The sequence below is a fragment of the Dipodomys spectabilis genome, unplaced genomic scaffold (assembly GCF_019054845.1).
Source record: "Dipodomys spectabilis isolate Male_0828 unplaced genomic scaffold, ASM1905484v1 ptg000158l, whole genome shotgun sequence".
In the NCBI taxonomy this organism is placed as follows: Eukaryota; Metazoa; Chordata; class Mammalia; order Rodentia; family Heteromyidae; genus Dipodomys; species Dipodomys spectabilis.
This window is the reverse complement of record NW_024870835.1, coordinates 4520036-4592124: the sequence shown is the minus strand read 5'-3', so window position 1 is coordinate 4592124 and position 72089 is coordinate 4520036. Positions and strand designations below refer to the sequence as shown.

The following is a 72089-nucleotide window of genomic DNA, read 5'->3' as shown; positions in this document are numbered from 1 at the left end:
TCCCACTTCTAGGCATTTACCCAAATGACCCCAAACAAGGCCACACTAAAGCTAACAGCACAACTATGTTTATCGCAGCATTATCTAAGATATGAACCAACCCAGATGCCCCTCAGTAGAGGAACAGATCAAGAAAATGTGATGTGTATATATGTATAAATGTGATGTGTATACACACACACACACACACACACACACACACACACAAAATGGCATTCTATGCTTATATAATGGAAGTCTATACTTCCATCAAAAAGAATGACACTGCCCCAAATAGAAGGACTTGTAAGGAAATGGAAGGACTTGGAAAAAATCATACTGAGTAAAGTAAGCCAGACCCAAAGAAACATAGGTCTCCTGATATCCCTTATTTTAATAATTAGTATACATCTAGGATAATCTTAGCAGATGAGCAAAACAGCTCAATATCTATGTACATATGACCATATAAGATGATGTAAGCGAAATGAACTCTAAGACTTGGACACAAGAGGTTTTTCTTTTTTATTTGGTGTTTTTCCCCCTGCTATGGCTTATCCTCTTTGTCACTGCATTTGGTTTTGGTATCCTGGATATTGTATATATGTTTATCTGAACTAGGGACAAAGAACAAAGGGGGAAACTATGCAACAGCGAAGCTCACAAGACAATATGTTGGAAATGACCTGTGCAACTTGAGGGGGAATGGAAGGGAGGGAACAAGGGAGAAAAATGAGGGAAGGGGTAGCAAGTTAGACAAAAAAAATATAATCACTACTTTCCTTATGTAACTGTAACACCTCCGTACATCACCTATGCAATCTTTTTTTTTAATCCTAGCTTCTTAGAGCCAAAAAACACCTACAAGATTCCTTATTCCATCCCAACCATCCACACATGTTTAACTGGGGTGAGGAAGATGCAGACTTCTAGTGATGTCTAAGAGAATTTTCTACATGGTTGCTACAGGACTCATATGGATTTTTTCCCTCCTGGGGCTTGAACTCAAGGACTCTTTATGCACAAAGCTAGTACTCTACCACTTCAGCCACAGAGCCACTTCTAGCTTGTTCTCAGTAGTTTATTGAAGAATCTCACGGACTTTTCTGCCCAGCCTGCCTTCAAACTGCAGTCCTCAGATCTTAGCCTCAGGAGTAGCTAGGATTACAGGCATGAGCCACTGGTGCCTGGAGCCTAGCTTTTGAACATCTCAAATATAACCCTGTAACTGAGGACTTGCAGTTCATTTAATTTACTAAAATAAAACTGCCACCGATGGCTACCATACTAAATAGCAGTACTCCAGAAGTGAGTCCCTAATCCATTCCAGAATGTTACCAGATTGACAGGCAAAAGAAAATCCACTTCAAAAGACATTATAGTAGGATTACAAAGGGCACACAAAGAAAATGAAGTCTCTACTTTCCCAGAGAACATAGCATCTACAGGCATGTGAAGCCTGCTGCATATAACCAGACCACAAGAACATAGGAAGTGGGATTCCCCTTCTCTGAGGGATGGGTTAGTGGGATTTGCAAAACAGGGCCTTAAAGGTTGAGAGGCAGGAAAGGGAGGAACTGAGAGGGGAGATCAGTAAGTACACACAGGATTCCAGGAAGCCCCATGCAGTTCAAGAAGGGAATCACAGGAGAGATTATTAGAATTTCATTAAGACCAATTTCCCAATATGAAAATGAAAGTGGGAGTTGGAGGTGTGGCTCAGTTAGTAGAGCACCAGCCAATGAGCAAAGTATCAGGAGTTAACCAATGAGCAAAGCATTGGGAGTTCAAGTTCTGGTTTCACAACAACAACAAGAAAATAATAATAATAATTAAAGAAAAATTGCAAAGGGAAATGAGATGACGTTGGAAATCAGTAAATATTACAGATAACAAAAGATAAGAGCTGCTAGATACTGATAGCTTACACCTTGTAACCCTAGGAACTCAGGAGACTGAAATTTGAGAAGTTCAAAACGAATCCAGGCAGGAAATTCCATGAGATGCTTATCTTTAATTAACCACCAGAAAGCCAGAAATGGAGCTGTGGCTCACAGTGGTAGAGAACTAGCCTTGAGCACAAAAATTCTAGGACAGTGCCCAGGCCTGAGTTAAAGCCCCAAGCTTGGCACACAAGCATGCATGGGAACACACGTGCGCACGCACACACATAAGAGATTATTCAAATGACAAACCAAAATAAACAGAAGACTGATAGTCTTATTAATGAGACAGATAGTTGTAGAAATGGTGAATGTTTGAATGTTCTTAAAGTTGAGAGGGTCATACAACAGCCAGATGGAACTATAAGCATTGTGACCAGATGAAACTCAAACTGAAAGCCTGAGAGAGAAAGGGACACCAGACATTCTTAGGAACAGCACAGTGGAAGGGAGTGAAAGAGAGCAAGAGAAAGGATCTAATGGAAAATGGTCACTTTGCAGAGACAAAAGGGAAACAGAATAAGAGAAGAAATATCCAGCTAAGAAGTGGGACTGGTAACAGGCTTCTCACTGTACCCTTTGCACCTCTTCAGTGAGTAATCCTGCCTTCTATCTAGATTGCATTCTGTGCAAAGATTGAAATTATGTCTTGCAAATTACAGTATCACCGCCTAAGGAGGAGGCTGGAGAGTAAATGACTATAGTAGCAATGAAATCCCCTTCTGTATAGCTAATGTAAGCTAATACAATAAAAATAGTGTTTTGAAAAAGAAAAAGATCATTGTAGGAGGTGAGTCTTAAAACAAAAATGAATTTTCAGTCATGTGAAAAATTAGTCCTAGACTAAACAGTGCTGTGGTCCTACCCAACAAAGCTCAATAAGAAAGTTCCATGTGTGCATGTGATAGAATTCAGGCATCCCCAATGCTAGCAAATAAGTCACAATTACCTGGAATCTGCTGCTGAGCCCATTGGAGGATCATTAAACTAATAGCTTGGGCAAAATGATACTTATTTGAAACTCCCCAGGTGATTCTAATGAGCAACCAGGACAAGATGTATGAAGTTTCCAACCCAGTTTTTATGGTGCCCTTTAATTAATTCTCCCCATTACTGATAGCTATATATTTTTTCATATAACATATCACAGTTAGTAAGCCCCTTGAGATTTCATAACTAAGGCCCTTGAGATTCCATAAGTAAGCACAATCCATGTACCAGTAACTCCTGTATTAATTTAATGTATACAATAGTCTTGTGAGGTGAGTACTGTGGGAAGAAATAAGGACATTATGATCTGAAGAAATTAAGTCACCTGTCCAAAAATTCCAGAGTTAGTGACAGCCCAGAGAGCTAATCCCAGAGCTCTTTTACATGTCCCCTGGCCCAGCCCAACATCTTCCATTTTTCCTGGGATCATCCTGAGAAGCAGGAAGGCGAGCTATCTCAGAGCTTGTGTGACATATAAGAGGCTGATCAACTGCAGGGCTGACTAAAGGCTTAGGTTTCTCCTTGGTGTCCCCTTCCTTTGCCAGACTTCACCCTGAGTGTCCTCAAAAGAGATAAAGAGATGTGATGTGATCCTCCCAGGGCAAAAGACTGCACAAGTGCTTGGGAGAATAGCCCCCTCCCTACCCCTCTTAGTGAAAGACAGAACAGTAGCTTTACCCAAAATCAACTGCCCCAAACCAGTAACCACCTGTCACTGCCAGTCACCTGACTGGAAATCACCTGACTGTGAGTCTGCAAAGAACTCCAGACTCTGAGGTTACTTCCTTAACCACCCAAGGTCATGCCTCCTGTGGACAGTGAGAGGTTCGCCAGGCTCTGAGATGACTTCCACATCCACTTTGGTCGCACCTCCCAGCCTTTCCCTGTATAATCTCTCCATTAGTTCTTGCTCTGCACAACTGCATCTGGTGCAGGCTGGCAGTTTGGGTTTTTTCCCCTCCCAATAAAAATCTCTTCTGCCTGAACCTCCTGGTGGATTTCTTTCAGCAACCCCTGAATTTTTTTTTCTTTCACTGTTCTTATTCACCTCCACAAAACGGAGCCAAGTGTTGGCAAATACCTTAGGGATCTCTGACAAAGTAACCACCATTCCTTTAAGTGAGAAATTCAGTCACAAGAAAGAATGTTCTTTCTAGTCCATCTCTTTCCTGGAAAAAGAAAAAGAAAACACAAAACTGGTCCTAACCTGGCCAGGAATTTTTCTATCCTTGTCTGACAAATTTTGGGTTGGAGATTGAAAGAGTCCAAACTGGGCAGGAATGAACCCAACTTTCAAGCTTCCTACAGCTCTACAGTGAAGAAAAATAGAAAAAAAAAAAAAAAACCTGAACACAGCCTTGATCAGCTGACTGATTTTATATGCTGACACCTGGGGCTCACTAAAGGCGGTGGAAGGATCCACTGTGCTGATGAAGCAGGGGTGTGACCCCTGGCTAGGGAGGCTGAAAATCCAGGTGTCCCAGCCATGCCCGGAGTGCCGCTACCTTACCCACAGGAGCACAGGTCGCAGATACACTTCCTCTTCTTCGGAGCCATCCTCTCAAGGTCACCTTAGCGCATCCGGTGCTGCTACTTCCTCAAGGACCTCAACCACCTCGCGGGATGGGGGCGAGTCTCAAGAGTCTTAGCAGATGTGAATATGTGCCCAAACTAACTCTGAACGACCCTTTTGCCAAGTCCTGCTGCTGGTTCCCTTTCTGAAGCAGGCCTTGTGCAAAGGAGCAGCAGGGAGCGTGGACAGAACACCAGCCCGGACGACCTCCCCGCACACCGATGGCCCTGCCTCTACTGTGGCACCCATGCACCACAGCGGCCTGTCGACCCCCAAAAGCGGCTGGACCCAGGACCACGGGTCCTCTGTGACGTCTGCAAAGCTTGGAAGGGTGTGTCTTACAGTGTCGATGATATCACAAGGGCCCCCGGTGAGGTAGGCCAGCCCCCAGCGGTTTTATGGCAAAAGGCCCAAGACCGGGGGTTTCCCACTGGAAGGAAGATGGAAGACATGGTAACGACTTCGGAAAGCTGCTGGGATTCCCAAGTCAGTAAATGCCGTGGCCACAAGCACAAAGTTCTGAAACTTCCACAAACCTGGCCTTGAATACCATCTCCAGATCTTCCTGTGGAAATCTGCACCTTTGGCTTCAGGTGTCTGTTGGAATTGCTCTTACTCATAGGCTTGAACTCGTGAAAACAAAGCAAGTTTAAGAACATTCAGACTTTGCTCAGGTGGATGCTCAATCATTTCTCCAGTTTCTGGTACAATCCCCAGCAGTGGTGATTGTCAAATGTTAGTAAGCATCTCAACCACCTGACCTGATGAAAGCCAAATTGCGAGGTCTCAGCCCCAGAGTTTCTGTTTGGACAGGTCTGCACCTCCAAGGAATTTGCATTTCTTACAAGTTCTTAAGTAATGCTGATGCTGCTAGCCCACAGCCTTGAAGATTTTATTTTACCCTCTCTGACCAACTCTTCCAGTAATTTACCTGATGCTGTAAACTACAGATTTCTGCCCAGAAGTTCATCAGAACCGCTAGTCTGGTCAAGCATGGTAGTCCTTGCCTGTAATCTCAGCTACTTGGAAGGAAGATCTCAAGGGTCTTAACAGATGTTGAGAATAGTTGCTAGAAACACACACACACACACACACACACACACACAGAGTTCCCTTCCTGAACCTAGCTTTGTGCTAGGAAACTGTACGGAGCATGGGCAGCCACATAAACCCAATCAGATAGGTGCTGAACAGCAGTGGAGCTGGTCTGGCTCAGTGGCTTAAGACTAATCCTAGTTACTAAGGATGCTGAGATCCAAGTATGATGTTTCAAACCCAGCCTTCTCTTACCTCCCATTAACCACCAAAAAGCTAGAAATGGAATTTGTGGCACAGGGATAGAACACTAGTCTTGAGGGGGAAAAAAAAAAACTAAAAAACAGCATTCACATCCTAAGTTCTAAGTTCAAGCCCCAGTAACACCACCACACACACACACATATGCACACACACACATATTCTCTATGGTATGAGAATATAGAAGTGAAGGTAGAAGCAGGGAGACAGAGAGGTGAGAGTTTTGGAAGCCAAAGAGCTTGCATGCTGTCTATTGCCAAGGACAGGAGCATCCATCATGTAGCCCATACAGGGAAGTTAGTACTGCAAGCCAGACTTCTCTTCATAGCTGCCTAAATAGTGGGGTGCTGTTGGCTCACACTTGTAATTCTAGCTACTCAGGAGGCTGAGATCTGAAGATCAAGGCTCAAAGCCTCAACACAAGGAAGTCCATGAGACTCTTCATCTCCAATTAAGCATCAAAAAAGCCAGAAGTAGAGCTGTCTCAAGTGGTAGCATGCTAGCCCTGTGGAGGAGTGGGGGGGAAGAAAACTTAGTTACCGTGCCCAGACCCTGAGTACTGACACCAAAAAATAAGTGACTAACTAAATATTATCCCTGAATCTCCCCAAAGTAAAGAAAAGCACTAAGACCAGATCTCAAGTTCAACTTCATATGATCCTGTCTTTCACATTAATCAGGTGAAGTGTTGTTGTTGTTGTTTTAGGAGGGGTCTGTTTGTTTGTTTGTTTGTTTTATAGCCAGGGATTTAACAAGAGGCAAGAAGAAAGCTGCCCACTGAGGAGTATGTCAGGAACTGCACATGGGCAAACAAATCGGAGACAAAGACAGCCCAAGGAGAAATAATGATCATTGAGATCTGTAAAACTTGGAAATATCCCATAGCTAGATGATTAAAATCAGATGTGTGTCAACCTTCTGAGGAGGTACCTACCAGCCTACAATCACTGATCTATGTAAACAATCTTTATTATCGGGCTCTTAACAAAATGGCATTTTGGGGATGAAAATCCCTGCCATCTTCCAATCAACTAACTTACCATAAAATATTTCTTTGTTCTTCTTTAACTGTATTTTTATTTGTCTTTGGGGACTAGAATTACACTTGCTAGATAAACACTTTGCCACTGAGATATATCTCAACCCAAAAAAATCTTTCCTTACCTCCATGTTGCCTCTCACCTGTTTGACTTCCATCATTCAACAGGCAGCCTTTTGCACAGTTACAGAAGGTTGCTCACTCCTACCTCTTACCATTCAAACTGCCTTTGTGGACTTTTCCCTTGTCATTAACACTGTTTCCTCAATCCCTGCCCTCTACAGTGGATGGTGGTCTTGAAAGATGAAGATGTTGTGGTTACTAGTCTCAACAATGGCATATCTCCAGAGCCATTCACTGCTAAACAGTGGGAGATCTTCCCTCCCCCCAGTTAGACTTCCTGCAGGTGTTGTTACTTCCAGTCAACTCTTACTAACTCGTCAAACACCTCCCTGACTCTGTTCCCAAAATTTCCCAGAGTAGGCCTATTTAATGTTGCTTGCTATTCACCAAACCCTCCCAGATAATTTTCTATAAGACTTCTAATCTAGCTCATAAACTTGGCATAACTCTATCATGCCCATATTACCGATAAGAACACTTGAACTGGGAGTTTAAAGGCATACAATAAGTGAGTTCTAAGTCTCGAGTTTGAACTCATTCTTTGCAAATTTGTCCTCCCAAGAAAAGGAAAATAGAATGGATAAGTAATGTGTATGTCTTTGAGACCACTATTAGTAGTATTTACCTTTAAACTTTATGTTTAGTAATAGAGCATGTAACTAGCATGCACAGGCCCTGGATTTGATCCCTAGCACCAAATGCACATACACACACACACACACACACACACACACACACACACACACACACACATCTTTTTTTTTTTTTGTCCATTGTGGGGCTTGAACGCAGGGCCTGAGCTCTCTCCCTGTGCTCTTTTGCTTAAGGCTAGATTTCTACCACTTTGAACCACAGTGCCACTTCTGTTTTTCTGGTGGTTAGGGGGGATTTTCTTCCTGGGCTGGCTTCAAACTGTGATCCTCAGATCTCAGCCTTCTGAGCAGCTAGGATTATAGGCCTGAGCCATTACATCTTAATACAGCCTTTGTTTAAAATTTCCACAAAATATTTTAGTAAAGTTAATATGGAACCATACAATTTTTATTCAGTAACCTAATTACCCACCCAAAATCAAATTATTTTATACCATATGAAAAATCACCCTTCCTGGACCACTGTCAAAAATCTATAACTATCACTCTGGATGCAAATTATCTTAGCAGAAAAAAAAGTGTTTTGTTTTTTAACATCCTCACTATTTAGGCTTGCTAAACCTAATTGGCATAGCCCATCACAAAACACAAATAGAACCTCTACTATCAAGCACTCATTCACACACTGACCACCTATGATGACTCTGCTGAGTGACAAAGTCAAGGGAGCCAAAGAAAAGGAAATGGATTGGGAGGAAGGCAAACAAAAAAGACCACATGCTTCTGTATCTATCTAGGTCCAAAGAGTTGTGCAAGCACATTAGCAGGTCATAGCCTGAGCCATGGCCAAAAGCCATGCTTTTGAGATTTTGATAATGGCTTATATGTGCTGAAAACCCACATGACCTGATAATGATAAAAAAAAACACCTTACAGCTCAGTTTTTATAGTGCACAAAATGAGGTCTGGGGTAGATAGGGGGAAAAAAAGGTCAGTAGTGGTTTGCTTTTGCTTTTTTCAAATAGAATTGTTGCCTTTTTGTTTTTGTCAGTACTGAAGCTTGCAGTCAGGAACTCACCCACTCTAGCTTTTTCTCTCAAAGATGGCACTCTACCACATGATCTACACCTCCTCCACTTCCAGCTCTTTTTTCTGCTAGTCCTGCAGCTTGAACTCGGGGCCTAGGTGCTGTCCCTGAGCTTTTGTGCTCCAGGCTAGTGCTCTACCACTTGAGCCACAGCTCTACTTCTGACTTTTTTTTTGGTGCTTAACTGGAGATAAGAGTATCATAGACTTTCCTGCCCAGACTGAGTTTGAACCACAATCCTTAGATCTCAGCCTCTTAAACGGCTAGGATTATAGGCACAAGCCACCAGCACGCAGCTGAAGAAGCCTTTTTCCAGCGTTTTACCTCCTGATATTGATAGAAGTCACAGTCTCACTGATAGTTAAGTTCCGCACATGTCTTGGAGTAAAGATTTGCTTCTGTTTTCCACATTCCTTCCTTATCACCCCTTGTTGCTTCTTTACTCTCACAAATGATACTTTACATGAAATTTCTAACCTATACTTTGATGCCATATGTTTTCTTTGTCTCTCAAACACTAATGTTTCCTTCTGGGCCTCTCTATGGCCCTAGAAAGCATTTGGAATTCTGGTTATAAATTTCCAAGTCAAAGATTATGGAAAATTGAAAGAGGATTTTACTTGGAATTGGAGAAAGCACTAACATCTCCCAGTAGGAATGTTACTATGTAGTTGTTTGTCTGTTTGGACTTTGTATACTCTAATTTAACTACCCTTAATTCAGAAAGTTTTATGACTTTCATAACTCATTACTGATTTAATGGGTGGTTAATTTGTTTTGTTTAGATAGAGCTAAACAAGAAAAAAGAAAAGAAAGATAAACACGTAGCAGCACGGTTTAAAAAAAAGGAAATCCAGTCTTAACAGAAATCTTGGCTAGGGCTGGGAAGGTGGCTCAGTGGTAGAGTGCTTGCTTTGCATGCATGAGGCCCTGGGTTCAATTCCTCAGCACCACATAAGCAAAACGAAAAAAGTTGGAAGTGGTGCTGTGGCTCAAGTGGTAGAGCGCTAGCCTTGAGCTAAAGAGTTGAGGGACAGCGCCCAAGCCCAGAGTTCAGGCCCACGACTGGACCTCCCCCCCCAAAAAAAGAAATCTTGGCTATTTAGTAACTTTCAAATAATAATAATAATAAGGAGAGACAAAGGGTAACAATTGCAGTAGTGGCAGTCACTAGACACTACATTGAAAATGTATAAAACTTGTGGGTGGGGACAGGAGGCAAAAATTGGGAGAGAGTAAGGAAAGGGGTGATTTGTCCAAAAAGAAATGTATCATTACCTGACTAGGTAACTGTAACCCCTCTGTACATCATCTTTATGATAACAATAAAAAAGTAAAAAATAATAAGGGTTGAAGATACAGTTTGGCTCAAGTGGTAGAGCCTATCAAGCTCAAAGCCCTGAATTCAAACCCAAATACCACCAGTGAAGAAATAAATATAATAATGCAAATGTTGTGCATGGTTTTCATCTTCTATAGGACTATTTAGTTATAGTTACAAGGTAGAATGAAACTACAGTTGAACGCTGGGTGCTGGTGGCTCATGCCTGTAACCCTACCTGCTCAAGAGGTTGAGATCTGAGGATCTTGGTTCAAAGCCTACCTAGGCTGGAAAGTCTTTGAGAAGCTTATTGCCAATTAATCACCAAAAAGTTGGAAGTGGAGCTGTGGCTCAACTTGTAGAGCATTAGCCTTGAACAGAAGGAAAAAAACAAAACAAAACCTCAGAGATAGCACCCAGGCCCTGAGTTCAAGCTCCAAGACCAGCCAAAAAAAAAAAAAAAAAAAAAACCCAAAAATAACAAAAAACAAAGCCAGGCACCAAGCCAGGCATGGTGGCTCATGCCTGTAATCCTACCTACTCAGGGGACTGAAATCTGAGGTTTGCAATTTGAAGCCATCGAAAACAGGTAAGTCCATGACAGTATTATCTCCAATAAGCTATTCAGAAAAAACGAGACATTTCTTATCAATCATTGTAGCCTCCTCCTTATCTTGCCCATGTAATTGTAACCCCTCTGTACAGTATTTTCACAATAAAAAATAATAAAAAAAAGAAATGTACTTATTACCTTGCTCATATAATTGTAACCCCTCTGTATGGTACTTTCACAGTAAAAAAAACTTACTAAAAAGAAAAAGAAATAGCGAGACATGGTGCTGTGGCTCAAGTGGTAGAGCACTAGCATAGAGAAAAAGAATCTCAGGGAGAATGACCATGCTCTGAGTTCAAGCCCTCAGTGGGCACATGTGCATATACACACACGCACACACATGTACACAGACACACACAACTACAATTCACAGCGCGACTGATAAAGAAGGGAAGGGAAGACAGATGGAATACTTGTATTGTCCTTATTGTGGGAAGTTGAGAGATACAATTGTTGTGAACAGGAAATGACATTTTATTACTATGGGATAGCCTTAACATTTCTAAAATAATAATATAATTGTATCAAAAGAAGCCAGCATGCCGGGCGCCGGTGGCTCATGCCTGTAATCCTAGCTACTCAGGAGGCTGAGATCTGAGGATCACAGTTCAAAGCCAGCCCGGGCAGGAAAGTCCATGAGACTCTTATCTCCAATAAACCACTAGAAAACCGGAAGTGGTGCTGTGTCTCTCAAGCGGTAGAGAGCTAGCCTTGAGCTGAAGAGTTCAGGGATAATATCCAAGCCCAGAGTTCAAGCCCCATGACTGATCAAAAAAAAAAGAAGAAGAAGAAGCCAGCAGAAGACAAAAGCATGCATTCAACAGGAAATACTTAAATATAGAGTTCAGGCATGATAATTAGTACTTGGTATATATGGACATATACTAGAGATTTTTCTTTCAAAGACTCTCAAGATGAACTAATGTAGATTTTTTTTCAGCATTAAAACAAAACAAGTAATTATAAACCCCAAGAAAAAATAAAAAGAGGAAAGAAGGGAGGGAGAGAGAAAGAAAGAGAAAGGAAGAAAGGAACAGGGAGGGGAAGTCAGAAAGGGATGATGAAAGGAGGAAGGTGGGGGAGAGGAAAGAGTTAACGTAGCAAGCCTAAAACTGTGGCCTTAGAGTGTCCTTGGAGCAGGCTGGGAAGGTGGCTCAGTGGAAGAGCGCTTGCCTTGCATCCATGAGGTCCTGGGTTAGATTCCTCAGCACCACATAAGCAGAAAAAGCTGGAAGTGGCGCTGTGGCACAAGTAGTAGAATACTAGCCTTGAGCTGAAAAGCTCAGGGACAGCTCCCAGGTCCAGAGTTCAGGCCCCATGACTGACCCAAAAAAAAGGAAAGAAAAAAACAAAATAAGTCCTGGGAGCTAGGCATGGTAGTCCACTTCTGTAATCCCTGCAGTTGAGAGGCTTTAGGATTTTGCATTCCAAGGTCAGCCTGGACTATCTAGACCCTAGAGAGGAAGAGGAAGAAAAGGGAAGGGTTAAAAGGAAGAGAGGGAGAGAAGATAGAGGAAAAAGAAAATGAAGAGGGAGGAAGAGAAAGATTTTTTTTTTTTTTTGTCTGTCGTGGGGCTTGAACTCTGGATCTGGACAGTGTCCCTCAGCTGTTCAGCTCAAGGCTAGTGCTTTACCACTTGAGCCACAGCACAACTTCCAGTTTTCTGAGTGGTTTATTGGAGATAGGACTTTCCTGCCTGAGCTGGCTTTGAACCACAATCCTCAGATCTCAGCCTCCTCAATAGCTAGGATTACAGGCATCAGCCATGATTGCCTGGCAGGACAAAGATTTAAACTTGGGGAGAATGCCATCCATCCCCTAAAGGAATGGTTTACTGTACCTGAATTGTTTATTCAAATACTGTGTTTTATAATGAATCCGGAATGAAGTACATGATTGTGCATCTATGACCGCCTCCAAAAACAAGCCTTAGAAATTGAATCTTGAGATTTTTTTTCCTGCACCCTTTCACTCAGTGTTCTAGTATCCAAATATTTTTAAGTGAGTATAATAAGATACCCACATTTATGCACATACAATGTTGTATACCCAATATATAACCAGAAAAGGGGCTTCATGGCAGGAAGAGAATATGCTAATTCAGGAGGCTTCTGAATGATCATACTCAGTTTGAATGACAAATATCAAATGACAACTTATTTAAAGATCAAGAGCAGATTTACACTATTTTTAAGGAAGCAGAATGGTCTATTGTTGCACAAGAAAGCTCTGCAGACAGACTGTATGAGTCCAAACTTCATCATTTACTATCTCTGAAACTTGCTCAAGTCACTTAATCTCTGGAAGCCTTGATTTCCTCACATAAAAATATTCAGCCTCTATGTGTTTCAGGATTTTCTTTGGCAGCTTTTGGTGTTGAATTCTAATTTTATTCCCTTGTGGTCTGAGAGAATGCAGGGCATAATTTCAGTGTTTCTGAATTTGGACAAATTTCCTTTGTGACCTAAATTATGGTCTATTTTGCAGAATGTTCAGTGAGCTGCTGAGAAGAACATGTATTCTGATGCTGCTGGGTGAAATATTCTGTATTTGTCTGTTAAGTCTAGTTGGTTTATGCAGTTGTTTGAATCCAGGATTTCTCTGTTGAGTTTTTTTTGTTTGTTTTTTGGGGGGGGTCCAGTCGTGGGGCCTGAACTCTGGGCCTAGGCGCTGTCCCTCAGCTCTTTAGCTCAAGGCTAGCGCTCTACCACTTGAACCACAGCACCACTTCCAGCTTTTTTCTTTTTTCTTATGTGGTGCTGAGGAATCGAACCCAGGGCCTCAGGCATGCAAGGCAAGTGCTCTACCACTGAGCCACCTTCCCAGCCCATCTCTGTTGAGTTTTTGATGGGTTGACCTATCCAAGGGGGATAGTGGTGTGTTAAAGTCCCCAACAATTAATGTCTTTGGATCTATGTGAAGTTATTAGGGAAAGTAGTGTTTCTTGGATAAATTTGGGTGCTCCATTATTTGGTGAGCAGATATTTAGAATTGTAATATCCTCCTGAAGGAGAGATCCCTTTATTAGTTTGTAATGTCCGTCTTTATCTCTTCTCACTAATTTTAATTTGAAATCTATTTTATCTGATATTAGGACTGCAACCCCCAACTGTTTATGGGGGCTGTTTGCTTGGTAGATTTTATTCTATGTACATATGACCATATAAGATGATGCTAAGCCAAATGAACCCCAAGATATGGACACAAGAAGTTTTTGCTTTGTTGCTGTTGTTTTTAATGTACTATGTGATTTTTTTTTCTTTTGTATGTTCTTCCCCTTAAGGTAAACCCGTTATCACTGTATTTGATTCTGGTACCCTGCATCTTGTATATGTATATACAATTTGGGGAGGGGAAGGGAAATAACAAAATGCTGAAACAAGGATATAGGTTGATCCATTGTAACAATGAGACATATAAGACACTACGTTGAAAACGAACTTTACAACTTCGGGGTGAGGAGATGGGGAGGTGGGAAGGATGGTAGAGAGAAAACAAAGGAGGGAATAACAATGCCGGAGAGGAAGTGTACCCATTACCTTACTCATGTAACTGTAACCCCTCTGTACAGTATCTTTACAATTAAAAAAAGATTTTAAAAAGTTATTCACGGGGTTATGGTAAGATTGGCGCTAATGCACGGTGTTCCATATTAGTTTCCTCCAGCTTTAGAATTCTGATTATAAATTCTCCAGTCTGAGATTATAGGGAAATCAGCTGAGTCCAAGGAACTTGCCTGGCAGTGGAGAAAGTACTAACTAGGGGCCTGGCTTTCTCCCCGGAGGGATCCAGTCCTAGCCATCCCTGAACGTGTCAAGTCTCTCTCCTTTCTCGGTCTTTCTGTGCCGTCCAGGGCTGGGCTGAGAAGTTCGGCCTTCCCTGCACCTGCCCTGCCCAAAGCCAGACCCCGGCACGTCGTGCTGACAAAGCCGGGGAGGGGGGGGGGGGGGGGGTGAGCGGTGTTGGTTTTTGTCCAGGAGAGGGCAACATCCTCCCGATCAACACCCGTGAGCAACCGCGAGCCCGGAATAGATACAAGCCTACACCCGCATTGTTCCCGGCTGCCTTTGCATTCGGCCTCTCGGAACTCCACCCGCGGCGCCGGCCCGGCGCGGAGTTGCTGAATTCGCCGCCGGAAGTGGGCAGTGGCGCGAGCGCGGAGCTCTCGCGAGATCGCCGCGGGAAGTGGGCGGCGCCGGGACGCGGCAGCTCAGTTCTCCCGAAGACGAGTGCTTCTCCGCAGCGCTTGCGGCTCTGTGCTCTGGGTGCCGTCTCGGGCCCTCGGCCGCGGCCTTTCCAGCCCCGGGCTCGCGCTCCGGGCCTCCCCGGCGGCACCGCTCCAGCGCGCGGCGGACCCGTAGCCCCGCCTGCGGCGCCGCCTCCTCGCTTCTCCGGTGCTGCAGTTAGGCCGCGCGCCCTCAGGCCTCAGTCCGCGGCGGCCCCCGGCGGGTGATGCCAAATACAGCCATGAAGAAAAAGGTGCTGTTGATGGGGAAGAGCGGGTCGGGGAAGACCAGCATGCGGTCCATTATCTTTGCAAATTACATTGCCCGCGACACCCGGCGCCTGGGCGCCACCATTGACGTGGAGCACTCCCACGTCCGCTTCCTGGGGAACCTGGTGCTGAACCTGTGGGACTGTGGGGGTCAGGACACCTTTATGGAGAATTACTTCACCAGCCAGCGAGACAACATCTTCCGGAACGTCGAGGTGTTGATTTACGTGTTTGACGTAGAGAGCCGCGAACTGGAAAAGGACATGCATTATTACCAGTCCTGTCTGGAGGCCATCCTCCAGAACTCACCTGATGCCAAAATCTTCTGCCTAGTGCACAAAATGGATCTGGTTCAGGAGGATCAGCGTGACCTGATTTTTAAAGAGCGAGAGGAAGACCTGAGGCGTTTGTCCCGCCCACTGGAGTGCGCTTGTTTTCGAACGTCCATCTGGGATGAAACGCTCTACAAGGCCTGGTCCAGCATTGTCTACCAGCTCATCCCCAACGTTCAGCAGCTGGAGATGAACCTAAGGAATTTCGCCCAAATTATTGAGGCTGATGAAGTTCTGCTGTTCGAGAGAGCTACGTTCCTGGTGATTTCCCATTACCAGTGCAAAGAGCAGCGCGACGTCCACCGATTTGAGAAGATCAGCAACATCATTAAGCAGTTCAAGCTGAGCTGCAGTAAATTGGCTGCTTCTTTCCAGAGCATGGAAGTTAGGAATTCTAACTTCGCTGCTTTCATCGACATCTTCACTTCAAACACGTACGTGATGGTTGTTATGTCGGATCCGTCCATCCCTTCTGCAGCTACTCTGATCAACATTCGCAATGCCAGGAAACACTTTGAGAAGCTGGAGAGAGTGGATGGCCCCAAGCACAGTCTTCTTATGCGTTAAACACTGCCAAATGCTCTATGAAAATGCTGTTACCTTTTTTTTTTTGCATCTTTTTTTAGTATTCATGTGTGCTTAAAAGTGGGCTTTGAAATGTGTGCTTCTTACTGCTTCCATCTCTCTTCCCTATTCTCTAGTCTTTAAACAATGGACGTTATTTACTCAACTATCCAGTAGTGCTTCAAGATGGCCTTTTCTGAAAAGTTGGGAATGGTGTAACACTACAGTAGGTGGTTTTGTGTGTGTTCTGATTACCTGGTTATAGTAGATTTGCACATCAAAGTCTTTACAACTATCTTCCTGTATTATCAGATTGCAAAGATGCAATGTTACTATTTTACCAGCAAGGTGTTATAATGCATTTATAAATTCTTGACTTCAATCATGAATAAAGATTTACTGTTAGCAATTTAAAATATGGTCTTATTTGAAATAGTCTGAAGGTGCTTAAAGTCTAAAGATTTTGACTACCCATGAGTATTGCTTAACTGGCAAATTGGATTTTGTGAGTTTAGCCCCCATTATTTTAGTGATGCTTGATAGCAGGCATAGCTAAAGAGTACCTGTTCAAACCAGATCCCTAGAGTTGTAGTAGTATTCTAGTATTTATTTGTAGCTCTGTGAACTTGGGCAACACAGGAAATATAACTGCTCTTTTTCTTGCTTCTTTACTTGAAATGTACATTCTCAGTACAGCCACTAAGTCATTCCTCCCCCAAATTACTACATATTAGGTCTGGGAAACATTCAAGTCTTTTAACTACCAGGTATTCTTAACTACTCGATGCATGTCTCTTACTTTATCCTCACAACCTATGAGGCTTTCTATTTTAATAGATGAGGAAAATTGGTGGTTAAAAGGCCACAGGGGCTGGGAAGGTGGCTCAGTGGTAGAGCGCTTGCCTTGCATGCCTGAGGCCTTGGGTTCGATTCCTTAAGACCACATAAGCAAAAAGAAAAAAGCTGGAAGTGGCGCTGTGGCTCAAGTGGTAGAGCACTAGCCTTGAGCTGAGTTGCTGAGGGACAGCACCCAGGCCCAGAGTTCAGGCACCACGGGACACCCCCCCCCCCAAAAAAAAAAGACTTTAAGGCCATTGAGCTAAATCAAGGCAGTCTAAGTGGGCTCTCCTAACCATTACTAACTCTATTCACTATCTCCTCCACTAATTAAAGTTAATCATAAAAATCCTAGCTTTTGCTAGGCACAGTGGTTCACGCCTATAATCCAACTAACTAAGGAGGCTGAGATTTAGAATCACTGTTCAAAGCCAGCCCAGGCAAGAAAGTCTGAGAGACTTTTATCTCCAATTAACTACCAAAAAAGCCAAAAGTAGAGCTATGACTCAAGTGGTTGAGCACTAACCTTGAACAAAAAAGCTCAAGGACAGTGCCCAGGTCGAGTGCAAGAAACTCTAGGGCCAGCATACACACACACAAATCTTAGCTTTGTAGATCAATTATTCCTTCATTTAATTCCAAAATTTATTACTGAGGAAACCAAAGCCCAAGAAATACAGATGGCTCAATGTTTCACTTACATAGGTCAGTATCATTTCCCCACTTGTATTTACTGTAAATTGGATCTTAGATTACCTCTTTCTGGGGAATGATTCGGGCTGAAATTCCTAATTTGCCTTGCCAATGAGATATGCTGATAACCAGTTCTGATAGCTTTCTGGTGGATTTTTGTTTGTTTTGGTAGTCATGGGGCTTGAACTCTGGACCTGAGCGCTTCCCTCTGTTCTTCAGCTCAAGGCTAGTGCTCTACCACTTGAGCCATAGCACCACTTCCAATTTTCTGGTGGTTTATTGGAGATGAGTCTCAGACTTTAATGCCTAGGCTGGCTCTGAACGGTGATCCTGTAGATCTCCTGTTTTACAGATGAGGCATTAGTATAGACAGTACATATAAATAATAAGGCTTTGGATTTTCCAAGGCTTTATAAGATTAACTCTATTAAACTCTCTAGCAGCAGGTGTGATGTCACTACTCACAAAGAGCAGGAAGCTATTAAGATTTTAAGACATAAGCCAGACAGGCTGGATGGTACCTGCCTATAATTCCAATATTGAAAATGAAGAGGAGGAAATGAGAGTTCAAGGACATCCTGGGCTACATAGCAAGACCTTGTCTCAAAAAACAACCAACTGTTATTAGGCCCACTGTCAATAAATAAGTGGTATAAGCCGGACGCTGGTGGCTCACACCTGTAATCCTAGCTACTCAGGAGGCTGAGATCTGAGATCGTTCAAAGCCATCCCAGGCAGGAAAGTCTATGAAACTCTCATCTCCAATAAACCACCAGAAAACCGGAAGTGGTGCTATAGCTCAAGTGGTAGAGTGCTAGCCTGAGCTGAAGAGCTGAGGGACAGAGCTCAGGCCCAGAGTTCAAGCCCCACAACTGACCAAAAAAAAAAGGGGGGGTTAAGTTTGTAGTTCCTATTTTTGGTCATGGGACTTGAACTCAGGGCATGGGCGCTGTCCCTGAGCTCTAACTCAAGGATAGTGCTCTACCATATTGAGCCACAGCTCCATTTTTAGTTTCTTGGTGGTTAATGGATCTTAAAGGCATATGCAGGGCACATGCTTAGGCAGGAAGCAAGATCCTCTCTCATAAATAACCAACACAAAAGGGCTCAGTAGAATAAATACCTGCTTAGCAAGTATGAGGCCTTAAATTCAAATTCCAATACTGCCAAAAAAAATTTTTAACTAGGCATAGTGGCTCACAGCTGTAATCCCAGCTACTGAGGAGGTGGAAACTGAGAAGATTGTGGTTTAAGGCCAACAGAAGTGAAAATCTAGCAAGACCCCAATCTTAAATCAATAAGCTGAGCATGATGTAGTAGTAAATCTAATCATTAAAATGGCAGCAGTAACAGCTGGGACCCTTGGCACTATATAATCCTAGCTACTCTAGAAGCCAAGATATGAAGATCACAGTTGGAAGCTGACCAGAGCAAATAAACCCAAGAGACTTATTTCCAATTAGTCTCCAAAAAGCCAACCAAGAATTTGAGGCTAAGTTCAAGCCCCCATAACAGCCCCAAAAATGTAATGGTAACAACAAAATGTTCTTACCTCTAAACTTCTCAATTTTACTTTGTCATTCAAGTCATACCTTGGAATGGGATCATTTTATGGTTAGCAAAGCACAGGAAATTCCAAACACGGTTGGTATATGATAATGTTTATTCTAAACAATAGTATATAGAACATATTTACAAATAGTCTCATGTAGCATTCAAATATTTAAAATTTAGAGTGTTGACTTGCCAGTTTACAGAGTATAAGGAAAGAGAGCAATTATTGTTACCTTAACTTTATGAAATGAGAATTTTAGCGCTTTTTTTTTTTCCCCTTTGGTTGTGGGGCCTGAACTCTGGGCCTGGGCACTGTCCCTCAGCTCTTCAGCTCAAGGCTAGTACTTTACAACTTGAACACAGCACCCACTTCTGGATTTTTCTGTTTGTATGGTGCTGAGGAATCGAACCCAGGGCCTTGTGCATGTAAGGCAAACACTCCACCACTGAGCCACCTTCCCAGCTCCCAGCACTTTCTTTACATTGAGTCAAATGCCCTTAAATGTATTTTCTATCATTTTAGTACATTCACTAGAGAAAAAAATAGGGTTTGCATTTATTATTGTATTTACTACCTTTCCTTCAGCTAAAATAATGCCATCATAATTATAGATTATAAATGTTATGGATTAATTAATTAGTCTAAACTAGACTAAATATAAATCCCTATACCAACACACTAAAGTATTTAGTTTAACAGGGTCTGTTAGGTATCTAGTCACCACTGCCTTCTATCTTTTTCTTTTCTAAATTCATTCTGCCCTAGTCATCACTTATCACTCACATTTTATTCCATCAAACATTTCTCAGGATCAATGGACTTGAATAATCGTTAAGCCTGAGTAGACCTTCCCAAGGTACTACTAATCTCACCTTATTTGGTTAATACTAGAATGTCCCATACAGATCCAAAAGTGGTTTATTTCTTTAAAATGAAAGATAAAGGTATTGACTAAGGTTAACCATTTAGTGAAAATATATCAAAAACTCTTATCCTTATGTTCACTAACTGGATCCTAATAAGCTACCACTTTTGTCACTAAGGCTTACAGATTATTTAAAAAATCAAAATGCCTTCCCATAACTTGACGTTCCTTTGCAAATACCTGACAATTCAACTACATCATCTCTCTCCACAGAAAAATCCAAACAAGAGGTAGTTAGGATTTTTAGACCTTGAATATGGTGTGTGAAACTTCTAGGACATACTTAAGTTATAAATCTGTGACATAGAAGTATATCAATGGAAGTACATCATAAAATTAACTGGTTACTGCTTCAAGTCAAATTCTTTTGCATCAAGGCTCTTATTCAAAGTATTTTCTGTAAAAAGGAAGGAATAAACATTACAAAGAAAACTAGCAAAGATTCATAGTAGCAGATTCCTTAATTTAAAAAAGGTTTACATTGCAATTACTCTAAAACTTTTTTTTAAAAAAGTTTTCTCACATAAGTACCTCTTATTCAGACAACTTTTTAAAATACCAGCATCTAATTATCATGGGCAAATCAAAATGATATGGAATGAGTCTGAATTAACAAATCCAAATCTGTCCTAGTATGAGTTACTTAAACTCATAAGGATGTTCAAACATAAAAGTGAAAAAAATTCTAATTCAATGTATATGCCACTTGTTTTGATAATACTGTCATAGGCTGAACTGTGTCTTCCTTAAAGGTATGTTTTGAATTCTAACCCTAGTACCTCAGAATATAACATCATTTAGATAGCCATAGAGAAACAATCAGCTACAGTTAGTTTATCACTGAGGTAGGGTAGGCCCTTAATTAACTAGTATTAACAAGTATCCTTATAAGAAGAGACAAAGCCGGGTGTCAGTGACTCAAACTTGTAATCCTAGCTACTGAAGAAGCTGAGATCTGAGAATCGTGGTTCAATGCCAGCCCAGGCAGGAAAGTCCACAAGACTCTTAGCTCTAATTAACTACCAGAAACCAGAAATATCACTAAGGCTCAAATGGTAGAGCACTATCCTTGAGCAAAAGAGCTCAGTGACAGTACCCAGGCCCTGAGTTCAAGCCCTAGAACCAATAGAAAGGGAAAAAAATCCATGTGAAAATAAACACAAAGACTAAAATTAGGGTCTCCCAGAGGCTGGAAGGAGCAAAGAAGGAGCCACTAGTGGTTTCAGAGTTATCGATGTGAACCAGCCAACACCTCAATTTTGCATTTCTAGTCTTTAGAACTTTTTTCTCTGGTGCCAATACTAGGGCTTAAACTCCACCCCTAGGCGCTGCCCCTTAGCTTTTTCATTCAAGGCTGGTGTTCTCCCACTTGAGCCACAGACATGTTTCTAACTTTTTGGTTATTAATTGGAAAAAAAGAGTCTCACGGACAGGGCTGGGAAGGTGGCTCAGTGGTAAAGTGCTTGGCTTGCATGCATGAGAGCCTGGGTTCGATTCCTCAGTACCACATAAGCAAAAAAAAGCTGGAAGTGGTGCTGTTGCTCACGTGGTAGAGCGTTAGCCTTGAGCTGAAGAGCTGAGGGACAGTGCCCAGGCCCAGAGTTCAGGCCCCATGACTGGCAAAAAAAAAAGTCTCACTGACTTTCCTACCCAGGCTGGCTTTGAACCACAATCCTTAGCCTCCTGAATTTAAAAAGGTGTGAGCAACCAGCACCCACAGACAATAAATTTCAATACATCTGTTGGTTCTATTTTGTTATGACAACCTAAGAAACGAATACACTGACCCACCTGGCATTGTTTCTACTCCCCATTTCCATCACCAAATAGACCTCAAAGCAAATCCCAGATATACTACCACAAAAATGCTAAAGTAGTGGGGGGAGGGGGTACAGGTGGCTCACACCTGTAAAAAAAAAAGAAAGAAAAAAGAAAAAAAAAGAAGCTCAGGGACAGAGAGCCTTAACTGAGTTTAAACACACACACACACACACACACACACACACACACACACACACACACACACACACACACACACACACACACACACACACACACACACACACACACACACGGAAGCAGTGTTTATCAATTTTCTTTTTTACTTTTTTATAGGAATCTCATGCATTTTGGTAGTGGCCCGAGTCACAGACTGTGATACTCTGATCTATGCCTCCCAGGTAATAGGATTAAAAACATGGTCCCAGGGCTGGAGGGTTTAGCCCAGCGGAAGGGCACCCACCCGGCACGCAAGGCCCTGGGTTCGGTCCTCAGCCCTGAAAATAAAAAACATGGTCCCAACTACACCTGGCTTATTTTGTTGAGAACTGACTGGCCTCATTTTTGCCCAGACTGGCCTTAATCAACATCATCTTCCCAATCTCTACCTCCCAGTAGCTAGCCCAACCCTGTGTTTCTCAATTTTTTTTTTTTTGGGGGGGGGGGGGGGACGGGGGGGCCGGTCGTGGGGCTTGAACTCTGGACTTGGGCGCTGTCCCTGCACTCTTCAGCTCAAGGCGAGTGCTCTACCAACTTGAGCCACAGCGCCACTTCTGGTTTTCTAGTGGTTTATTGAAGATTTTCACAGACTTTCCTGCCCGGGCTGGCTTTGAACCATGATCCTCAGATCTCAGACTCCTGAGTAGCTAGGATTCCAGGTGTGAGCCACTGGCACTCGGCTATGTTTCTGTTTTGTTTTTTTTTGGGGGGGTGGGGGGGAGTTCAGTCATGGGGCCTGAACTCTGGGCCTGGGCGCTGTCCCTCAGCTCTTCAGCTCAAGGCTAGCGCTCTACCACTTGAGCCACAGCACCACTTCCAGCTTTTTTCTTTTTGCTTATGTGGTACTGAGGAATCTAACCCAGGGCCTCAGGCATGCAAGGCAAGTGCTCTACCACTGAGCCAACTTCCCAGCCCTGTTTCTCAATTTTTTAAAATCACTTTCCATTAGACAAAAAGATTCTGATATGATTTACTTTCAGTAGTTTACACTACAAAAGCAGTTAAGTTTGGGGGTTTGGGATTGTTTTTTGTTTCTGCTTCTGGCTCAAACTACACACACATATTCTGACAGTAACCATAAAATGAGGGTTCAAGCATCTCACCTTTGAAGAAATAAGGAATATGTTTTGTCACAGTAACAACCCAGATCATGGACTGGAAGCAGTTCAGGCAGTAAAATAACCAAATTCAATTCCTAGTACTACCCAAAAGAAAACAAAAACCAGCAACAAGATCATGCCAACAGATTTTGTTTTTGTTTTTGGTAGTCCTGCTGTTTGAACCAGGGCCTCATTGCCAAGCAGGTGCTCTACTACTAGAGCCATATCACCAGATTTAATCCTTTGGCTTTCTTAATTTATTTTTCAGATAGGATCTCATACTAACTACCTGAGCTGGCCTCAAATTGTGACCTTCCTGTCTGTGTTACATTGTGAGAATTCAGCAAGCTAAAGGTTGAGGCAAGATGACTGAGAGTTGAGAACAGCCAAGTTTATATTATAGAGTCTGAATTATAGAGTGAAACCCTGACTTAAAAATTTTTTTTTTTCTTTAGATAGCCAAGCACTGGTGGCTTACACCTGTAATCCTAGCTATTCAGGAGGCTGAGATCTGAAGATGGTGGTTCGAAGCTAGCCCGGGCAGAAAAGTCCCCATGAGACTCTTATCTCCAATTAACCACTCAAAAACTGGAAGTGGCACTGTGGCTCAAGTGGTAGAGTACTAACCTCCAGCACAAAGAGGTTAGAAAAAATTTCAACAAGTGAATATGTACAGGGCTAGTTAAATCTTACCTTTAAATTAGAAGTTATCCAAGACTAAATGGTACTGTGTTCCTCAACTTTTGCTCCACCAGAAAAAGCTTCTGGTGATAGAGACTGCTTTCTTTCATCAAAAGACATAGATAAAGATGGCTTTGTATAGTCAGTTAGCAAATGATGAGTATCCAAAGAGTTTAGCATATTATCTGCTTGTATGTCTTTTGATACAGGGAACAATTCTAGTTTCTGTCTTTCAAGTGTTTCAGGATTAGAGAGGTGAGAGTCTTCTCTTATTTTGGAAAGAGATTTCTTCAGAACCTCAAATTTACTTCGAATAGTCTGTAAATTGAAATCTGATTCTGGAGTAGTCTGTCTTTTTCCCACAGTATCTGGTAAAATGCTACTGGGAGTAGTCTGTCTTTTTCCCACAGTATCTGGTAAAATGCCACTGTACACAGGACTATCTGGTTCCAGCTTAAAATTGATCTCAGAACTCCTAGAGCTGTTAAGACTTAGGCGACCAACTTCTGGAAGAGTCTCATTTAAAATGCTATAGTCCATATCCTGAAGACTTTTAAAATTAACTCGACTTGATATCTGAAAAGAGTTCCATGGCATAGTTTTATGCACAGAAGGTTCAATATAAGAAGCTTGTGAGTGATCTAATATTTTAATATGTCCCCCTTTACTCCCATCCCTCCTATCTGTTTTACTGCCTACAACAGGGGAGAATGTCTCTGTTTGGCTAGTTTCTCTACTGCCTACACCAGGGAAGAACGTCTGTGTTTGGCTAGTTTCTAAGACCTTGGTTAGTAAAGCTGTATTCTCTAAATCTTGCTTATAAATTATTTTCTTCTTTAGCAAATCTGACTGATCTTCTGTTGAGGGTTCACCTATATGACTGGTCACATGTTTTTGAGGCATGCTCCTGAGGCAATCTGAAACAACTTCCTCTTCAGGAAAATGAGATTGGTCAAAATCGGAGAAAAAAATGTCCATGCTAAATTCCCTTTGATTACACAATGCAGGTGAAGAGTCTGACAGTACTTCTGTATGTTCATTATCCATCTGAATTGGTTGTGCACTTCTGTTATCTTCAACTTCAATAGCTTTTCTCCATGAGCTCCTAATCTCAGTTACTAATTAAAAAGAAAAAAAAATTTACTAATATCTCCATGGAAATTAAACATGATAAGACATTTTATTTCTAATAGTGAAAAGTAAAGCCACATAAATAACAAGGCTCCACAATATAACGAACCTCAACATTAGAAAACTCCACCTCAATTATCAAATAAAGGTAAAGGCATATAACAAAAACTGTTCCTAAAGTTTATATATACTTTCATACAACAAATACAAGTTATATACACTAAAAAGACATTTTTGGTTAGGTGCCAAGTAGCTCACACATATAATCCTAGCTACTCAGAAAACTGAAATCTGAGGATGACCATTCAAAGCCAACCAGGACAGGAAATTCCATGAAACTCCAATTACCCAGCAAAAAGCCAAAGCACAGCTGTGGCTTGAGTGGTAGAATGCCAGTCTTGAACAAAAAGGCTGCAGGAGAGCACCCAGGATCTGAATTCAAGGACCACCACCACCAGCACAAATGTAAGAAAGACTGGAAGTGATGCTGTGGCTCAAAGTGGTAGCCTTAGGCAAAAGCACTCAGGGATGGCACCCAGGCCCCAAGTTCAAAACCAACAACCAACAAAAAATAAATAAATAAAACATTTTCTTGTCAACTTAGGAAACTGCAGCCACTTGATCTGTCACAACTATTCAACTCTGCCATTATAGCTTGAAAATAGCTAGAAACAATGTCATCTATTAACAAGGTTGTGTTCAGTGTTATTTTATTGACAACACAAGCAGGAGTAGTTTTAGCTCACATGATATAGTTTGCTGACAGCTAATCTAGACTTGCTTATTTTAGCCTGAAGTAAAACAGTAGCAAAAGAGAAAAGTTCAATCTATATTGATTACACAAGGAAACCAATATCAGGATATTGCCTATATGAACTCTTGGTCATAGAAGAAAAAATACATTGCACACTATTTGCAGAAGAATAAATATCTATGCACACATAATACTTCTCATTAATACTTCTAGTTAGTAACTGGAAGAATACAACCTCCAGGCAAACCACAGACAAGACCAGAAAGTCAGACAGACTTAAGGGATCAAAACACTGAAAAATGAAAATTGCAGTTTGGAATCAGCCCAGGCAGACAAATCTCTGAGACTCTGATATCCAATTAACCAGCAAAAAGCTAGAAGTGGCATGGCTCAAACATTTTTTTAAAAAAAGTTCCAAAAGATCTGACACATAGATCTAATAGTGTGGTAATGTATAAGGAAGAGAAAACAAGATAGGGAAGATTATTAACTTACTCAAGTTTTCTGGAGTTCGGGGAATTTGATTTCTTGTTAAGAAGGGGTTAGAAACTAGAGAGTCAATTAGTTCCTCTAATTTTATTTCTTTTCCTTCTGGAAGCTGTGGTGAATCAGATAAAACTACCCTGGCAACCTGAAACAGAAAAAAAAAGGAAAAATTAACAAGCCAACTGGTAGAATATAACAAAACTATTAAGAATATGATCTTTATAGCAGATCCTCTAATAGCAGGGAGCTATTTATAGATTATCTAGATGTAATCCTGTAAAGTAAAATGTAACAAAAAAACTATTTTCTATTTTATCTTAAATGGATAGTCCATGATAAAGAAAATAACAGATAAGCGAGACACCTGTGGCTCATGCCTGTAATCCCAACTACTCAGGAGGGTGAGATCCGAGGATCACAGTTCGAAGCCAGCCTAAGCAAGAAACCCTATGAGACTCTTCTAACAAACTACTCAAAAAAGCCAGAAGTGGCACAATGGCTCAAGTGACAGAGAACAGTACAGTGCCCAGGCCCAGAGTTCAAACCTCAGGACCAGCAAAAAAATAATAATGGTTAAGAATCATTATACTTGGAAAGATTCAGGGGTACTTCCTAAAGTGATCTAAGCTATCTGCCATACCTCTGGGTTTTATCTATTTCCACTAAAGTGACTTTTGAGCTCTTTTAGCTCAAGGCTACCGCTCTACCACTTTTGAGCCACAGCTCCAAATCTGGTTTTCTGGTGGTTAATTGGAGGTAAAAATCTCACAGACTTGTCCTGCCTGGGCTGGCTTTGAACCACAATCCGCAGCTCTCAGCCTCCTGAGTAACTAAGATTACAGGCACCACTAGTGCCCGGTTAAAATGATAACTTTTAAGCAAGCAGATTAATTTTATAGTACATTTTCAGAATAACATCTCTATTAACAGAATACATTCTGATATATTTCTTTGCCAAAAAACCTCATTATGTGACACAGTGAACAAGGAATAGGAATACATTCAAAAAGAAAAAAAAAATGTGATATGAAAAATAGCACTATTAACTAACTGAATCAGCAAAAGTAGAAAAAAATAACAAATTAAAATCTCTGCCCCTTGAGATTAAAAAAATAAACTTCCTAAAGCTATAATCAAACTGGCCCAAGAAAGCACAAAGTTTCTTAGAACTAAACACTAAATGTCCCATCTTTTTAAACTTTTTTTTCATTATTATAAAAATGTTGTACAGAGGGGTTATAGTTACTTGAGTAGGGTAATGAGTACATTTCATAGCGAGCATTGTTACCTCCTCCTTTATTTTCCCCCTACCATCACTTCCCTCCCCACCTCCCCAACTCCTCCTGCACCACCCAACCCTGACATTGTAAAGTTTGTTTTCAATATAGTGTCCTGTACATCTCGTTGTCACAATGGATCAGCCTGCATTCCCATTTAAACATTCTGAAATATCCCTTTCCCTCCCCAAATTACAAAAAGGTACAGAACACCGCATCAAATCCAGTGAAAACAGGGGTTATACCATGGGAAGAGAACATACAATAGAAACAAAAGAATCACATAGTGTATTGTAAGTACATTAAAAACACTAGAAGAGAAAAAAAAAAACTCGTGTCCCTGCCTAATGTACCATTATCTCATGTGGTCGTATGTACAAAGCTTTTGACCTACTCTTGCTTGTCCTAGACATGTACTTACTAGTCACTGCAAACAAGGGAAACCATGGGACCCATGTTTCTTTAGGCCTGAATTACTTCATTTAATATGATATTTTCCAAGTTACTTGAGCTGATGGGAAACTTTGGCAAAGCAGCAGGGTACAAAATTAACCCTCAGAAATCAATGGCTTTCCTGTATGCCAATAATAAGAAGAGCACGGCTGAAATTAGGAAAGAAAACCCTTTTGTAATAGCCCCACAAAAAATAAAATACTTGGGAGTTAACAAGAGGTGAAGGACCTGTATGACAAAAACCTTAAAAACCTGAAAATGGAAATCAAAGGAGAACTAAGCAAGTGGAAAAAAGCTTCCATGCTCCTAGATTGGGAGGATTAACATCGTGAAAATGGAAACACTACCAAAGGCTATCTACAAATTCAATTCCATACCTTATCAACATTCCAACCTCATTCTTCAATGAAATAGAAGCAATCCAAAATTTCATATGGAACAATAAAGGACCCCGAATAGCAAAAACAATCCTTAGTAGAAAGAACAGTGCTGGAGGAATATCAATTCCAAACTTCAAACTCTACTACAAAGCCATAGTAATCAAAACAGCTTGGTACTGGCACAAGAACAGACCTGAGGACCAATGGAATAGGACTGAAGACCCGAAAGGTAGCCACAAACTCATAGGCACCTAATCTTTGACAAGGGAGCTAAATAAATAGAATGGATAGCTGGGCGCAGGTGGCTCACGCCTATAATCCTAGCTACTCAGGGGGCTGAGATCTGAGGATCATGGTTCAAAAGCTAGGCCGGGCAGGAAACTCCGTGAGACTCTTATCTCCAATAAATCACTAGAAAACCAGAAGTGGTTCTGTGGCTCAAGTGATAGAGTGCTCACCTTGAGCTGAAGAGTGCACGGACAGTGCCCAAGCCCAGAGTTCAAGCCCCACGACCTACAAGAGAAGAGAAGAGAAGAGAAGAGAAGAGAAGAGAAGAGAAGAGAAGAGAAGAGAAGAGAAGAGAAGAGAAGAGAAGAGAAGAGAAGAGAAGAGAAGAGAAGAGAAGAGAAGAGAAGACAGCCTTTTCAGTAAATGGTACTGGCAAAATTGGTTAAACACTTGTAGAAAACTAAAACTAGATCCGTATATATCACCCTGCACCAGAATCAACTCCAAATGGATGAAAGACCTCAAAATAAAAGCAGACTCCATGAAAATATTACAGGAAGGAATAGGAGAAACTCTAGGGCTCCTTGGCACAAGCTGAAATTTTCTGAATAGAGACCTAGAAGCACAACTAATCAAACGAAGATTGGACAAATTGGATTGCATGAAACTGCAGAGCTTCTGCATGGCAAAGGACTTAGCTAGCCAGAAAGCCCACAGACTGGGAGATCTTCACTAGCCATACAATGGACAAGGGCCTCATATTTAAAATATACTTGGAACTCAAAAAATTAAATCCCCAACAACAAATCCTCAAAGAAACAACTGCCCGATTAACAAATGGGCTAAAGACTTAGAGAGAGACTTCTCTAAAGAGGAAATAAGAATGGCCAATAGACACATGAAGAAATGCTCAAACTCTCTAGTCATAAAAGAAATGCAAATCAAGACAATGCTGAGATTCCCCAGTTAGAATGGCTATAATCAAGAAATCTAATAACAACAGATACTGGAGGGGATGTGGCCAAAAGGGAACCCTACTGCATTGTTGGTGAGAATGTAAAGTTGTTCAACCACTCTGGAAAGCAGTATAGAGGTTCCTCAAAAGACTCCACATAGAGCTCCCCTATGACCCAGCAGTCCCACTTTTGGGCATTTACCCAAATGATCACAAACAAGACCATATTAAAGCTACCAGCACAACCATGTTTATCGCAGAATTATTTACCATAGCTAAGATATGGAACCAACTCAGATGCTCCTCAGTAGATGAATGGATCAAGAAAATGTGATATATATATACACACAATGGAATTCTATGCGTCCGTCATACATATATACATATATATATATATGTATATGTACATATATATATATATACACACACACACACACAATGGAATTCCATTGCCTCTTAGGAAATGGAAAGACTTGGAATAAATGCCCCATTTTAAACACATTAATAAAATGTAACTTCACTTTACTTTGTTTTATGAGAGAGTAGGATGTTCCTCTTCTCTCCTATCATGTTCTACTAATTTAAACCCTACCAACCAGAAAATGTAACTTGCTTTCCACAGTTAGGGAGGGGAAAAAAAAGACATCTTTTCTGTAATGTGGTCAATAAAGATATTAGGACTTTGGAGACTCAGAAGTATTTAGAAACCCTACAACTGGGCTGGGAAGTTGGCTCAGTGGTAGAGTGAGTGCCTCGCATGCATGAGCCCTGGTTTCAATTCCTCAGCCACATAAGCAGAAAAAGCCGGAAGTGGCGCTGTAGCTCAAGTGGTAGAGCGCCTGCTCGCCTTGAGCTGAAAAGCTGAGGGACAGTGCCCAGACCCAGAGTTCAAGCCCCCACAACTGACAAAAAAAAAGAAACCATACAACTGACCAGCATATTACAAACAAGAAAAATGAGCGGCATTTAGTTGTCTTTCATGTAAACAATGCTCATTTAGTTTAATCACAGTCAGTATAAAGGAGGAAACTCCAAAACCTAGATTCATGTGCACTAAACCCAAATATGCTTTATATCATTCTGAAATAAAAAAAAATAACCAGTGGCCCAATGCCTATAATTCTAGCTACTTAGGAAACTGAAATCTGAGAATCATGGTTTGAAGCCAGCCTCAGTCTGTAAGACCTCCAATTAACCACTTAAAAGCTGAAAGTGGAGCTACATGTAGTTCAAGTGGTACAGCACCAGACTAAGCATAAAATCTCAGGGACAGCATCCAGGCCCTAAGTTCAAGCTCCTGGACCAGCACACCTACACAAAAAAAAGAAACTGATTTTCTCCTGCTTGCATAACCAAATTCAAATAATGCTAAGGCATATTGTGGAATATGTAATAAAAATGTTACTGAATAGCTTGAGAAGTTTGTGTAAATTCCATAGTACTGAGCAGTAAAAGGAGGATGCAGTCAATACCATTAAGGGACAAGGCTAGCTGGAAAAATGAAGTTCATTAATAGCAATGCATTTAATTTAAAAATATTTATGAAGCAAAAACAACCTTTGCTCAGTGGTAATACTGAATGTTATGCTAATGTTAAAAAAAAGGAAGCGGGCCAGGAAGGTGGCTCAGTGGTAGAGCGCTTGCCTTGCATACCTGAGGCCCTGGGTTCAATTCCTCAGCACCACATAAGCAAAAAGCCGGAAGTGGCGCTGTGGCTCAAGTGGTAGAGCACTAGCCTTGAGCTGAAGAGCTGAGGGATAGCGCCCAGGCCCAGAGTTCAGGCCCCACGACCGGACCCCAAAAAAAAAAAAAAAAAAAAAGGAAGCAACAAACACAAAGCATTGACAAAGTATTTAACTATAATCACTGGTTACATTTACCGAAAAAATTATGTAATAATTAATGTTACAGTTTTGACTGAGAATTGTAGTATGGAAAGTAGATTCTAAATCCTGGCTGTAATGTTAACAAGTTTATTTTTTATTTTTTGGGTCCGGTCGTGGGGCCTGGACTCTGCCTGGGCGCTGTCCCTCAGCTCTTCAGCTCAAGACTAGTGCTCTACCCCTTGAGCCACAGCGCCACTTCCGGCTTTTTTCTTTTTGCTTATGTGGTGCTGAGGAATCGAACCCAGGGCCTCAGGCATGCAAGGCAAGCGCTCTACCACTGAGCCATCTTCCCAGCCCCTGTTAACAAGTTTATATGAAATCTATTCATACTTTTTTTTTTCAAAGTCTAAGTTTGCTTTAACAATGATTTTTATTATCCACAGCTGCTTTTACCTCAAATTATTGATTACTCAGTAATTAAGTGTGTTTCACTTCTGAGCCCAACAACAATGAGTAATAACATATTAACAGTCTTTTTCTAACCTCTTCTACCAGATGATCTTGTTCTTTTTGGAATGGATCACTATTTTTGGCTGGTAGAGATTGTTCAGATGGACTATTATCTGTATTTTTTACAATGTCTGATACAGAGGAGACTTCCAATTCAAATTCTGGTACATTCTTAGAAAGAGTTTCATTTTTCTCTTTGGGAGTTCTCATTTTTATATCCTGAAGAAAAAGAAACATGTAATGTTAAAATCTTAATAATCATAACTGATCTTGAAACTTCCTTCACTAGCAGGACACAGGTAAAAAGTACTTTTTTTAATTGGAACAATATTTTATTATTTAGACCAAGCTTACTTCAAACTCAAAATCCCCCTTCCTCAACCTCTTGAGCAATGGGATTTCAGTCAGAAACACACACCCAGCAAAAAGTTTATTACTATTATTAATAATTACATGTTCACTAGAGGAATAAAGCAATTCCAATACTCCCACTTAGCAAAAGAAAATTAAGGTAAGGATAATATAAAATGTATAAATAGTCGGAAATATGAAAATAAAACAAGTTTAACTAAGCTGTTAATTAGAAAATTAATAATATGATTTAGTTTAGCCAGAATTAAGTGAAAAGTGTTTTAGACTATACCTTTGTACTACTTCTATCTGGTGATGAAATGGGTTGCAACAGGAAAGAGGCAGTACTAAAAGGAAAAATGACAACAATTCAAGTTATAAGAAGGAAAATTTCCATTCACCCAATGTATCTGAATAGTGTAAATAAATTGTCTGCCCCGTATCTGTCCGTTCCGATTTCACTCAATTCGTCCCGGTCATCGAAAGGCAGCTTATTCTAGGGAGGCATGGTGGCAATTAGAGCAATATTCCAGCCCAATTTGTGTATCAGCCTCCCAATTATAAACATTTTACTTGGTATAGATTTAAGTCAACAGTATTTCTTAAAGAGTATAAAGTTTGATGAGCACCCAAATACTTGAATACAACTTAAACAACAACTAAAACTACATGATTACAATGTCCTCAGGGTCCAGATCATAGAATTTCATCATTGAACAGAGGCTTTAAAATTATTCTGGCCAGGTATGATGGTATACTTCAGGGATCAGAACCTTGAGGTTAGACTTTGTGTCCCCAGATATCACCTTCAGGAACTTCCTTTCACTGCGTACACCCACTTAGCAAAATACTAAGTAGCCCCAATGGTTGCAATCCCTGTTTACAGAAAGGAAGGAGAGAAACAGATGGCAGCAACCTGGCTTCAATGAAGCAGAACTCAAGATTGCTTGTAGAAATTCCAGCAAAGCCTGCTTCCTTGAAGGAGAACATGAGGTCTTCCATTACATACATGAAGCAGGAAAAGCCCTCTTGGGTTGAGCCCAGGGAGTGCAACTAAAAGAAGCTCAGAAGATAATGTGACTCTCACCTGATGCCCTCCCTTGGCTTTGTGGCCCAGCCCATGTCTGGCCAAGTGGTGCCACCTTCTATTACCTACCCTTTGGATGGGCTAAGCAAGAACATTACTAGCCTTGCAACTCTAATCCCATATTCATTACTGCAACATCTTGGCATCTGACCCAATACTTAATTCACACCTATCCAGCCAGCCACTGTAGTTCATTAGCCTCAGTGGTTGAGTGGCCTCTTTCCACAGTTCTATCCTGAAGAGCTTGCCATACCCTAGGAGCATCACTATACAGCTGCAATCAGGAGCCAGGTTACAGAAAGTGTCTGGGAATCCAACTGCGGCAAGTACTTCTGGACCTCACCCAAAGAGAAACCCCAACCTCCAGGAAATAGAGACACAGTAAGTCAGTATCCTGTAACAGCTATTGGAATGGGAACCCCATATCAGTCACTTCAGTCTTTGAGACCTCTGACAGGCCAAGCAGGCCACAGAAGACTGGATCCCTGAACCCTGGCCTTGAGGCAGTGCCCATGAGGCCCATTTAGACCACCCAAATCTCCTACACCAACCAAACCCTTCCTTCAAGTCCACGTGGGTTTGTGCCAGGCTTAGGGACAAACCGCTCAAATGCAAAAAGCCCTATGTATCATTCCAATTGTTTCTATGGCTCCTCAGAGCTCCCCACCATGAGGCTCCAGCCTATTCCTGCTTCTGCCCTTGCTGAACTTATCCCTTTCCTTATCCTGTATATTATTGCTGGTCCATTTATGAGACTGAATACCAACACCATTTTAATCTTCAAAAAACATATTTAACCTTTAATAAAGTTTCAAAAAAAATTATCAAAAAGCCCTCAAACAGAGCCAACAAGTCTATGGACCAATACCACTAAGAAACCACCACTAGATAGGAGTGATAAAGTTCTCCTTTCTCAAATACTATTCCCAGGCACTAATACAGTACTTAATAATGCAATACAGCTGACAGAGTGAACAAATGTAAAGTCACTTTGAAGATGAGATTTCTATAAGTGACAATTATTTTTATTTAAATATCATTTTGTGGAGCTTTCTAACGGTGAATATCACAATCAAGACAACTTTATAGCAGCCACTGCTCAATCTACTCCTTATACACTTGCCATGGTTAGATTGAGGACAGTGAAATCCTAGCACTGTAACAAGATTAAAAATCAAAAGACAGCCAGGTGCCAGTGGCTCACATCTGTAATCCTAGCTAAGGAGGCTGAGATCTGAGGATCTCAGTTCAAAGCCAGCCCAGGCAGGAAAGTCCGTAAAACTCTTATTTCCAATAAACCACCAGAAAACCGGAAGTGGCGCTGTAGCTCAAGTGGTAGCGCTAGCCTTGAGCTAGCCTGAGGGACAGTGCTCAGGCCCAGAGTTCAAGCCTCATAACTGATCAAAAAAAAAAAAAAAAATCAAAAGACAAAATGTTGATACTATTGTGGGAATTTATCCAAATAAGAGAGCACTTCCAAAAGAGAATGAAAGTTAACATGTTTTTCACAGAAGTAAAAGCCTGAGGCAAAACTACAACTCTATTTATAAGTGTTATAAGCTGGGGTGCTGGTGGCTCACACCTGTAATTCTAATTACTCAAGAGGCTGAGATCTGAGGATTGGGGTTCAAAACCAGCCTAAGCAAGAAAGTCTGTGAGATTCTAATCTTCAATTAACCACCAGAAAATCAGAAGTAGAGCTTGAGCAAAAGAAATAGAACAGTGCCCTGAGTTAAGCCCCACAACTGGGGGGGGAAAAAGGAATAACTACTATGTTAAAAAGCCATAATTAGAGGAAAATAGTTAATTTACTATAACTGAATATACACATGCAAAAGAGCTAAGCTTTGATTAGAACTATTTTTATATAAGACAAAATCTAGAAAGAAAAAAAATCTTGAGAAGTGGATTAGAAAAGGGATCAGCCAATGTGGAAGACTGATGAGTTCAAGGCCAATATAACGAAATTCTGAGTGAGTCAAAAAGAGAAAAGGAGAGAAAAAGACTGAAACTTGAGAGAGAAAATCTGACAAGTAATTTGCTAAAAATGATAGCCAATGTTTCATCTTTACTACTGTCAAAACATACTTACAGTTAAAATAGAAAAAATTATAAAGATAAGAGATTAGAATTTGATTCCTATCAGTAAGGACACTTAGGTATCATATATGAAAGCGCATACTGCCCTATCTTTGAAATTCAGTAAAGGAGAAATGTAAAGATTAAAAGTCAAAAAGTCCCAAAAGGCCCCAGAATAGTTTCAAAACAGTTTACATATTTAAGAAGGCAAAATTTTCCAATCTCCCCTTATGTAATTTCCATAAAATCCAATATTTAGATAAAAAATAATAGTGGAAAATATCTCATTAATTATAAATGGTAATACTTTTCCCAATATGTGGGTCTGTATTAGAAAAATAGTGTTTATAGCCGGGCACCAGTGGTTTACGCCTATAATCCTAGCTACTCCAGGAGGTTGAGATCTGAGGATCTCGGTTCAAAGCCAGCCCAGGCAGGAAAGTCTGTGAAACTCTTATCTCCAATAAACCACCAGAAAACTGGAAGTAGTGCTGTAGCTCAATTGGTACAGTGCTAGCCTTGAGCTGAAGTGCTGAGGGACAGCACTCAGGCCCAGAGTTCAAGCCCCATGACCAACAAAAAAAAAAAAAAAAGAAAGAAAAAGAAAAATAGTGTCTAGTTAATTATGACCTATTCTAACTGATAGGAGTTTGGAAACTGACAAGGGACTAAATTAATACAAGATATCAATGTGTTGGGCTGGGAATGTGCTCAGTGGTAGAATACTTGCCTCGCACGCATGAGGCCTTGGCTTCAATTCCACAGCACGACATAAGCAGAAAAAGCTGGAAGTGGCCCTGTGGCTTAAGTGGTAGAGCTGAAGAGCTTGAGCTGAAGAGCTCAGGGACGGCGCCCAGGCCTAGAGTTCAAGCCCCATGACTGACAAAAAAAAAAATTATCAATGTGAAAACCAAACTTACTTTACCTATTATGGCCTAGATCACACACAGCTCCCAGGGATTCAATGTCACCATTTTCTTGTTTATGTTGCTTATGTGTATCTGAAGTAGAAAACAATTGTTTTTAGTTATGTTCACACTTTCTAATATTCAAGGATCTCTTAGAATTCTAATTTTATTTTCCCAAAGCTAGGGTTCAAAACATGTTTTTCCTCATGCTAGGCAAGGACTCTACCACTGAGCTATATCCTGTTGTCTGAAATAACTTATAAAAAGAAGAACAAAAAAAAAAGAATATAAACATTATTAACAAAAGATAATTTCCAAGTGTTAAGGTCAAATGATAAGAAAGAAAATATCCACTAATAGACCTTTATAAGAAAAGACTGCTGATTAAAGCAGTAATAAAATTTTCCCAACAAGTGGGGTGCTGGTGGCTCATACCTGTAATCCTAGCTACTCAGGAGGCTAAGATCTGAGGATCTCGGTTCAAAGCCAGCCCAGGAAGGAAAGTCCATGAGACTCTTATCTCCAATTAACCACCAGAAAACCGGAGTGGCACTGTGGCTCAAGTGATAGAACACTCACCTCTAACTGAAGAGCTCAGAGAGAGCAGCCAGGCCCAGAGTTTCAAGCCCCAATACCAATGGGGGGGAAAAAAAAAATTCCCAACAACAGTAATGGAAGGGTGACACTGATGGGAATACATTTGTACTTGTGTAGAAATGTCATAAAGTCCCCCTGGTACAACTGATATATACTAAAATAATAATAATAATAACAGATAAATATAAACTTAAATCTCTCAACAAATAATAGCCTGGGACTGAATTCTAGAAGACCATTAAAGAAGAACTAACACCAAGGCTCTTCAAACTATTCCTCAAAATATATAGTGGGGCCAGGCGTCATGGCTTCTGCCTATAATACTAACTACACAGGAGGTTGAGATCTGAGGATTACAGTTCAAAGCCAGACCAGGCAATAAAGCCCGTCATACTCTTTTTTTTTTTTTTTTTTGGGGGGGGGGGGGGGGGGGATCTGGTCATGGTGCCTGAACTCTGGGCCTGGGCGCTGTCCCTCAGTTCTTCAGCTCAAGGCTAGTGCTCTACCGCTTGAGCCACAGCGCCACTTCTGGCTTTTTTCTTTTTGCTTATGTGATGCTGAGGAATCAAACCCAGGGCCTCATGCATGCAAGGCAACCGCTCTACCACTGAGCCACCTTCCCAGCCCCAAGTCTGTCATACTCTTATCTCCAATAAACCACCAGAAAAACCAGAAGTGGAGCTGTAGCTCAAGCTGCTGAAGAGCTGAGTGACAGGGCGCAGGCCCAGAGTTTCAAGCCCCAAGAATGACAAAAAATAAGTAAATAAATAAATATAGCACAGAAGAATTCAACAAAAAAGAAAACTACAGGCCAAGTTCCCTAATAAACACAGGCTGAGCCACAAAAAGTTTTCAGAAAAATTTTTTTAACTAAAACATAAAATGACTGTTATATGTATAAGGCTATATTTGAGTTCCCAAAAATTAACTTAATGCTGGGCACAATAGCTCATATATAGAATCCTAGCTACTCAGGAAGCTGAGATCTGTGGATGATGGTTTGAAGACAGCCTGGGCATGAAAAGTCTTTAAGACTCTTATCTCCAATTAACCACTAAAAAAAGTCTGAAGTTAAGCTATGTCTCAAATGATTCTGAAAAAGTGGAGGGACAGTGCCCAGGCCCTGAGTTTAAGCCTCCCACCCCCCACTCCCCACACACATTTACACAAGAAACCTAACCGACTATAATTTTTCAGTGTTATTTAACTATGTTTAAGTATACAGATCACAAGCCAGGCGCCGGTGGCTCACACCATTAATCCTAGCTACTCAGGAGGCTGAGATCTGAGGATCGCAGTTCAAAGCCAGCCCAGGCAGGAAAGTCCATGAAACTCTTATCTCCAATAAACCACTAGAAAACTGCAAGTGGTGCTGTGGCTCAAGCGGTAGAGCGCTCGCCTTGAGCTGAAAGAATGTAGGGACAGTGCCCAAGCCCAAAGTTTAAGCCCATGACATACCAAAAAAAAAAAAAAAAAAAAAGTATACAGATCACGTAATTAGCACATAAGCCAACAAAATTGCAACTGTATTACTTAGCTTACTTTAGAGCAGCATATTTGCGTATAATCCTATCACTGAATTATATGTGCCACTACTATACTAATAATGGGAGAAAGAATTAAAACATGAAGGCTCTGCCAGCAAGGAGTCTGTCTATGATAATGATAAGTAAAGCCAGACACAAAAGGCCTCATTTTATATGCATGACTTAATTTATATGAAGTAGCCAAAACAGGCAAATTCAGAACCAGAAAGTGTATTACAGTATGCAAGAGACAAGGGGAGTAGAAAAGGAGGAATGATTACTCCATGGATAAGGGGCCCCTTTTAGATGATTATGTTCTGAACTAAAAATTGGTGAGGATTACATAACATTTTACTAAATGCCATTGTGCTTTCCACTTTGCGATGACTAAAATGGTAAAAGTATGTTATGTACATGTCACTATATAACCGAGTAAAAGGGACAAAAAATATAAAGAACTATGGTAATAATGAAAAATGACAGTAGCAAGGTTCAAAAGAGAAAATGATTAAAAAAAAAAAAAAAAAAAAAACAACCAACCTGGAAGTAAAGCAGGGTACTGAGACAGAATACTCTTTTCATACACTTCCTCTGAGACAGGATCAAATGAAAGGGGAGACATGGGTGGTAGGAGATTCACAGCCTTAAAATAGAATGAAGCATTTAATAATTATAGTAACAACAATACTAGTGAATCTATGACTAGGTATTTATTCTGTCTATTAAAAATTTATCAAATACATATCTTGTAACTACTTTCAAATTTTAAAATATTCTTTTTTTTGGGTCCAGTCGTGGGGCCTGAACTCTGGGCCTGGGCGCTGTCCCTCAGCTCTTCAGCTCAAGGTTAGCGCTCCTCCACTTGAGCCACAGCGCCACTTCCAGCTTTTTTCTTTTTGCTTATGTGTTGCTGAGGAATCGAACCCAGGGCCTCAGGCATGCAAGGCAAGCGCTCTACCACTGAGCCACCTTCCCAGACCAAATTTTTAAATATTCTAAGCAAAAGAGTTACAGCCAGGTGCTGGTGGCTCATGCCTGTAACCGTAGCTACTTAGTAGGCTGAGATCTGAGGATCACAATTCGAAGACAGCTGGGCAGATAAGTCCCCATAAGACTCCTATCTCTAATTAACCCCTCAAAACTGGAAGTGGAGGTATCAAAGTGGTAGAGCAAAAAAGCTCAAGAACAATACCTAGGTCCTGAGTTCAAGCCCCCATAACCAAGAAAAACAAAAAGTTGCTTTATTTTCCAAGTATGTCTCAAACATTGAAATAGCTTATATCAAGGGTAAATCTCATTTTCTAATATAGCCATCTGAATTTTAAGATATTAACTATAAATGACAATAATAGCTTATTAAAAATTCTTCTCTGTACTTAGAAAAATTACAGAAACTAAAGCATTTGAACTTTAGACCCAAGATTTAAAAAAACGTAAGTATATATGCTTATGAATACATATATGTGTGTATGTGTATAATTTCTAGGTTACTTTTAACATAAGTCAACTTTGACAAAATTAAACTACTCTCCATAAGACACATCAACATTACTTACTGGAGTGCAACCTTTAATTAGACTGAAAGGAGATAGGCCAAGGCTTTCTTCCCATTTCTTATGCCATTCTCTTTGCTTTTCAGTAATAGAATGCCTTATATCTGTGAGGTCTTCCTTTATTTTATACCTATGACAGCATAAAAAGTAACTTTATTCAAAAGAAAAATATGTAGTAAAATATAAGAAAACAATATACTAAGGAAGTGGAAGAAAATCAAATTGAGAATTCAATGAGCAAACTGTATATAAATTGAATAAAATCTCACAAATAATTATTATGAACATAAAATACCTCTTCTCCTGTTAAAACCAGAGGACTCAGGATCTTGCATTTGCTAGACAGACTATCTATCACTTATGTCATACTCCTAGCCTAAAATTACTTACTTTTCATTAATTTTTTTTTTTGCTGTACTGTAGAATACTTGGTAAACAGGTGCTCTATTTGAGCCAAGTCTCTAGCCCTGATTTTTAAAACATAAAGCTGCCGGGCGCTGGTGGCTCACGCCTGTAATCCTAGCTACTCAGGAGGCTGAGATCTGAGGATCGCGGTTCAAAGCCAGCCCAGGCAGGAGAGACCATGAGACTCCTATCTCCAATAAACCACCAGAAAACCGGACCGGAAGTGGCACTGTAGCTCAAGTGGTAGAACGCTCGCCTTGAGCTGAAGAGCTGAGGGACAGCGCCCAGGCCCAGAGTTCAGGCCCCACGGCCGACAAAAATAAATAAATAAATAAATTAAAACATAAAGCTTTTCGTAGCTCTAAGGTATCAGAGTCCTATTTTTATTCTTTGTTGTCTACTACTAACTCCCAGTCTTTCTAATCAAATGGAAAACTTTTATTTATTTATTTTTGGCCAGTCCTAGGGCTTGAACTCGGGGCCTGGGCACTGTACCTGAGCTTCTTTTGCTCAAGGCTAACATTCTACCACTTGAGCCACAGTGCCACTTCTGCCATTTTCTATTTATGTGATACTGAAAAATTGAACCCAGGGCTTCCTACACACTAGGCAAGCACTCTACCATATGCCACATTCCCAAACCTGAAAAACTTCCTTGAGACTCAATTTCTATTATTATTTTTTTTGGGGGGGTCCGGTCATGGAGCCTGAACTCTGGGCCTGGGCGCTGTCCCTCAGCTCTTCAGCTCAAGGCTAGCGCTCTACCACTTGAGCCACAGCGCCACTTCCGGCTTTTTTCTTTTTGCTTATGTGGTGCTGAGGAATCGAACCCAGGGCCTCAGGCATGTAAGGCAAGCGCTCTACCACTGAGCCACCTTCCCAGCCCTCAATTTCTATTATTAAACACAACAAAAGTTAAGTATATACATAATTTATTACAAATAAAAAAACCTTGTCCTTTCTATCTAACATGTATCTCTAGGAGTTGATTATATAAACCTTTAAAGTACTAAGAAAACTATCCTACTCTTTCCTAGTGAAATAAAGGGAGTTCTTTCTAGTGTACCTCATTTGCTTCAGATCTGACAATCTTTCCCTCTGGAATTTGGTCTCTTTTTCAAGGTAGTGAAGGTCTATTGTCAATCTTTCTTGATCAGCCTGATGACGTTCATAATTCATTATTTTCAAAACTTCATTTAACAACTGAATAACAGTTAAGAGGTTCAATTTTCCAGCCTCATAAACATTTCCTATGTGCAGCTAAAGATAAAGGGGCAAAGGGAAGTAGAGAATTATAGCTTCTTATGACAGAAAACTGTTACATAAATATGCTTTTTACTCTGATACTCTTCCCTTGGGGAATAAAAAAAAAAAATCAAATACCAACTAAAACATAAAATTACACAAATAATTTAAATTCACTGAAGAATTACTATGCCCTGTGACTTTTTTATATCATGCAAAATATTGAAAACTAGAAGAAATATAAACGGATGAAAAGAAAAACCAGGACTGAGTAGAAGTTAGGTCTGGTGGCCAACACCTATAATCCCACTACTAGCTAGACAAAGGAGGACTATAAATTCAAGGCTAGCTTGGGCTATATAGTAAGACCCTACCTTAAAAAAAATTGAGTAGAAAGAATAAGTTTGGAAAAAGAGCATGAATTAGTTTTTTAACAAAAGTTGGAAACCAATGACTCCTAATGGATATCTAAGGACAAATTTATTGTCCTACACTTTTTAGCATATTGTCAATATTTTTTAATTATAAATTTCATGTAAAAACAAAAACATTTATGGTAATTTTCTCCAAAGACTTCATCACTTCCTACCTTCTCCATATTATTACACATAATTCTTATTGTTATTTAGGACATATATACATTGTAGAAATGTTAAGCTTATACATCGTGCTTTTTATGTACTCTAAAATTGATGTCATGTTACCTATTAAAGCAACATGAGAGTCACAACATTTAATTTTTGTAACTTCACACTAGAATCAGTATCATGTTATGGTAGGTACTATAAACAATGCTGCCAAAAAAAAAAGCTAACTAGATGGCAATGTCTTATATACATATATAAGATAAATGGAGTTTGGGTGACTTGCTATACTAGAAATATAGAAGACTAGTAATATTCTGTACAGGAAGCTGTAAGCTATGAAATAGTAAGAAAATATAGATACATTTCTAATGAAGAAAAGCAAACTGGGAATGAAAGGAACCATAGAGAACTCTTGCATTTCAAGCTAAGTAGAGAAAAAGAAACCAGTGGGAAAAACTGAAATCAGCAGTATGGAAACACAGTAGAGATGGATATCACAAAGCTACAGTAAGACTTTAAATAAATAAGGTAAGTAAAACTGTAAAAGCACACTTAATAAAACCAAGATACAAAAAATTAGAGGAAAAAAATTAGAGGAAGGAGACTTTGAAAAAAGATTTTTAGAGAGGATGGCTTTAGCAACAGGAGATCATAGCTATTCTCTTTAAACATGCATAAACAACTAGTATAGAACATCTTCCTAAGTAAGTTTATACTTCCTACACATATGATATAGTGTGACCAAGTACAAGAGCTAATCACACCTTTAACAATAACCTCCTTCATGAAGATTTTTCTAGATATATTTATAAATTTTGAAAGAAAAAGAAAAACATTTGGAGAAAAACAATATATATTAATTGTATGCATTTTTTAGCATTTTCCCAAAAGCTTTAATAATATCAAATGCTTACCTGACCCATTTGTTTCTCAATTTTGTCAAGTAAAAGCCTTGGAATATTAAGAACAACATCAGTTCCATCTAAAGCATAATGATTGACAAGACCAAGAACTGAACTAACAACTTCTCTTTCTTTTTCTAAAAGTATGAGTGTTTCATTCACTAAAGTCCACAAAGACTGAACCTTTGAAAAGAGACAAACAAAATATTAAAAAGTCCATACAGAATCTGTACATATGTTAAAGAAATAAATGTAACCATCCAAGTAGTACAATGCTTGCCTAGCAAGTACACGGCCCTGCCTTTCACCCCAGACCCACCAGGATGAGGAGGGGAGGAAAGAGAAACATAACAATAAATATCTGCTTGCACTAAGCAACAGGCTGATTTCCAGTGAGAAATTTTTTTAAGTAATTGTACTTTAATACTTTAGAAGTACCAAAACTACTTCTAAAGGGGTTTAGAAACTGAAGAAATTTTTTTTTTCCTGGTCCTGGGGCTTGAATTCCGGGCCTGGACACTGTCCTTCAGCCTCTTTGTGCTCAAGGCTAGCACTCTGCCACTTGAGCTACAATGCCACTTTTAGCTTTAGCTGAGTAATTTATTGGAGAAAAGAGTCTCAGATTTTTCTTCCCAGGCTGGCTTTAAAACATGATCCTCAGCCTCCTGAGTAGCTAAGATTACAGATATCAGTCACCAGTGCACAGCTGAAGAATTTTTTAAGAGAATCTAGCTCGCTATAATTTATAATATTCAGACAAACACTAAGATACAATTAGCAATTCCTGTATTCTGACATGCTTTCAATGTAATAGAGATTTTAAGGAGAAATAATAAAAGATTTCAAAGAGAAAAAAACTACTATATATATATCTCATTCAGAAGAGTTAAAATATAAATGAGTTTTGGGGAGTTTTATTTGGGGAGAAGGGGTAGTAGGGCTTGAATTCAGGGCCTGGGTACTGTTCTTAAGCAAGCTTTTTTGCTCAAGGCTGCACTTCACCACTTGAGCCACAGCTACAATTTTCCAAGTTAACTGGAGATAAAAGTCTCACAGACTTTCCTGCACAGGCCTGGCTTTGAACTGTGATCCTAAGGGGAGAAAAGAGGGAAAGAAAGGGAGAGGAGGAAAGGGGAGCAAACAGGGAGGAAGGGAATTCTTAAGCATGTATTAATATTAACATATTTTCACTAAAATTCATATAAGCATATTCACAGTAGGATACTCATCAAAGAGTTAAACTAGAGAAGTTTAAATAATTTATTATGTTGCATGGTAACCAATTTTTTTTTTTAAATAAGCTTTTTTATTTTTTCTGTCAGTCCTGGGGCTTGAACTCTTGTACTGTCCCTCAGCTCTTCAGCTCAAGGCTAGTGCTCTATCACTTGACCCATAGCACCATTTTCGGCTTTTTCTACTTATGTGGTGCTGAGGAATCAAACCCAGGGCCTCATGCATGCAAGGCAAGCACTCTACCACTGAGCCACCTTCCCAGTCCTACTAATTATTAATAATACACATTTCAAAATTGTTAAAGTAGATCTTTAGCATTCTTAAAAAACAATAACTAGGTGAAGACATATGCTAATTAGCTTGACTGTATCTTTCTATAATGTTTAGAGCACAACACTGCACACCATAAATATGTAGTTATGTCTTATTTTAAAAATTTTTAATAGTATTCAGAGAACTTCTATGTATAAACTGGAATTAACAGTCAAAAAGAACATCCTGGCACCAGGGGCTCATGCCTGCAATCCTAGTTACTCAGGAGGCCAAGATCTGAGGATCTAGGTTTGAAGTCAGCTGGGGCAAGAAAGTCCCCAAGACTCTTATCTCCAATTAATCACAGAAAAGGCCAGAAGTGGTGCTGTGGCTCAAGTGGTAGAGCACTAGCCTTAAGCAAAAGGATTGGAGGGGCAGTGCTTAGGCCCAGAGTTCAAGCCCCAGGACTGGGGGAGGGGAGGGGAGGGAGGGGGAACCTTAAAAAACTGGAAACAGGGCTGGGAAGGTGGTTCAGTGGTAGAGCATGAGGCCCTGGGTTCAATTCCTCAGCACCACATAAGCAAAAAGAAAATAGCCGGAAGTGGCGCTGTGGCTCAAGTGGAGGAGCACTATCCTTGAGCTGAAGAGCTGAGGGAGCCCAGAGTTCAGGCTCCACAACTGGACCCAAAAAAAAAAAATGTTGCAAAGCAAGATAAAGCTGTTCTCCAAAGGAAGATTCATTGTCTAGCAACTGGTGATCTCAAGATAATGTTTCCTGATATTTCTACAATCATTCGTGATCTGGTTCTTATTCTTCTTGTCAGAAATTTTCTTGTTAATGGATTAGTCTGATCCAGGGAAAATGAATACTAGTCACTTTCAGAGGAAAATGATGTGGAAAATAGTTTATTATATCAATCTATTATATTTCTAATCAATAATATTCTATTTAATAATAGTAATATAAAATTAAAAGCATAAGAAAGTGGTTTTGCCTTATTTTCTTCATTGCTGACGCCCTACTTTTATCTAGAAGATACTTGATACATAGCAGGTGATCAATGAACACTCACTGAATGACTGAACATTTTCTGAAGATGGCACTCACCTTTCCATTTCTAAGGTGCCTGGGAAGCCATAGTAATACCCAAAGCTGCTCAGAACTACAGAATCACAAAAGGGCTTGAGAGATTTCATCCAAACAAAAAGAAAACTTAAGAAAATACTTTTATCCCACACATCAAAGCCAACCTCTGGTGGGAAAAGGAGAGATAAAGAGTAATAGAGGGGGTGATTTTGATCAAAGTACATTCTATACATGCATGGGAATATCACAGTAAAATTCCTCTATGTAGATAATATCACTTAATAAAAACTTTAAAAGCCAATCTCTAGAGGTTGACATTTGCCAGATTCCTTCCTCCTGTCAAGTCAGCCTCAATTTGACTCCTCATTTTTCTTCAATATTTTCCATCTTCCTTCAGTTAATGTATTCTTTTTAGTTAATACCACATATGAGGTAACAGTCAGCAGATCTTTCTTATTAGAGGATTTTAAATTAATCATATTTTTAAACTATTATACATATACTTACATTTATCAGCCATATACATGCCATATACATAATAAGTTCAAGGAAAAAAAAAAAAAAGAACAACACTACAAAAGAAATGGGCAAGTCAGGCACCGCCAGGCACTCACACCTATAATCCTAGCTACTCAGGAGGCTTAGATCTGAGAATTGCAGTTCAAAGCCACCCCAAACAGGAAAGTCTATGAGAGACTCTTATCTCCAATAAACTACTCAGAAAAAGCTGGAAATAGAACTGTGGCACAAGTGGTAGACTGCTAACCTTGAGCACAAAAAAGGGGGGGAGGGGCAATAAAATATTTCATTGTTTTATATAGCATAATTTTAATTCAATAAAGAAATCAATCATTTACTTGAGTGAGCTGTAAAAAAATTAAAAAATAAAAAAAAAAAAGATTCCAACTGCTGGGCACATAAACACACCTACAGTTTCAGCTACTCAAGCAGCTGAGGCCAGAGGATCACTTAAACCCAGAAGTTGAGGCTAGCCAGTCTGGGCAACATTGAGAGATTCTGTATTTCAGAAGAAAAGACACTAGCCAGATATGGTGACATACCTGTAAGACACCTACAAATTGAGTCAAATACACCATCTAAGGCAAATTTTGTCTCATATATAATTTAAAAGTTATCTTATGTAGTTGCCTGTGACTCATGTCTGTAATCTGAGCTATTTAGGAGGCTAAGATCGGAGGACTGCCAGCCTAAACTAAAAACGTCCTCGAAATTCTTATCTCCAATTAACCAGCAAAAAGCCAGAACTAGAAACATAGCTCAAGTGGTAGATTTACCAGTTGCAAACAAAAAAGCTGGGTGAGATTGAAAGAGCTTGAGTTCAAGCCTCATACTGGCAAAGAAATAAAAAAACACATAAAAAATTAAAAAGCTGGGCTGGGAAGTTGGCTCAGTGGTAGAGCGCTTGCCTTGCATGCTCGAGGCCTTGGGTTCTATTCCTCAGCACCACATAAGAAAAAAGCCGGAAGTGGCGCTGTGGCTCAAGTGGTAGAGTGCTAGCCTTGAGCTGAAGAGCCGAGGGACAGCACCCAGGCCCTGAGTTCAGGCCCCACGTCCAGACCCAAAAAAAAAAAAAAAAAAAAAAAATTAAAAAGCTTACCTTTTGAATTTTCTCATGTATATTAATTTGGTCATCACAGGGTTCCATTCTAGTAAAAACAAAATAATGTAATTAGTCATAAGAAAATCACATAGCAATTTAGCATCCAAAAAGTTAACTGATTTGTAAACCCACAAACTCACAATCATTTCAATTAAAAATAATGATAAGGACTGGGTGCCCATGGCTCACGCCTGCAATGCTCGCTACTCAGGAGGCTCAGATCTGAGGATCACAATTCAGAGCCAGCCCAGGCAGTGAAGTCGGTGAGACTCTTATCTCCAAAATAACCACCAGAAAACCAGAAGTGGCACTGTGGCTCAAGTGCTGGAGTGCTCAACTTGAGCTGAAGAGCTCAGGGACAGTGCCCAGACCCAGAGTTCAAGCCCCAAGATTAGCAAAATAATAACAGTAATAATAAACAGTAATAATTTTGTAGTAGCAGAACAACTAGACTAGAAATCAGAGCCATGCTCTAGTCCTACCATCATCTAGCTATGTTTTAATAAATGTTTGTATGAGGGGCCACAGTGCCAGTTCCAGCTTTTTCTGCTTTTGTGGTGCTGAGGAATCAATCCCAGGGCCTCATGCATGCAAGGCAAGCACTCTACCACTGAGCCACTTTCCCAGCCCATGAATAAGCATTGTTGCCTCCTCCTTTGTTTCCCCTTACCATCTCTTCCCATCTCCCCCTTCCTCCCCCACCCCCCCAAAACTCACTCACTTTTTCATTTGGTTTTGAAGACCCATGCATTCTGATCTCAAATTTCGCACTTGCTTAACTGCCAGTCTGTAAGAAAACACAGAAATTCCATTACAATTAACTAGTATAACCCATCTTGTTATTTCCCTTTCCTTATCTTTGCTCAAGGCCTCTAAGAACACCTAAGGCCAGCTAGAGGACATTTGAAGAGAATATCTATCATACAGGGTACGACTCAGGTTGATCATGACTATTAGCCTAATATTTGCTCAGACATTTTCCCTCTTTGGTCCAGGTACTAGGAGATTGAACTCAGGGCCTGGATGTGGTCCCAGACTTTGTTTCATCGAACATACCTAAGGGGTAAATTTGATTGTCATTTTATTGTCAAGCACCATTTCAGTTGTAACTTCAAAGAATTTTGTAGCTTTATGACAGGTGACAAGTAATTTTAAAAAGATCTTACTGTGATGGTTAAAACTATATAAAGTTAGACACAATCTATTCTTTGAGAGGAAAAACCATGTCTGCCAAGTTTAATGCTCTGGCTCCAGTACTAAACAATATTTGGCACATAAAATTCCCAAGCCAGAAGCCAATGCCTCAGGCCTGTAATCCTAGACTCAAGAAAGTGAGATCTGAGTATCAAGGTTCAAAACCAGCCAGGGCAAAAAAAAAAGTTTTAAGAGACTCTCATCTCCAATTAACCACAAAAAAGCTGGAAGTGGAAGTGTGGCTCAAGTGTTAGAGAGTGTGTGCCATGAATGAAAAAGCTAAATGGCAGTACCCAAGACCTGAAATACCCAAGTACCCAAGTATGTCAAGCCCCAGTAGTGACAAGAAGAAAAAAAAAAATCTCAAAATAAAATAATTAATATAAGAATCTAAATATAAACTGGTTAAAGTATTAAGTACCTACTTGAAGTAATATGTACATACATAATGAAATATCTATTCAAACTATTAAATTAAAAATTAAGAGCCAGACAATGCAATACAATAATTTACAGAATGAAATATCAAGACCAAAACAAGATGAAAACAATTACAGGTTACAGCTCAGAAATATATTTTCTCAGGGACACTGGTAGCTTATGCCTATAATCCTAGCTACTCAATAAACTAAGATCCAGAAGATCTTGAGTAGAGCCACCACCACAGCTTTGCCAGGGAGTGCTTTGTGGGCTACAAGCTGAGCTGAGTGAGATTTCAGAAGTCATTGTGTGCTCTGTATCCACAGAGCACTTGACAGAGGGAGAAGTGTCTTAAGAATCAGACAGGGGGGGCTGGGAAGGTGGCTCAGTGGTGGAGCACTTGCCTTGCATGCATGAGGCCCTGGGTTCGATTCCTCAACACCACATAAGCAAAAAGAAAAAAGCTGGAAGTGGTGCTATGGCTCAAGTGGTAGAGCGCTAGCCTTGAGCTGAGGGACAACGCCCAGGCCCAAAGTTCAGGCTCCACGACCCAACCCAAAAAAAAAAAGAATCAGACAGGGATTATGTAAAATGGGTACTGTATGCATGGTGACTGGTGAATATATCTCTTAATGTATTGGAAAATTTCCATTTTATTCAAGAAATCTGTTCTATGTTTCAAGACTTGATTAAAAAGGACGTTTTTATAATTTTTAAAAAAAGCAGAGCTAGAAGCATGACTCAAGTCATAAACTAATAGTCGAGCAAGCAAATCAAGTGAGTGAAAAGGCTCTGAATTCAAACCCTAGTACAGCAGATAGATAGATAGATAGATAGATAGATAGATAGATAGATAGATAGATAGATAGATAGGACGGATAGGTAGGTGGACAGACAGACAGATATCAGTAAAGAGAGGAAGACAAGGGAGAGCAGAAAAAGCACAGGCCCTGAGTTCAAAGCTCAGTACTGCTAATTCATAACCTGCAATATGGAATTGTAAATTCTTGGTACTACTACTTAATTTTTTTACCAAAAAGAAAGAAAGGGAGGGAGGAGATGTGAGATGGGAAGAAAGTGGAAAGGAGGGAAGATCTTTACATTGCTAACAACTTGGACTTATATAATACCTGAAGTTTCAAAATACATAGTATATTCAAAAGTTAACTGGCTTTAAAATGCAAAGATAGCAGCAAGGTTTTGTAGCAGATACAGATTATCTATACTAAAGTCACACTGATGACACATGTGCAGAAAAAAAGGAATTGTTTTCAAATCATCAAAATATTACTTACTGTGCATTTTCTTGATACTTTTGGATAATGTAATCTTGTCTTTGCAAAATTTGTAAAAATCTGTTACGTGCTACATGGTATCTGGCAAGGCACTTGTGCATGTCATGTTGCTTTACTTTAAAGTTTTCAGTACAATAAAGAGAAGAATCTACATAGGAAATAAGACCACAGAAAAGACTTACTAGGTAGAAATATGAAAAAAATGTTTTAACTGCTGTAGTGGCCTACACCTACTCAAAGGCTGAAGCAAGAACATTTAAGCCCAGCAAGAACACTTGAAGCCAGACTACGCACTATCCTACCACTAAAAAAATTTAATTTTAAACAATTAACACTGTATAATAACATCTTAAAAGCTAGAAAGCCACATATTTAAAAATATCAAACAAATGTTATTAAAAGCAAGATGAAGCAATTTAAAGGCTATATAGAGTTCTTTAAATACATTTAAAGTTTAAAAAGTGGAGTTCTAGGGCTGGGAAGGTGGCTCAGTGGTAGAGCGTTTGCCTTGCATGCCTGAGGCCCTAGGTTCAATTCCTCAGCACCACATAAGCAAAAAGAAAAAAAGCCGGAAGTGGCGCTGTGGCTCAGGTGGTAGAGCGCTAGCCTTGAGCGGAAGAGCTGAGGGATAGTACCCAGGCCCAGAGTTCAGGCCCCATGACCGGACCCAAAAAAAAAAAAAAAGTGGAGTTCTAATTAAAAACATTCAGAGCTATCAGTGGCACTATAATCCTATTTACTCAGGAGGCTGAGATACAGAGGATTACCCAAGGTCAGCCTAGGCAGAAAATAGCATCACCAAAATAACCAGCAAAAAGCTGGGCTAAAAGTCTAATTCAAATAGTAGAACACCAGCCAGACAAGCAAGCCAAGAAAGCACAAGGCCCTCAGTTCAAATCCAAATAACAGAAAAAAAAAAATCTGTACAAAGTAATTCACTTGCCCCCCCTCCCTCACTCTTTTGGGAGCAATGTGTGACCTAGGTGCTATCCCTGAGCTTTTTTGTTCAAAACTAACCTGCTTCCACATAACTCACAGCTCCTCTTCCAGCTCTTTGGTGGTTAACTGAAGGTAAGAGTATCATAGACTTTCCTTCCTTGTTCTGCTTTCGAACCCCAATGCTCAGATCTTAGCCTCCTGAGTAGCTAAGATTACAGGCATGAGCCCACCAGCACCCAACTCAATAAAACCTCTTTGTACTACACACACACACACACACACACACACACACACACACACACACACACACACACACAATATGAACAAAAGACAGACAAAAAAATGATAAAATTAAAAATAAGAACTGCCAGCCAAGGTAGTCCAGTCCTATAATCCCAGCACTAAGGAGACTGAAACTGGAACATGATGAATTCAAGACAACCTGGATTAAATATCAAAACTATCTCAAAAAAAAAGGTGTGTGTGGAGGGAAGTATATGCATATTTGCTCATAGCATCACATTGTTGGTTCTAGAAAAGGAAACAAAATAGGTGTAGACCAGAGCAGAAATTAGACTTCTCTTTTGATTTTGGAAATGAGGATATATAATGTGGTCAAAATAAACAAAATGTAAAAATGTTTTAAAAAAAAACACTAAAAGGAAAAAGAAATAAGCCAAATAGCAATGTTTGTCTCATAAAATTGGTAGGCAAGGTTTAATGCTTCAGCTTTTCTTATTCCCTCCTTTTTTTTTTTTTTTTTTTTTGTTGGTCGTGGGGCTTGAACTCTGGGCCTGAGCACTGTCACTCAGCTCTTCAGCTCAAGGCGAGCGCTCTACCACTTGAGCTACAGCGCCACTTCCGGTTTTCTAGTGGTTTATTGGAGATATGAGTCTCATGGTCTTTCCTGCCGGGGCTGGCTTCGAACTACAATCCTCAGATCTCAGCCTCCTGAGTAGCTAGGATTACAGGCGTGAGCCACCGGCCCCCGTCTCCCTCCCATGTTTTATGAGCAAAAACAAACATAGCTCCATAATTAATTACAAATAGTGATCTTTGAAGCATTAGCTTTTAAAATTAATTTTTCTTGCCAAATAATTCAGTTCTTTCTAATAAGTAAATTATAAAATAAGTCAAATCCCTTGGATCAGGAAATCCCAACGTAACACCTATAAACAAACTAAATTTCACATATATTGAACACATTTAACATCTTTCAATGGACTGGGAATGTGGTTTAGTGGTATAGTACTTGCCTAGCATGCAGGAAGGCATGGGGTTGATTCCTCAGTACTACATAAACAGAGGGCTGGGAAGGTGGCTCAGTGGTAGAGCGCTTGCCTTGCATGCCTGAGGCCCTGGGTTCGATTCCTCAGCACCACATAAGCAAAAAGAAAAAAGACGGAAGTGGTGCTATGGCTCAAGTGGTAGAGTGCTTGCCTTGAGCTGAAGAGCTGAGGGACAGCGCCCAGGCCCAGAGTTCAGGCCCCACAACCGGACCCCCCCCCCCAAAAAAAAATATATATATATATAAATAAAAACAAAAATAAATAAAAAAGTACTACATAAACAGAAAAAGCCAGAAGTGGTACTGTATTTCAAGTGGTAGAGTACGCCTTGAGCAAAAGAAACTCAGGAACAGTGGCTAGGCCCTGAGTTTAAGCCCCAGGACTGGCAAAAAAATAAATAAATAAAATAATAATAATAGTAACATTGTTGGTCAATTCTAACTCTCTGGCCTAATTTGGTCTAATGGTATTTTTGAGCACAAAATGGTAGAACTCATTTCTACATTTATTCAGAGTTGCAAAAAAGAAACAAAGTTGAATTTGTGACAGGGACTCTATGTGGTCCATACTTATATGGTTAAATATTTACTGTCTGGCCTTTCTATGGAAATTGTATCCCAACCCCAATATTAGAACATAATAAAATAGAATATACAGTAACAAGTTCATTATGGGAAGATTTCAAACCACACTTTCAGTAGAATATTAACTTTTTTGAGATAAATTACATTTTAACTCAATATGCTTTACATTTTAAAATTAGGTGAAAAAATATAATTTAAGAATTTAAACAAAATACTTTCCGACACCAAGGTTAACTTACTTTTAGAATGGGTTTCAATATATTTTATTGCAACAAATCTTGCAAAATGATACATCAGATGAATAAATTTAGGACCACCAGGATAAAGAAACAGTGAGCCAACCACTTGAGGAAAGCTACCTCCACATTCTGCCTACGGAGAAAAAGGATAAAATAATTTAAAGACCTTAGCAACAATAATTCTGATATTTATCTCACACTTTTTTAAAGAGTATATCAGTGGAGGTCACACGAGTCCATCCCTGGAAGACAGTGATAGCTAGATACCCACTCGAAGCACAGTGGCTTGGGTATACACAATTCTATCAGAGTGACAAATGGTCAGAGAAGATGAAACCTCAGCAGGCCTACTATGCTCCTCATATCATCCCATCATTTAAAACATAATAATGATCAAGATCACTGTTTGAGAAGCTGCAAAACAGTACTTGAGTCTATATGACCTTCACCCAACCTCACCCAATGAAGACAGCTTTAATAACTGTCCTACAATATAAAACCAAGACATTAAAAGCTGTATAAGAATGTAAACTAGCCGGGTGCTGGTGGCTCATGCCTGTAATCCTAGCTACTCAGGAGGCTGAGATCTGAAGATCACAGTTCAAAGCCAGGACAGGAAAGTCCTTGAGAATTTTTTTTTTTGGTCAGTAGTGGGGCTTGAACTCTGGGCCTGGGCACTGTCCCTCAGCTCTTCAGCTCAAGGTTAGCACTCTACCACTAGAGCCACAGAGCCACTTCTGGCTTTTTCTGCTTATGTGGTGCTGAGGAATCAAACCCAGGGCCTCATGCATGCAAGGCAAGCATTCTACCACTGAGCCACTTTCCCAGCCCCCTTGAGACTCTTATCTCCAATAAACTACTAGAAAACCAGAAGTGGCGCTGTGGCTCAAGTGGTAGAGCACTCGCCTTGAGCTAAAGAGCACAGGGATAGCGCCCAAGCCCAGAGTTCAAACTCCATGACCAACCAAAAAACAAAAAAAAAGTGTAAACTAAATTATAGACATCATTTTATACACTTTTTATACATTTTATACACTTTTCTTGGGGGGGGATGCCAATCCTGGGGCTTGAACTCAAGAACTGGGTACTATCTCTGAGCTTCTTTGGCTCAAAGCTAGCACTCTACCCACTTGAGTCACAGAGCCACTTTCAGCTATTTCTTAGTAGTTTCTTGAAGAGTCTCACAGACTTTCCTGCCTAGACTGGCTTCAAACCATGATTCTTGGATCTCCGCCTCTTGAATAGCTAGGATAACAAGCATGAGCCACTGGTGCCTGGATGCATTCCCAGCTTTAATGTCATCTTTTATTTGTTTTGGGTGTGTGTCTTTAACTATACTGGGGCTTTAACTAAGGGTATGAACACTATCCCTTAGCTTTTCCATTCAAAGCTGCCACTCGCTTAATATTAAAAAGAATACTTACAGAAATTTTTTTTAACCACTCACAGCAATGTTTACGAAATTCCGCATCACTTTTTTGGTCAAATGGAGGCCAGCAAAATCTGAAAAGCAAATACAAAAGCATTAGACTTAGAAAATACCCGCTCAAAAAAATAAAACTCAGAAAAAACTTAAAATCAAATTTATTTCCTATACTAGAAATAAAAGCAGAATGGATAAAAGATAATATTCTTAGATTTCAACCAAGAATATCCTCACCAATATGTAAGAAACTTGGTCTTTATTCTAAGTATCTACATATTTCCATTCAAATAACTATATATAGAGTTCAGTGCAAAAAATTAATAAATATATACCTTAAATTGGCAATATATATCTTAAATGAAAGAATGAACAGCTACTAAAATTACTGAAAAAGAGCTAAAAACAACACTCAAATATAAATAAGTTCATTAAGCTTGAGGGAGGGGGGAAGACTCACAAGACAGAAGCATAAAGGAATACACACAATGAATGAGCAGAGGAATGCATGAGAATATTACTCCTAAGATAATCCCTATCATTGTCTATGGGCACTACTGTTTTGTGGCTAAACAAAAAGACACAAAAATATAAGATAGAAAAGTTTTGTTTCAGCTTTGTTCAAAAATACTATCCAGGTACCAGTGACTCATTCCTATAATCCTAGCTACTCAGGAGGCCAAGAATTGTAGTTCTAAGCCAGCCCAGGCAGACAAATCCAGGAGACTCTTAACTCCAATTAACTAGGAAAAAACCAGAACTGGAGTCATGGCCCAAGTGGTAAAGTGTCAAGCATGAACAGAAAGTCAATCAAGAGTGAAATGTGGGGGCTGGGAAGGTGGCCCAGTGGTAGAGTGCTTGCCTTGCATGCATGAGGCCCTGGGTTCGATTTCTCAGCACCACATAAGCAGAAAAAGCCGGAAGTGGTGCTGTGGCTCAAGTGGTAGAGCACTAGCCTTGAGCTGAAGAGCTGAGGGACAGTGCCCAGGCCCAAAGTTCAGGCACCATGACTGGCAAAAAAAAAAAAAAGAATTGTACTCATTACCTAATTCATGTAACTATAACCTCTCTGTATATCAACTCTTACAATATTAAAAAAAAAAAAAAAAAAAAAACGGGGCCCCTGTGGCTCACACCTATAATCCTAGCTGCTCAGGAGGCTGAGATCTGAGGATTGAAGTTCAAAGCCAGCCGAGGCAGAAAAGTCCACGTGAGACTCATCTCCAATCAGCCACTCAAAAACCAGAAGTGGCACTGTGTCAAGTGGTAGAGTGCTAGCCCTGAGCACCAAGAGGCTCAGGGATGGCACCCAGACACTGAGTTCAAGCCCCATGACTGACCAAAGAAGAAAAAAAGAAAAACACAGAACAATAATGAGGGCTGGGAAGGTGGCTCAATGGTAGAACACTTGCCTTGCATGCATGAGGCCCTGGGTTCGATTCCCCAGCACCACATAAGCAAAAAGAAAAAAGAAAGTGGCACTATGGCTCAAGTGGTAGAGCGCTAGCCTTAAGCTTAAGAGCTGAGGGACAGCGCTCAGGCCCAGAGTCCAGGCTCCACCACCGGACCCAAAAAAAAAAAAGAGTGCATAAACAGATTGGTATCAGTTAACTGTTTTTATTAAATTAAGACCATGAATAGTGTTAACTGATTTTATGAAACAAGATCTGCATGACCTAGGAAGTATATACCAGTTTTAAGGTAAATACCCCCCAAAAATGAAATTCTTGCTCAGATATATATAAAGGTTAAACACTAAACCTCTAAAACTCACAACTAAATCTTACAATATCTACTCTAAACCAGAGCTAATGGTCAGAACTGAAATTATAGTTTAAGTTGACATAATCCATTTTCAAATTTGAGAATGACAAATAAAAGAAAATGAAGTAACTTTCCTTACTTGAAAACTCGTTTGGTAAGAGACTCGTCCAGTGTTTGAAATAAAAAATAAGAAACTATTTGAAAGGCATCACGGTTCAGCTTGTCAAACATGTTCCTAGTGGTTTAAAATGAAAAGGTAGGGAGAGAAAAACAAGAGGAAAATAACATTAAGCATTATCAAAAGTTGTTAAGAGTTTGACACAAATTATTAATTTTATTCTCTTCAAAAGTAAAGGTAAACCTGCTGGAAGGAATGGTCAAAATGAGGACAGCTTGGCTTTGGTCTAAGTCAGAGCCCAAGAGAAATCTAGGTATAGATGGTTTATGAAAAGCCAACACTGGGATAGGATAAATCATACAGGATTCTAAATATCCACACAAAATGAGACCAAAAGAGAATACTCTTAGCCAGGCGCCGGTGGCTCACGCCTGTAATCCTAGCTCCTCAGGAGGCTGAGATCTGAGGATCACGGTTCAAAGCCAGCCCCGGCAGGAAAGTCTGTGAGATTCTTATCTCCAATAAAAACCACTAGAAAACCGGAAGTGGCATGGTAGCTCAAGTGGTAGAGGGTAGAGCCCTCGCCTTGAGCTGAAAAGCTGAGGGACAGTGCCCAGGCCCAGAGTTCAAGCCCCACAACCAAAAGAGAAACAAGTAGGTAGAATGTCTACAGGCCCCTTTCATATTTATATAAAATTATATATACATATATATGTAAATTAACTCCATGATATAGAACAAAAGATTTGTTTTTCTGTTAATTTTTTGATGATTCTGTTTTCTTTATATATGGTGAATTCAAGTATATATATATTCCGTAAGGGAAATGTACAGAATTTGAGAGAAAAAGGAGCAGCAGTGGCGCTCACTGGACATGGATGAAAGTAAACTATACAACTTTATATATTTCATAGGTGGAGGCAGAAGGGAGGGACTCCGGGAGAGAGTGAGGGAACAGAAGAGACTGTACAAAATAATCTCATTATCCAATATCACTGTACTCATTATCTGATTCATTTAATTGTAATCCCTCTGTAAATCACATTCATAATCACAATAAATTTTTTTAAAGTAAAGGCAAATTCATTTTTCTTGTGCAAGATTATTTTTTAATCAATTTAGAAAAAGAAGGCTGGATATGTGGCTCAAGTGATAGAGAATATGCCCACCAAGCATAAGCCTTGAGTTTAAACCCTGCCCCACCACCAAAAAAAACAACATACAAGCTTTACTTTCTGATTCTAAAAATATACAACCAACAGAAACCTGGCACTACCATTCATGTAATGTGAACATTCTACAAAAAGGGAAGAAAAACATAAGTAGGTACAGAAAATTTTCCCTGTGTTAAATAGGCAGTATCAACCAATACTTACTGAATAATATTAACATAACATTCCTTATTTGCCAATCATTAACCTTTTATAAGGAATAACTCATCTACTATTCATTATTCTCACGTAAAGTATGTTATTTAACACAAATTATTTTATTTAATCTTAGTAACACTAGATAGTAGTTTGAATATTCTCATTATTTAGATTGGGAAATTTAAATTTAGGGTAGAAAATTTGCTTCCCACAAAAGCACACTAATTTTTAAGTATGTCACTGAAAAACACTGATTGTAAGTATGTCACCTGACCTGAGTGCCCTAGATATTTACTGCTGAATTGTACTCCCCAAACCATCTTTATCACATGCTAGCAAATTCATTAATTTTTAATATACCAATTTTTCTACTTATATCAAGTCAAAGTCAAAATACAACATGAAAAACACATAAGACTTTCTTAGCCTCATAAAAATGTCACACATGGGATAGGATCATAGGTCAAGTGGTAAAAACAGCTGCCTAGCAAGCACAGGCTCCTAGTTCTAACCCCTGTACCACCAAAAAAGAAAAGGAAAAAAGTCACACAGCTATATAAACTCAAGAGTTAATAGAGCCTGGTAGTATAGCTTACTGATAACACATACATGGCCTCACATACATGGCCTCACATACATGGCCTCACACACACACCTCAAAAAAATAAGTAAGAGTTAACAAGAAAGGCAAAGAATCAAATCAAGTAAATTTTAAAGTTAGCATTACTATCCTCTTGTTTGTGATCGCATGTCCTTAAAATGTTTTTATTCCTTGAGGAATCAAATGTTATTTTTTTGCATAATACTCTATTCTCTGTGGCACTTAATCGTAATTGGTAACAGACATTTGCTATAGTCTTATTCACCCACTAGACTAAAATACTATAAAGGAAAAAATTTCCTCCTTGACCACTGTATACCTATGTGTTAAATGGACAAATCAATCATTTCTCTCAATTCCCACTGTCAGCTTAACTTAGTTCAGGCAGCTTCCCCTCTCATCAATTCTCTGCAATTCAATCCTTATGATTTTTTTCAAAAACTCTCTTTTCAGGCAAATATATTAGACTAAGACTGTAAGGTCATTTTAAGTGTGTGTTGGTGTGTGTATGTGTGTATACATATATATGTGTGTGTATTATGTATGTATGTATATAATTGGTGGGGGAGTCCTGGGGCTTGAACTCGAGACCTAGGTGCTATCCCTGAGCCTCTCTGTGCTCAGGGCTAGCACTATACCACTGGAGCCACAGCACCACTTCCAGATTTTTTGAGTAGTTTATGTTTTTTTGATTTTTTTGGTTTTGTTTTGTCAGTCCTGGGGCTTGAATTCAGGGCCTGTGCTTCTTTTGCTCAAGGCTAGCACTCTACCACTTGAGCCAGAGTGCCACTTCCAGCTTTTGCTGTGTATGTGGTACTGAGGAATCGAACCCAGGGCTTCATGCATGGGAGGCAAGCACTCTACCACTAAGGCACATTCCCAGATCTTTTTTTGAGTATTTTATTGGAGATAAGAGTCTCACAGACTTCCCTGCCCAGGCTGGCTTCTGAAAACCGCCATCCTGGGATCCTCGGATCTCAGCTTCCTGTGTAGCTAGAATTACAGGCATGTATACTTAACTCTAAGAACATAAGTCACACAACTACATGTTCACACAAACTAAAAAAAAATCATTAAATGACAAGCCAAAAAGAAAAAGGTTGCAGTATAAGCAAAGCAAAAACATGTTCCGCAGGGCACCGGTGGCTCATGCCTGCAATCCTAGCTATTCAGGAGGCTGAGATCTGAGGACACAGTTCAAAGCCAGCCCAGGTAGCAAAGTCCAGAAAAACTCGCAAGTGGAGCTGTGGCTCAAGTGGTAGAGCGCTGGACATGAGCTAGGGACAGCACCCAAGCCGAGTGGGTGGGTGGATGGACAGATGGACACTCTCTAAATAAGACCCCAAGTTATCAGTTTGACAAGAACTGTACTCATCTTATTTATGTAACTGTAACCCGTCTGTGCATCACTTTTACAACACAGCAAATGTTTTAAAAGACCCAAACGGATAGAGATATTAACCATTATAGTTAAAAACCATATCAGAAGTGGCAGAAGGGAAGGGGTTTTCACTGTTCATTTTAATGCCCTGGTCTTTTTTTTTTTTTTTTTTTTGGCTAATTGTGGTGTAGTTTCGTTTCCTAATTCAAAAAAAAAAAAAACAAATAAAGATTACAAAGTTAGCCACCTTCAAAAGCTGCCTGGGGGGTCACACAGGCGTTGGCCCCGCCCGCCCCCCTCCCACTCCGGATCCGACCCCCGCCTCCCCCACCGCGGCAGGGTGACGCCGCCCCGGGCCCGCCGCCCCACGGCGCGCGGCCGGCACCCTTCAGAAACCGCCGGTGTCCGGCTCCGCCTCGGGCAGGCCGCAAATGGGACTTCTGGCAGCCCGCAAGCCCTCGGGCCTCGGGCGGGACGCCCCCCACCCCGCTCCACGCGGCCGCAGGCTCGAGCCCGGGGTCCCCCCCGGCGCCCCCGGCCCCGGCCCCCTTACACTCCGAGGTGCGTGTGCGACACCATCTTTCCGGAGGCAGCAGTGGCCAGGCCCGGATCAAAGCCCAGGGCCTGCAGGTACATCCAGAGGTGCCGCTTCTTGAAAGAAGTGGCGGGGCCCGAACTCATCCTCTCGGCAGGGGCTGGGACTTCGGAGAAAGCGAGCGCAGGCCGCCCGCCACGGCGAGGGCCGTCAAAGACCTCTCCTCCCTACAAGCGGCCTGGGGTCGTGGCGGCCCCTCCGGGGACACCGCCGGATGCTTGCTCGCCCGGTGCCATTACGCCTCAAACGATCCAAATATTTCGAGAAAGCGGAGTCTAAACGCCGAGACGCCTCAAGGAACCCAGCGGAAGCGGCGGCAAACAAGACTCCCGCGCTTCAGGAAGAGCGGTGTGCGCCTGCGCAGGCCTGAGAACTGTTTTTCCCGCCATGCAGTGCGCCGTTGTCCGTTGCTTCCGGTCATACCCTACGGTGTAAAACTACAAGGTCCATAGTGCACTGCGCGGCGCACTGCGCGGCCAGGAACTTTCCCTAGGGTTCGACGTTATTCTACCTACCGAGGCCCTACGACTTTGAAGTTCCCAATTCTTAACGTCTGCTGTTGCATTTTGTGCGCGTGAGTCAAGTCAGACAAAAGTTGTAGATGGAGTACAGTAGCCTGCTGTAGGGAGGTAAGTACTAGGTGTACGACCTTGAACGAGCCATCGGACTTCTGAACCTGTTGTAGCATTAGCAAAGTTTCTGCACGCTCAAATGCTGGATGTCCGTTCCATCATGTTCTACCTCAAATCTGGCACTTCTAAGCACCCTTGAAGCACTCTCCCGCGATGGCTATGCTCTTTTCCACACTCTTGTACAACAGAAGCGGGGTAGGTATCCTACTGTCTTCATGTTGACAAGTATGACAGTCATCGACTCCCTGCTTACTAAGACCATCAGTTCCTTTCAAGTTTGTGCTGCTGTTTCTGGCCAATGGAGTTCTCCGGATTTCCCTCAATTCTTAGATTGCACCAACTAAGGAAAGGATTCAGCAAGAGGAGAAAAATAGCCTGGAGTGATCCACAAAGCTGAATTACAGTACATTTCAAAGAGGTCAGGCAGGCAGTTGGATAGGGACTCAGAGTGGCAGCTGTCTGGGGATTAGGGTCCTAGTAACCAATCAGATAGTAGATATTGAGGCCCACCCAAAGGGTTTGACAACTGAGCAGTAGCTGCCAGGGTATGAGAAGTTTGAGCTTGTGAAAGAATAAGGGCAGGGGCTGGGAATGTGGCTTAGTGGTAGAGAAGCCCCTGGTTCAATTCCCCCGTACCACAAAAACTGAAAAAAAAACGGAAGTGGCGCTGTGGCTCAAGTGATAGAGTACTAGCCTTGAGCAAAAGAAGCTCAGAGATAGTGCCCAGGCCCTGAGTTCAATCCCCAGGACTAGACAAAAAGAAAAAGAAAAGAAACAAGGAAGAAAAGAAAGGAAGAAAGAAAAGGAAGGAAGGGAGAATGAGAAAGAGAGATAGATAGATGGATAGATTGGATCACATTAATGAAAAAAAGTATGTGCAATAATTTAAAAAATATAGTAAATTAGTTTGAGGCCTGAATAAATCTTCCTAATATTTTGTATTACTCCAGTAAAGAAAAACACAAAAAATGAAGCTACCCACCTTTTGTGTTATCTGAGATACAACATTGTAACTGCAGAAAATTGACTGTAAATTTTTAGCTACTATCAAAACAATTCTAACCTGCATGTTGGAAATGTGATTAAAATTAATAGAGGAGATGGAAAAAAGAGAGAGAGAGTAGAGGGAGGGAGAGAGGGAAAGGAGGGATGAGAGCAGTCACCTTTTTTCCTTCCTGAATTATCCTTGATATGGGGAGGGAACTCAGAAAGTAAGACCATTAGTTTAGTAACTGGTCCAGGTATGTACCATTGTTTTGTTTTGTTTGGTTTTCATGGATGTGGGCCATATGGACTCTTAGGAAATGAAATGGGGGAGGAGCACCTGTATTTCCTCTGCGTGTGGTCCTGTATTCTTAGATGCCTATGCTAACACTATCACCTGTCACTCTTCATGTGGAGGTCATTTATAAGATATCCAAATCATGCGGAGGATGTAGCTCATAGGAAAAGCACCTGCTTAACATGCATGAGGCACAGTTCTGTTTCCAGTCCTGGAGAGGAAAAAAAAATCTAAGCAAAGTGTGTGGCTCAGACCTATGTGGGAGTTGGAGGCAGAAGAATGTACAATTTGACTCAGTTCTCTGCTAAATTAGTAAAGCCCTACCTTGGAAACAAAATATATAACAAAAGGGCTGGAATGAAGCTCTACTAGCCCTGGGCTCATTCCCCAGGCCTGAAAACAAAACAAACAAACAAAAGACCCTCAGGATCTATGATCTTGTTCTAATAGTTAATTCTTAATCCCCTCCAACTTCGTTCCCAAAGTTTTTGGTGATAATGCACTTGACATTTTCAATGCCCTGGCTTCTCAGTTAACTGACTAATTCTCCAACAATTTTATCTCCCATTCCATCTCAGCCACCTACATTCTGGTACCTAAGCATAAACTTTTTCATTATCAACACCACCTTAAGCTGGAGTTCAGCCTCTATTCCTACCTTTCTAGCTCAGTCCTAAATCTTATTCTAGTTCTTAGATCATGACAATGTCTAATCCTTTTTGAAAGACCCCAGACTCACTGGGATGCTTTCTCCAACGGGAGGGCACCCCAAGAACCAAGACTTCAAGCCAGCAGCTGCAATAAGCAAGAGGAGTTTATTTGGCGTTTGTGCAAACGGGCTCTCTGTCCAGGGCAGACAGGAAGCCCCGAGCAGCTGTTACAGGCACTTTTAAAGACAAAAGCCACAGGATTAGCATAAGACCCCAGGTTCCCTAGGATTGGCTCAGTTTACTACACAGGGAAGTTTATAACACTCTTTGTAAAACAGTTGGCTCAGGGCAAGTCTAGGGCGAGCGGTCACCCTGGAGGGGAGTTTACATAGTTACAGGCTTGTGATTGATTAATATTTGGCCTAGTTTGCTGGGCTCACCCGATGGTCCTTATCTTGAGCCCCCTAAACCGAGAATTTTTACACAGGAATGCAGAGGAACATACTCTTTGTTCCTTATCTTGGGTCCCATTTGGCCACCTGGGGAATTTACTTGCTAGTTCTTTATTTACGACTACAGAGCTTGTCCCAGGGCCGACATCTAGGCTATGAAACTTTTTATTTATTTCCAGGGAGGGGAAGGGTCAGTGCTAGCGCAAGCAAGTTTACACAAGCAAAACCAGCAGTTAGCAATTGTAAAATGTAACTCTAATTTTTAATCTTTCACTTTTCTTTCTGTGATACCAGAAATTCCATCCCGAGGACTCAATGCTAAATTAGAAATAATGAGAGCAGAGTTTGAGAAAAAAGGAAGTAAAAGTTGATTCATTTTTCCAGGCAAATTAGGACTGCAATGAGCTACAGTCTCAAAAGCAGTAGTCTTAGCCAGGTGCCAGTAGCAAATGCCTGTAATCCTATCTACTCAGGAGACTGAAATCTGAGAATCTCAGTTCAAAGCTAGCCTAGGTAGGAAAAGTCCTTGAGACTCTTCCATTAACCACCAAAAAGGTAGAAGATGGAAGTGGAGCTAAAGATTAAGTGGTAGAGCAGTAGTCAAAAAAAATAATGTACGATAGATTGAATCTTGAAATTATGTTTAAATCACTGAATTCATGTGTGTGTGTGATAGATTGCTAGACTTTGTCAGAGAACCATGCAGACATCTGGGTACAGAGAAAAAAGAAAGGTTTATTGCTGGGAAAGGGGCCAACAAGACACCTTCTCACAAGGGAGAAGTGAGAAGAAGCACCAGCTATTGTCTGAGGTTACCTATATAACTTAGGAGGTATAGGAGGCGCTAGATGGGCCTAGGAGGCGGAGCCCCTGGTGTGGATGTGTGGGCCAGGGGCTTCATCATGGCAGATTAGGATTTATGGCTGCTGTCTAAATAGTAGATAAGGGTCCTGCAACTGCCCAGACCTGAAAGTTACTCTAAGGGGCTCTTGTTGCACTATATGGTGGGAGCTGCCCCAGAGAAGTGCCATCCCAAGGTAGAGAGCTTTGGAGGCTGATTATTTACTGCCTTTGCAAAATGGGCCTCTGTTTCCTAGGAAGGGAGCATGCTAAACTGTGGAGAGGGGAAGGAGTGTATTAAGCTTAAGGAAGAGAGTTCATTTCACTAACAGAGTGGGGGGGGAGGGTGTGGGTGTGGGTATGTGGGTTTGTGGGTGTGGGTGTGAGACCAAGATTCAGGGACCTAGTAACTCATTCGAATCATCATGAATTTTGAGTGACCCAAAATCTGGGCTTTGGGTCACATGATGACCTTTAGTTTGTTTATTTCCCAACATTTCAGGCTTTAATCTCCAGAGTTTTATCTCTTGCTGTCAGAATATCCCTTCTCTGGGCAAGGAATGTGGCTTAGTGGTAGAGTGCTTGCCTAGCACTCCTCAGTACCACATAAACAGAAAAAGCTAGAAAGTACACTATGGCTCAAGTGGCAGAGTGTTAGGCATGGGCAAAAGAAGCTCAGGGACAGTGCCCAGGCCCTGAATTCAAGCCCCAGGACTGGCAAAAAGAAAAAAGATTACTCCTTCACTCTTATCTCTTGCTGTCCAGATAATTCCTCACTCCCATATATAAAGAGTGACCTTGCCTGGAACTGAAAATATGTTCTTGAGTTTCCTCATATGGGAAAGTTGTGAGGAGAAAAGACAAAGTGAAAAATACACCAAGTTAAACTTTTGCTAAAATAATTGTATAAATAAAGCAAACTGGCAAAAAATAAAAAATAAAGCAGACTGACTAATAAAGTAATTTACTGAGTTAAAACTATCGTTGAATTATATTTGAGTGTGTTTCTATTGCATCTGTAATGTCTTTTACTCCTGTAATATTATGACTTAACTTAAATATATCATAAGCTTTCCAGCTTCTTCGTCTCTGTCAAATTTATTTTGACGAAACCTTGGGAAAACCTCAATTTCTATTCAATCAAGTTCCCTGCTTACTCCACCCCTGCGTTTAGCAGAAAAACACAATTAGGCTGTCTATTCTCACTCAAAATTCATGATGATTCAAATGAGTTATTAGGTCCCTGAATCTCGTTACTTTTCCCAAATCTCTCATTCTCTCTCTTCTCTTCTTTTCTTTTCTCTTCTCTTCTCCTTTCTCTCTCTCTCTCTCGCTCTCGCTCCCTCTCTCTCTCTCTCTCTCTCTCTCTCTCACACACACACACACACATTCATGAATTCAGTGATTTAAACATACCTTCAAGATGCAATCTTTTTTTTTTTTTTTTAACCAGTCCTGGGATTTGCATGTGCTTCTTTTGCTCAAGGCTAGCACTCTACCACTTGAGCCACAGCGCCACTTCCAGCTTTTTCAGTTTATGTAGTACTGAGGAATTGAACCTAGGGCTTCCCGCATGCTAGGCAAGCACTCTACCACTAAGCCATATTCCAAACCCCACAATCTATCCTATTTATTAGCCATACAACGATTCTAATTGTCCCATGTTTGGATAATAGGAATTTTTCAAAAGGTCCAGATGTACTTTTATTTTTTGCCAGTCCTGGGCTTGAACCCAGGGCCTGGGCACTGTCGCTGAGTTTCTTTTGCTCAAGGCTAACACTCTACCACTTGAGCCACAGTGCCACTATTGGATTTTTCTGTTTATGTGGTATTGAGGAATCTAACGCAAGGCTTCATGGATGCTAGGCAGGCACTCTACCACTAAGCCACATTCCCAGCTCACCTACCTAATCTTTATAGGAAACCTAATAACTATTCTTTTTTTTTTTTTTTGCCAGTCCTTGGTATTGAACTCAGGGCCCACGCACTGTCCCTGAGCTTCTTTTGCTCAAGGCTAGCTAGCACTCTACCACTTGATCCACAGCACCACTTCCACCTTTTTCTGTTTCTGTGGTACTGAGGAATTGAACCCAGGGTTTCATGCATGCTAGGCAAGCACTCTACCACTAAACCACATTCCTAGCCCCCTAATAACTATTCTTATTTTACAGAAAATAAAATTGAGACACCAAGAAATTAAGTAAGTTCACCTGATTCTGTGGGGGGTTTTGTTTTATTTTGTTTTTTTGGGGGGGGGTTCTGGTTGTGGGGCCTGAACTCTGGGCCTGGGCGCTATCCCTCAACTCTTCAGCTCAAGGCTAGCGCTCTACCACTTGAGCCATAGCACCACTTCCAGCTTTTTTATTTTCTGCTTATGTGGTGCTGAGGAATCGAACCCAGGGCCTCATGCACACAAGGCAAGCACTCTACCACTGAGCCACCTTCCCAGCCCCTCACTTGATTCTGTTTAGCCACATGGCCACCCTTTGGCTAAAGGAAAGAAATAACCTTGGCCAGCAGACTGTTTGAGACTTCCAAAGACATAAACATGTTGTTACCAAAAGGAACAGAAAGGGACTAGAAATGTGGCTTAGTGGTAGAGTGTTTGCCTACCTTGCATGAGGCCCTGAGCTTGATTCCTTGGAAACACATAAATGAAAGATTAATAAAATGTAAAAAAAAAAGGAAGAAAGAAACAAATAGCTCCTGAAAAATAAGACAACAAATAACCAGTTTTTTTAATTATTATTATTAAGTAGTTGTACACAGGACTTAAAATTTCTCATAAGCTAGGTTATGAATACAATGCTGCTTAACAATGTCACCTCTTCATTCTCTCCCATCTCCCCTTCCCATCCCTTATAACAAGTTTTTAAAAGATAAAACCTCTGATCCAAGATTCATCCAGTTTAATTCTAGGCATTTCAACAAGTAAACTTTGAAGAATTAGGGCTGGGAAGGTGGCTCAGTGGTAGAGTGCTTGCCTTACATGCATGAGGCCCTGGGTTCGATTCCTCAGCACCACATAAGCAAAAAGAAAAAAAGCCGGAAGTGGTGCTGTGGCTCAAGTGGTAGAGCGCTAGCCCTGAGCTGAAGAGCTGAGAGACAGCGCCCAGGCCCAGAGTTCAGGCCCCATGACCGGACCCCAAAAAAAAAAAACTTTGAAGAATTATATAAAATTATATATAACAGAAAAGATTACAAAAGCTCAGATCAACCAGTTTCATTGCAACTGGGATCAGGTAGCCAAAAATTAGATTAACATTCCCCAAAGTCAAAGGAATAAATGCAAGAGCAAACAAGAAGTTTAACGTAGTACAAATTGCATATTCAACCAAAAGAAGTCTCTGTTTGAGACAAGGCCTCACTATGTAGCCCAGGCTGACCTCAAAATCTTGTGTACCATCATGCCCCAAGTAGGAGCATTTTCTTGTGGCACTTACTCAACATTTTGCCCTGAGAGGATGAAGCCATCAGTATGTGAATGATTTGTTTCATCCTCCTCTTCCCAAGGTATAATATCTGGAATTTCATCGGTTTCAGATGTGAAGTCTATGATAGTGAAATCCAGCACCTGTAAACAAGAATCTTGGATATTAAACATTGAACTATCTTATGAACTCCAAGAAACATTAAATACTGCATAGGTAAACCTTGCTTTGTCCCAAACTGTGCATTTTAGAAGATTGCAACAATATTCCTGGAATCTACTCAGATTATGACAGTATTAAAGGAACCTTTTCTTTAAAAGAAAACAAGTTCAGAATCAAGGCTTTCTCTTTGAAGATGAAAGAGACGAGCCATTTCAGGTTACTTAATTATCCTCAATAATATTCCACTTTTGGGCTAGGAATGTGGCTTAGTGGTAGAGTGCTTGCCTAGCATACATGAAGCCCTGGGTTCAATTCCTCAGTACCACATAAACAGAAAAAGCCAGAGGTAGCACTGTGGCTTAAGTAGTAGAGCACACAAAGAGGCTCAGGGACAGAGCCCGGCTCTGTAAGCCTAGGACCAGAAATAATAATAATAGTCCACTTTTTATTATTTATCTTTTTAATAATATTCCACTTGACTGTTATTTCGACTTCCAAAACATAGAAACCCTTTTGGAAAATGTCTAAGAACTGATGAAGCAAATGGCTTAAAAACTTTTTTTTGAATTATCTTTAAGGCTAGGAATGTGGCTCAATGACAGTGTTTGCCTAGCATACATGAATCTCTGGGTTCAATTCCTCAGTACCATGTAAACAGAAAAAAGCTGGAAGTGGCACTATGGTCAAGTCATAGAGTGCTAGCCATGAGCAAAAGAAGCCCAAGGACAGTACCCAGGCCTTGGGTTCAAGCCCCATGACTTTTTTTTTTTTTTGCTAGTCCTGGGCTTGAACTCAGGGCCTGGGCACTGTCCCTCAACTTCTTTTGTTCATGGCTAGCACTCTACGACTTGACCATAGTGCCACTTCCAGCTTTTTTCTGTTTACATGGTACTGAGGAATTGAACTCGGCTTTGTGTATGCTAGGCAAGCACTCTGCCACTAAGCCACATTCCCAGCGCAAAAAGATTACCTTTAAGTAATTATGCCAATTAGCTGTACAATTCATCCTCTCAATTTATGGGTGTAATGCACCCTGATCAATGTCACCTTTCTATCATTCTCCCCACAAATGGCTTTCTAATAGTTGAAATATATAGCACTCAGGAAGCAGAGAAAGGAGGATCTTGAATTCTAGGCCAGCCTGGTGTACCTAGAGAGACCCTGTACCTAACAAACAACAAAACTGCAATAGCTATCACAAGTGATTGAGAGTGTAGATCAGTACTGAAGCATGTACATAGCATTCACATGACCTTAGGTTCCATCCCCAGCAAGAAGAGAGAGGGACTAGAGGGAAATGGGAGAAAGAAAGAAACATATATTACTAAAGACTGGAATCTTAATAGTAAAAAGAAAGCATAGCTGCCTAACAGAACAAAACAACTAACAATAACTATAGAAATCTCTCAAAAGTTTGAAATAAACTGGACACTAGTAGCTAACACCCATAATCCTCACTACTGAGATCTGAGAATCATCTAAGCAGGAAATTCAGTGAGACTATCTAAATGAGACTTTTATCTCCCACTATGAAAAAAGCTGAAAGTGGAGCTGTGGTTCAAATGGTAGAGTGCTAGCTTGAACCACAGCTCCACACCACCTAGGCCTTGAGTCAACCCCAGGACCTGCATAAAAATTAAATAAAGTTTGAAACAGACAAAAAAGAAAAAAAGGACTAAGCAGATAAGGTTTTAGCTGTTTCATAAAAAGGTACAGAATTTTTGCTGGAATGACATGAAGCAAATGAATAATGGTGATAGCTGGATTACATTGTGAATACATTCGATGCTCAGTATATTCTACCACAAACATAACAAAATGGTTGAAAAAAAAAAGAAGGAAAAGTCTTGCTTTGTTCATCCGGTCTTTCATCTGGATGTTTGTGATCTTCCTAGTACTTTCCCCTAAAATCATGAATGTTACTTTGTATATTTACTTCCAATCAGACGTATCGGGAAGCTCCTTGTGCTTATACAAATTCAAGACCATCTACCAGCCAGGAAAGAAACTATTACAATGTACAATTTTAGTCCTTTTTTTTTGGTTGTTGTTGTTCTTGTGTTGGTCTTGGTGCCTGAACTTGGCCTGGGAACTGACCCTCAGCTCTTCAGCTCAAGGCTAGTCCTCTATCACTTGACTCACAGTGCCACTTCTGGCTTTTTCTGCTTATGTGGTGCTGATGAATCGAACCTAGGGCCTCATGCACGCGAGGCAAGCACTCTACCACTAAGCCACCTTCCCAGCCCAATTTTAGTCCTTTTAGGTTAAAAGATTCACTTGCTTACTTTTCTTTCTGCTATGTATTATACAGTATGTAGTATATATTTTAACATCCAATAAACTTTTAGTATCCATTAATTTTTAGCTATGTTACTAATTTTTATCTAGTTGATAATTGTTTTTAACTTTTTTTGGAGGGTTGCTGGTACTGGGGCTTGAACAAGATTTGTGTTCACACTTGGCTTTTTAGGCCCAAGACTGTTGCTCTACACTTGAGCCACACCTCCACTCCTTTTTGCTGGTTAGAGATAAGAGTCTCTCCAATGCTTTGTCTGCTCAGGCTGGCTTTGAATTGACATCCTCAGATCTCAGCTTCTTGAGTACTTAGGATCATAGATATGAGCCGCCAGTGTCCCACTCCTTTAGTCCTTTTCAACCTCATCTTGCCTAATTGAGTGGGCAATAAGTGAGAAATAAAGGCAGTGGGAACCTCACTTGTGAAGGGCACCAAAACACAGTTGTTATTCTGTTTAATTCTCACACACACACACACACACACACACACACACACACACACACACTTCCAAAGTCAACATTCTTTGCAGAATGTTAGAAAAAATTTTTTTGGGGGGGGTCCGGTTGTGGGACTTGAACTCTGGGCCTAGGCACTGTCCCTCAGCTCTTCAGTTCAAGTCTAGCACTCTACCACTTGAGCCACAGTGCCACTTCCAGCTTTTTTCTTTTTGCTTATGTGGTGCTAAGGAATCGAATCCAGGGCCTCATGCATGCAAGGCAAGTGCTCTACCACTGAGCCACCTTCCCAGCCCCTGTTAAAAGTTTTATATTGAGTTTAGTCCCCACAATCACTATCAAAAATAGTACTTCTATTCCCCAAGATGCTTTGAAAGCCATATGAATAATTCACCTTATTTATATCCAGAATGATTCAGTGTATACTTTCCAGTAGACTCATCTGTGTCTGGCTGTCACCAAACCCTGCTGTGAGGCTGTACACAGTGAAGGACATAGGGGAAGCTGGGAAGGTAAAAAGGCAGCCCTGGGCTATTAAGTTTGCATGGTGAGTTAAATTTACAATTTGGAAGGCTTGCCTAACTATTTTCACGGTGTTTTTAGAACTATAGCACAAAGAACTTGTTTAACAAATTTATGAAATAGATGTTTCATGATAGGAACAAGTACAGTTATAGTCCATCAGACAGGTAGCTGGTTCAATCCTATAATCCTAGCTACTCAGGAGACTGAGAGCTGAGGATTCTAGTTTAAAGCCATGACAGGCAGTGGCCTCCTGGAACTTGAACTCAGGGCCTGGGTGCTGTCCCTGAGCTGCTTTTGCCCAAGACTAATGCATTATCACTTGAGTCACAGTCACAGACTTTCCTTCCAAGTCTGGCTTCAAATTTCAATCCTCAAATCTCTCCTAAGTAGCTAGGATCACAGGTGTAAGCTACTGACACTGGCTTGAGAGAGTATTATATCCAAATTAACCAACAAAAACCCAAGAGTGAAGGTGTTGTTCAAGAGGCAGAGCACCAGCCTTGAGCAAAAAAGCTAAGTGATAGTGCTCAGGCCCTGAGTTTAAGTCTCAATACCAGCACACACACACACACACACACACACACACACACACACACACACACACACACACACACACACACACACACACACACACACACACACACACACACACACACACACACACACACACACACACACACACACACACACACCCCAAAGCAGGACCAAAAGGAATATCTTGCTAAAGATGCCTATTAGGGATAGAGGCTGAAATTAAAATCAGGCATACACTATGATACTAACAAGGTAGCCACAGCCTCTCCCCATGAGCACAGAAAGCCAGAAATTCTTTTCCAAAAAGCCAAGACTACACTTAGTTTCCCAAGGACATGCATGCATTTTGCAGTTGTTCACCACGCAACCAGTAAAGGGCACTTTCAATATCATAGAATTAATAGATTCACATATTTATTATGTCAAATTTCCAAAGATGGCACCAAA

The 72089-nt window shown here is 40.6% G+C and overlaps 2 protein-coding genes and 1 non-coding gene across 3 annotated transcripts; 1 reads left to right on the top strand and 2 right to left on the bottom strand.

Annotated features, from left to right (window-relative positions):
* Positions 1-14785: 14785 nt before the first annotated feature.
* Rraga (Ras related GTP binding A) lies at positions 14786-16365 on the top strand. Its single transcript, XM_042692945.1, has one exon. The coding sequence runs from the start codon at positions 15011-15013 to the stop codon at positions 15950-15952; it is 942 nt and encodes a 313-aa protein (XP_042548879.1). The 5' UTR covers positions 14786-15010; the 3' UTR covers positions 15953-16365.
* Positions 16366-23750: 7385 nt separating this feature from the next.
* Haus6 (HAUS augmin like complex subunit 6) lies at positions 23751-60679 on the bottom strand. The gene is given in 17 exon segments (XM_042692937.1): positions 23751-23825; positions 23827-24856; positions 26119-26254; positions 31772-31957; positions 32382-32436; positions 36181-36256; positions 38827-38929; positions 39843-39969; positions 41311-41504; positions 42991-43161; positions 47169-47217; positions 47893-47958; positions 50081-50228; positions 53132-53264; positions 54556-54634; positions 56458-56553; positions 60342-60679. Coding segments are annotated over 17 exon segments (2838 nt in total). The 5' UTR covers positions 60470-60679; the 3' UTR covers positions 23751-23764.
* Positions 32516-32646, bottom strand: LOC122118992. The gene has a single exon (XR_006149485.1).
* Positions 60680-72089: the final 11410 nt, after the last annotated feature.

Coding starts and splice junctions, on each gene's coding strand:
- Rraga (XM_042692945.1), top strand. CDS start 15,011: ATGCCAAATACAGCCATGAAGAAAAAGGTGCTGTTGATGGGGAAGAGC.